The sequence below is a fragment of the Macrobrachium rosenbergii genome, chromosome 20 (genome assembly GCF_040412425.1).
Source record: "Macrobrachium rosenbergii isolate ZJJX-2024 chromosome 20, ASM4041242v1, whole genome shotgun sequence".
NCBI lineage: Eukaryota > Metazoa > Arthropoda > Malacostraca > Decapoda > Palaemonidae > Macrobrachium > Macrobrachium rosenbergii.
In genome coordinates this window covers 17,037,804-17,107,500 of record NC_089760.1, presented here as the reverse complement: position 1 = coordinate 17,107,500, position 69,697 = coordinate 17,037,804, and the positions used below count along the sequence as shown (strand labels likewise).

The following is a 69,697-nucleotide window of genomic DNA, read 5'->3' as shown; positions in this document are numbered from 1 at the left end:
CACAGCAATGGATGTGCGGCCCAGGGGATCTGTGCAGTTGATGTCCAATTCTTGAGGCTTGTCTCTGTATTGCTCAAGATGTCTAAGGGAAAGAAAGGAGAGTATGTCAGTATTACTGACGTACTGGCAAAAAAGTGATTATTTCTGAAAACAGGTTTGGTTCCTCTCATGGACATCAGTGGTTAATTTAGTTATGACTAACAAAAGCCATGTTCCCAGATGAATAATTAAGAAGTTTTCCATAAACAAAGTGCACTGAAGAAAGAAATTCATTACTGTGTTACGTAAAACCCTTAAGCAAAGCTGCGATAATGCAGTTTAAGCAGACAGCTATGCATGGATGTACAATAACTATGCATACATATATTTTTACGTATGTATACGTATATGAATAACCACAGCCATATATATCAATCGTATATAGATGAAGTTAATGGTTATTCCATGCCTTGCTACTTTATATAATCGAAAAAATTTAAACTTTGCTCCATTTTCCAACTTGGTGTCATTGTGCGTGTTTGTTTATAAATCTACACCATGAATTAGCACACACACACACACAAAAACACACAAAGAATAATTTTGAGGAGAACTAAGCTAAATCAAACAGTATCTTTGGATAATTACCTTCGAGTTGAGGCGACGTCTCCCCTTTGTACAAAAAGCAAGAATTTCCTCTCAGGTGCTGAGAGAACGATTTCACTTGGTGACTCAATCAGGTCATTGTCGATTGAACTCTGCGTTTGAAGACATTTAAAAGATGGTTATAGAATTTTGCAAAATTGCACTCTTCATAGCAAAAGACATTCTAGATCTTAAGTCACAAATATCCAAACTGGTTCAACGTGAAGAATACTTTTATATAAAAATCTATGTAATGTAAAGTCCACAACATATAATCATATCATACGGTGAAAATTTACCAGTAAATAGCATGCAGCATGAATGGTTGTTTTTTTTTCTAGTGTAAAGGTAAAATGTCATTTGAGCTCTGCGGGTTTAAGAGGTCCCACATCTTTTAGCTTCATAAGCTGCCATCAAATCAAACCGCACATTTAGACGGAAATGTCTTTCAAGTTATTTTTGTTAACTAGATTTATCTTTAGTATCAAATGTAGCGACAGTTATTTAAGATATTAAAACAATGTTATCTCCAGTACCATCTTAAGTACTGTAGCTTTCAAAATGTTTCAGTATTTTACCCTGAGCTTGATAATTCAAGACTCTTCGTCATAGGACAATAAGATAGAATGAAAAATCTCGAGAGAAACGTTCTCATTTTCTAAGCAACTGAAGACCGTCATAACACTTACGGTAGATCCGTTGACATTTTGCTTAGATCCTCCGTTTTGAACACCCATCTTGACAGAGGATTATGTGGGCTATATAGCCTCCCTGAAAAAGAAGAAGGAAATGTCTGTATTATACCGAATTCAGAGTCATCTCAGTGCTTACATGGTATATCTTGTAAAGTAAGGCTATTATTTACTCCAGTAGCATTGTACAGAGTGAGTGGTATTTCAAAATGGTTGCTGTGCATAGAAAAGACGTCTGGGGTTCAACTGCCAAATCTCCGCGTACCACCATCTTATCTGGTCTCGCACACCAAGTTTGCTATACTTTCATTGTTCACGTTTATCAAGTATTGATGGGAACCCTAACGCATCAAATTCTTTAAAACGATTGCATTTTACTGCTTTCTATTCATGATGCTTGTGTCCCTTTCCACCCTCTATTTTATCCCAGTTTTCTGTCTGTTTCCTAAGGCTCTATTCTAAGGCACTGCCATTGAGCAGCCATTCCATGAAGAAGAATATGAGCGTCATCGTCACAATTTATTTTATTTATATTTTCTCGTTTCATCCATTTACCATAAACAACCAGACTACTTCACAGCTATGGTCGTAAAACAATCTGTACCGCATGCAGTTTCACATTAGCACATTTATACCAATTTGATTAGGATGATACCTTAAAACTTTAATGCATTTATCTGAATATTTTCATTTTCGAGCTAAACGAATGAAAAATTAGAATAACTGAATTGTAGGCATTTAAGGAAGAAATTGTTAGGGGAACTAAGTTTTCTGGTACAACGGTAGTCATTAAAAAAAAAAAAAAGTTAGGAATACAATGTATCGTGCGTCCCGTCATGTGAAAATAAGTGGTGGCTGATCAACGTGAGGCATTGAGAATTTCAGAAATCATTTAATAAGGCGTGCTATTCTGTAACTTTTTGGTTGAAGATATATCCGACAACATTTCAACAGGAGAGAGAGAGAGAGAGAGAGAGAGCTTGGACAGGTCTTCTGATGTCTGAAAATGGCTCAGGACCTCATTAGAAAGATCTTTGTTGGCTTCTTTTATCGGAACCCATCCTTGCCAGTTTTACGAAGATAAGTTTACGGCAAGAAAAAGCGGACAGATGCCTTTTAGAGGCACTTTTAGGGACAACCTGACCCGTCAACTTTATGTAACTCGACTGAAAGTGAATTTAGAATATAAGGGTCATCAGATGACATTCTTTCAGAACTGTACCATAACTTATACCTCCACATAAGAAACGTATAGGTTACATATAATGGATACGCATGGCAAATAAATAGGCTACTAAAGGTTGTTTGTTAATGAAAAGCGGTCTAGAACAAAAGTCCCACACTAACAAAGGGTAATCTTATCAATTCAAGTTAAATCTGGAGCAAATATAGCATAATAAGATCAAGAAACACTCCGCTCATTTCCACAACTGGCCTTATACCTGCATGAGCTGTTACTTTGCAGAATGTAACTGCATAGAGAACAAGCGTTACCTATCAAGAGCAATAGTGGCAAGTTGTTTCGACCTTTTCCTTTATTACATTAAAGTAAAAAGGGCGATTTAAGGGAGTTGGATGTTCTTTCCATCACACCCGTAAGGGGGATAATGCCATCAGTGCACCTCACGCGGTGCACTGTAACTATTACTTAAGATAATTTGCAGTGTCCCTTCGGCCCCCAGCTGCAACCCCTTTCATTCCTTTTACTGTACTTCCATTCATATTATCTGTCTTCCATCTTACTTTCCACCTTCTTTTAACAATTGTTTGATAGTGCAACTGCGAGTTCTTCCTCTTGTTACAGCTTTAAAACCATCTTTACTCTCAATTTCCCTTTCAGCGCTGAATGACCTCATTGGCCCCAGCGCTTGGCCTTTGGCCTAAATTTTATATTCCAATTCCAGTTCATTCCATCATTACTAACCTAAATGCCAAATGTCTCTGGAATGATAATCTAAGTAAAATATATATCGAGCAAAAGTTCGCGCCTTTTAGTTTTTCTGTACTTCCTATTGCAAAGGAAACCAAAACAACTATATGACGTGTTTGTTAATTATTCTAACAAACAAATGATAACATTCGACAGATTTTCAAAGCTGGCAATCTTGCAATAGTTCCATACCTTTTTTTCTTATGAATCAAAGTAAATTATTGGCCGTTTGTCCAGTAACAAGAAAATGAAACAGCTGCAGAGTATGACAGGTACAAAGAAAATATACGCAAATAAAAAATTATTATAATTTTACTCTAGTCCTGTGTATTGTTCCTGAGGCTAAACTCTACATACGTATGACCATAGCATTACAAATAACAGAAAGCAAAAATGTATAAAGTGGGAAGCTGTAGTTCAGCTGCATAGGTCACGTCACTCCACGTCCGTCGGCGATGAAAATAATGCCGAAGGTCGAACGGCATTACTGGCAAAACTCCATCACAAGTCACCTTGCTTCGAAGCCTTACATGAGGCTGACTCGAGCATTGCTACTCCCGCCATTTGCGTAGCTCTTCGCTTTTATAAGAGGTGAGAGGGAACTGCAATGAGTGCGGTATGGCAGGATTGCACGTCGCAAGAAAAAGTGAAATCATTTCGATAATAAATGATTTATCAGTTCAATTACCCATAATAAGCTTAGGTTAAAGGGTAGATCGGAGTTTGTATGCTTTGGTAATGTGACCTGCGATTATAGATTATATAGAACGCCTCCTTTCTTATAGGCTATATAGAACGCTTCCTTTCTTGCAGTGACTTGAAACCAATAACATATGTGGTGAGTACGTATAGCCACGAAATGCATTAGTGTTATTCTTAAACAATATTTTTTTTTATAATGAAATCTTAGAAAAGGCCGAAGGTACATTCAGTACAATTCTGTGCAACCGTGTCTATAGCCTATATGCATTGTAGGTATAGCCTACGGTATGTACTATAGCCTGATAATACATGTATGTTCGCGCTCCAAAAGTGCAACAGATATATGTCATATTTACGTATTATCAGTACCGAATACATACGCAGTGAGTGCGTTCAATATCTGCATGCATATGCGAATGCGTTTTGCATAGACTACGCTCTTTTTATGCTGTAAGGTAACTATTCTGTGCTTCACAAGTCATAATAGTAAAACAGAATTTCTAAAACTTCTGGTTGTCTTTGTCAGTGCCGAGATTAGAGTCAGTAATTATCTTCACCTATAAAATGTAGATATACTAGATAATGTATTTGGTATAGCTTTCCTTTGTCTCTTTAAAAATATGTAACATTTTTTTTGTCATCAGCTAAACAGTTCGGATGTTCAGTATGGCTGATCTCTTCAGCGTCTTACTAGTAAACCTAAAAGAGCTGCTGGGGAAGAACTGTACAGCGCAAAGGATTGTGCTTAACGTCTTTTCATCCCATTACCGCGAGAGAGAAAGGAAGGACGAGAGAGAGAGTTCTCTGATGGGTCAGTCCTCCAGACACAAAATGGATTATGTGTAGAGATATTTGGAAGCCAAGCGTGAACTGTTCCTAATGCTGATGCCATATAAATGGCTGCAATTATGGAATAGAGTGAAATAGTCTAACTGAACTGATGAATTTGGAAACGAGAGGAGACAAAAGGTCTTTTTCTAAAATCTTATTACGGAAGGTTTTCTCATCTTGATAATGCTTGTAGCAATGACTCTGAAATGTCTTTGGAGTTTATATTTAGTCATTTTAGTAATAAATTACTTTTAAAATATATATATATATATATATATATATATATATATATATATATATATATATATATATATATATATATATATATATACAGGCAAATTATCTTGAAAAAGAGAAATAGGTCAGTAATAAACGACGTCTCCTTTAGCAAATGTGTACAATTTTTATGTGTATATATGTAAAACACAAGGGCTTCATTTGTCACCCATTCTGGGTCACATCAGACTCCTGAAATCTCGTTTTTTTTATTTATTTATTCACCCGGCAAGCGTTATCTCTACGCTAAACCCTCTCTTATCGGCCGGTCGTTGGATAATGTCAGGTGACGTGAGGAGCCGTATGGGGTTGTTGGGGTGGGGGGGCGCCCCACAAGGTTTTACCCTGTCACCTTTTAGTCTTATCATTGATTGTTTGGATAACCCTGAAACTTCCTAGCCCCGTGCCATTGCCCATTTGGGGATCAAGTCAGTAGGTCAAATCTTATTTCAGACCTTATTCTTCTTTCCTACTGGTTAAGTAATGAAGTGAAAAAGACAACCTCGTTCATCTTGAATTTACAGCTTGAACTTGAAAACTTTCGATCATTAAGGACGGGTCCGCGAAAATGGTAATAAAATGTTCGTATCGAGCCAGAAACTGACAGAAAAGCAGGAGAGTAAAGAAATGGAATGAATAAGCAAAGAAGAAGCGAACTTTTTTTGTACGCTCTAGCAAGGGGACATCAAGATCCATGGAATGAATAACATCTTTTGTACAAGTAAAACTAAATGAACATTGCAGAATAAAGGAAGAACGGTGAAGCAATGGAAATATATATATTGAAAAAGAACACTGGGTAATCATTATTGAACTCTGAAATATTTTCACTCTCCGAGGAGTCTACACACCTCCGCTACGTTCGGAACTCGTACAAGTGCCAACCTCGAAAAGCGTGACCCAAATGTAGGCGGGTTATAACGAGCTTAAATTAGGTCGAGTGAGAAGACAAATAAGAAAACTGGGGTAAGAAGTAAAGAAGACTCATAATACAAACAAATAGCACATAACTAAATGTTTACAGTACATCCCCTTTCTGCAAAAGGTTATAGTAGTTCTATAATGTAAAGGACTTCCTACTGTTAGGTGTCCTTTGTGATGATTATAGTAGTTTTACAGGGTATAAGGACGTACAGATTCTTTAAGAACTTATTAGGTCCTTAGTTTTCTTCGTACCAGTTTGGATTATGTTTCTGTACGAATACTTTAAATAGTTACGAGTAAACTTGGTCTGATACTTTGCAAATTTCGCCAGATTTTCATTGTTTGTATCATTACTCTTTCCAGTCTGTTCAGAAAAAAAAATAACAGCTCATATTTCTTTCAACTGCCTTTCTGTGTTTTTACTAGTTACTGAATTATTCTAAAGTTTGACTTCATTCTCTCTTTTGTGTGGAGTCTGTTCTCTCTGACCACCGGTAGGTCTTCCTCACGATATGGTTCACAAGGAACCATGATGTCTATGCTAATGATGTTTTGTCTTCCTTCATTATGTTTCAGTAGTCAGAACATCAGTTGCTTCCGTCATAAACCTATTGATTTTCCTCAGCAATATTTTCTGATAATTTTTGTCCAGTGACTGAGTTCCTCGTTGGATGAGTCGGTAGAGTTGTCGGCTAGCACTCTGCTAGGCCCGAGTTCGAGTCTCCGGCCAGCCAATGAAGAATTAGAGGAATTTATTTCTGGTGATAGGAATTCATTTCTCGGTATAATGTGGTTCGGATTCCACAATAAGCTGTAGGTCCCGTTACTATGTAACCAATTGGTTCTTAGCCACGTACAATAAGTCTAATCCTTCGGGCCAGCCCTAGGAGAGCTGTTAATCAGCTCAGTGGTCTGGTTAAACGAAGGTATTCTTAACTTTGTCCAGTGAATGGACCCCTCATATTGATCTTTTCATGTTCAGGCTTTTCCGTTATGTACCCTAGGCATCGCATTAACATATCTGTTTCTAACAAGTTTAATTTGAAAAATATATCTGAGAAAGGAACTCACAATTTAATGAAATTCAATTTCTGCTAGAATTATTTTCTATCTAGTCGTCTTTCTACGCACTCGTCTATTTCTTCTCGATTTCGTTTGATGGTAGAATCCAGCTTCTCTCCTCTGTCATTTAAGACGTTCAAATTGTTTCAGACAAGCGCTGTAAAGACCTTTATTGTAAGTTCAAACGGTCATTACCTTCTCAAAGAAAAGGTTTCTGCTAATTTTCTAAGCATCATGATGGCCGTGGTCATCCTTATGTGAAATTTCGTTTTAGTATTTTAATTTTGTGTTGCTTTTCTTGTAAAGACTGAATCAAAGGCAAAGCGTTTAGCCAAATTAATTGCTCTTCAACCCATATTCTCTATCATTGTGAATGGCCGGCACCTCTTTTCTTGTCCAGGTGCAATTTTGGTCAGTGTTCAGTGGGACAAGACGGCGAATCCCTCTTTAACACCCTTTAGTCTGCCTGTTCTAACGATGACTGGAACAAAGTCGGAAATTCCAGAATTGGTCAGCTGGAAAACTTTTTCCCACATAATTTATCCGTTTCAGGTGGTACCTTTAAACTTCTCGGAGCTTGTTCTGTCACTTCCCTTGTGATTAAACCTCACTTCCTTTTTTACCTTTATCTTTCTGAAGTTACATTTGATAAAGAATTTTATTGTATAATGCGTCGGGCTCCAAGAAAGGAAAGAGAGGTTCGTTTTGCTTCTCTGAGGAGTGTAACCATTATTCTGGAAAGTGCAGAAATATTAACCAGTGGATTTTGATATCCTCATATCCTCCTGTATAGTCTTCATTCCTACTATATTCCTTGTTACAAGAAGGTTGACAACCGATTCTTTGTTACAGTTTTGACACTAGCATTAATGGTGGTGTAGACATATGTACTTGAATAGATCGTGGTGCCAACACCTGTTTTCGTTCAGGGAGGTATGTCTAATTATTTTATATCATCAGTATATACATATGTATGTATATAATTACTATGAAGACTGATATTTGCAATTTATCCTACTCTGAAGCTCAGAAAGAATGAATTAAAGGGTAGGATTAACGCCTCCGCCTTGAAAAATGAAAATAAAAACAGTCGATTCTGAAACTTGCAACTGGTTGTGGGGGTCTCATGAAAACCAAACCAAGTTATCGGAGAGAAGAAAGTATTTAATTCTACTAGATCAAGACAGGGATTCACCATTCCTTTACTACCCACCTTGTAACAGCAGACTTTTCCTTCTCTCGATGTGCAATTCACTATTTTTTCAACTCAACTAAGATCAACACATTAGAAACTAGTCCCAGAGGAGCTTGTGCTCTTGTGTCCAGAGCAACTTTCCTCTAGAACTACTTCTCTCCTTCGGTGGGCGATCTGGAATAAACCATGATGGGAGCCAGCAATCCCATGCTCGCCCGTAACCTTCATTCCAGCCCTCGGGAGGTTTCCAGGCAGTTCTTAATACAGTCGGCTCTAGAGGAAGAAGAGGAGGTTATTTTCTTATATTTTCTAGATGAAGTGTGTGTGCAGAGTCAACTCTGCATATATAGTACATATTTTTCTTCGAAGCTGTCATCAAAACCAATAAAATGACTGAAATTAATCGCGATACTAACTAGCAACTGCTTGTGAAGCCCCGCAACATCTTGACCTAATCCTTTTAGCAGCAACTGGTTCAGAGTTTCTAGATTCGGCTACACCAGTGTCAGCGAAGTATGTCAAGCTAAAGGAATAATCAAATTTAAATCATATTCTTTTTCATTTACTTGGGTCCAGGTAACACAGTTGTTCGTTGCTCGCGCAAGAGACACAAAGGTCCTAGGCATCTGTTAATGTCTTTGGGTCTAGAATACAAAAAAAAATGTTAAAAATATTCCAATGGCAATGGTGTTTATAAATTTCGAGGACAACCATACTTCCAGTTAACTAAGGATAACAAAACATAGACCTAACCAATTTTTGCCAGTTGCAAGGTAAATATTTTTTTATCGGTGGACAGATATAAGATCTTATTGCAGAATAGTATCAGCAAAAGCAAGAACCGAATGACCCACATAAAAACATCAAAGAAAGGAAACTAGAACGTCAAAGTAAATAACGCCACAGCCATCCTTTTGCGTGTAAAGTCTTAGAGGTTACCACCTCAACCTTGGCACACATTTGAACAAGACGACGTCTTAACCTAGCGTGCATAAGTCGTGGCCGTCTTAGACAGATGATCGGGTAACTTGCAAAGGACTCTTTTTTATGATTTGGTTCTTTCGTTTCCCTAGAATATAGGCCTTTTTCTACCAATGCATTTTATGTCTATTGCTAGTCTTCGAGCAAAAGTTATATAATAATGGTGTAGTGACGATGAATTGAATAGCTAAACTTACTGTGCGGATTACGTTGAGGTTATGGTCTGTTCTGATTCATAATTTGTACTTATCAATGGTTCTTTTTATTCTCTCAATCCTCCCAACAACAGCTTACCCGGGTGGAAGCGCAGAATAAGTTAACAGAATATTTTCTCCAGTAACCCAGTTCTTTACAGCTTCAGAACTGCTCAAGGGAGGACGAAAACTGTTAATCTTATTTGTTTATGTTCGTTGGACAGTGACTGAAATGAGTACTGATACGAAGCTGAGGGGCTCTTTTAGAAGTACTTTTTGAGGCTAATGTTAACTTTATACTAAAATCAACTGAGAAGGGATTCAGAAAAAAAAGCTGTTTATGGTTGGCAGTATCACAAGCTAATGACATATTTTGCTGCCAAATGGAAATTCGGATAAAAATAGTAATGATATGCTAAACCTGGTTCATTTTGCTAATGCTGTAATTCATGAACTTAAAATAATCAGGCAAATTGCTTCAGAGGAGATCACTTGAACGTAATTGAATGTTAAAAGACAAATTGTTTACTGACCAAGGTAGGTTCCTTACGTAGACTTGTTTCTGAGGCCAGACTAGTTCATAGACTTTTTTTAGCACATGTAATATAGAAAAATAGTTTTTGAAATGCATGAAGTCCTTTTTCACTGAACTGGAATGTGAATCCTTTATTTCTACAATTACTTATTGACAATTCATATGGAATTATCCTGATACGAGGACCTTCCTGTCATGTAATTTAGTCCTTGACCTAGCACTTTCATTAAATCAAAGGCAAGGTAGTCCTGCGTAGAAGTCTATAAAGACAATTGGGTGCAAACATTTAACATATTATTAATTAATTTTTTTTCAGAAAAGGACATTAGACTGCCAGGGTCAGTGCCCTTTGCACAATGAAAGATTCTCATGGAGGAGAAACATATTAGAACAGTTTAGAAGGCTCCAGCTGATCAAGAACGATCTTACATTAGTTCTGTCAGTACAAGGCACTTTGAACTTTCAGAGATGTGAATATTCCGGTAAGTGAAGAATTTTTTTTCACCTTTTTTACAAAGCACATTTTGAGCTCTCTTGAAATTAGAACATTACAATTTAATGATTCTCTGTAAGTTGAAATGTGAAAAGAAATTATCACTGACATGGGCCTTTTATTGATTTGAACTTACTTAATCCACTGATTTTCGACCCTCACTGTAGGAGACTGTCTCTTACACAAAATTCCTAAGGATTGTTGCAAGACTCATTGTTGACACTCCTCTCAACTCTCCTCTTTTATTGTGGCGGCATGAAAGAAGTAGCGACCACCATTCTTCGCTCCAGACAAGATTAACATTCGAAGCCTTGAAAGTAGCTTCTTGTAATGAAGGAAATCACGTGAATTGGGAACGAATACATCATTTTCTCAAAGATATCAAGAAAGAATATTAAAGTAATGGAAACGATGATATCAGTGGGATAAAGTAAAAGGAAAATGACGAGAAATGGTTCTTGATCACAGTAAGTGTGGAATTAGAATCTGATAGAGGAACGCTCATAAGCAGATAACGGTAGCACCGCAAGATATCAGTTTTATTACTCCTAATTGATATCATCAGAAAAAGAAAGTTAAAATTTCTTTGTAAGTTGCAATAATTAATTCTTAGTGACTTCTATTGTTTAAAAGAATTCTGGAAGAATTTCTTTCAAGATCATAACTATATACATCATTACCAGGAGAGCCTCACAGTACTCCAAGTTGGATGTTTGTTTGAACATTAGTCTTATTACATTTGGCTATATGAATTTATACTTAAGAGGAATTTCCATACCAAGAACGTAGAGCATCAAAAAATTATTCCCGTAATATTTGTTTGAGATAGAATGAAGCGCAATATTTCGTGAGCTTACCGCAGAAGATACAATATATGTAGTGTCATAAAGACGAATCAACAGGAAATGTTGAGGTACTTATTCAGTTGAGTGCTGCAAGGATCATACTCTCAAAAAAATAACGAAAGAAAGAAAAAGATTTGCCACAGTCACCGCGTTCTCTCCTGCACTGGAAGGGTTTTAACACTCTAATTTGACATCAGTGACCTGGTTCCACCATGTGTGGACGGAGTTTAAATTAGTTTTATTTTTATCAACACACAGAGTCCTTTCGTTTTCACATATCACATGACTATACCCTTACAGATGTGCATATTATACCCAAGCGAACTCACGCCACATCCACACGATTGGCTGGAATGACGTATTTTTATAACCTGCTCAATTGGATCTTCGTTTTAATTGTATCCCAAGCAATCTCAAACTCATTGAAAGTTTAACATCCTAGCGCTGGCCTTATCAGGGAAAAATGAGGCAGATAAATAGTAGAAGTTATCATTGCAAGTATTAGCTTGAACTGAAACATGTAAATGAACATCTTAAAGATGATTTTATCATGTGGTTCAGACGCGCACGTCAGCGTCAACCCCGGGAGTATGACACTGGCTCTTCTGCAAGTCAGGTGTTCAGTCAAAGAACAATTTTGTTGTGTAATCAAGCAAATAGGAGCTCGGAAAGGTTCCTTTGAAAAAATGTTTTAAGCAAGGGCAAGCAGTTTGTATTTAAACAAGTGAAACCCAATGTTGACCGGAAGCACCTATATAGTACTACTTGAATCATAAGTCGGTAATTTCTGCCTTACAGTGCAACTTCCTGTAAACCCTTTTAGGTTCAAGCCGACGTGGCACCCTTTAAGAGATGCATCAGTCTTGCGTCTGATATTCAGGCAGAGAGAAAGTTAAGTATACCTTAGTTTAACCAGACCACTGAGCTGATTAACAGCTCTCCTAGGGCTGGCCCGAAGGATTAGACTTATTTTACGTGGCTAAGAACCAATTGGTTACCTAGCAACGGTACCTACAGCTTATTGTGGAATCCGAACCACATTATTGCGAGAAATGAATTTCTATAACCAGAAATAAATTCCTCAAAATCAAATAGCAGAGTGCTAGCCGACAACTCTACCAACTCATCCAACGAGGAACTCAGACAGAGAGAAGAAGCACTTTATGAAATTAGGAAAACTTCTAGCACCCAAATTTCACTAATCACGTTTACACAGATTTGAACAGGGTCTGTGTTAGTATACCATAATTTGTCATGAGGAGGACGATAAAATCACTTGATGCTAATAAGTACCAAGGCCTATGATCATAAGTTACAGAAGAGGTCGGTTGGGTGGTTTGGGTTAAGCTGGCTTAGAAACGGCATCGGTATAAGAGGCCTGATGTGAACCTCTGGGCTCTCAACCAACGGAGACCAGGGAACACTTGAGAAGCCAATCAGAGGTAATGTGGGACAGGTCTTATAAAGAGAAAGAAGACTTGACCAGTAAAGTTCATTTATAACGTACAGGGTTGTAACGAATTCAGTCTTATAACGAATGAAAGTGAAATTCCCGGTCCCAATTCAAATAAATGAACTTATAATTGTAGGTATGTAACGAATTATTTATTATGAAATCAGGTATATAACGAACTATTTTGTACGTCCCGGTGACAGTTTTACTAGTAAAAAATACGTGTTGTAACGGAGTGATAATTTTATTGTAAAACAAACATCAATCAACTGATATCCCAGTGAAGCAGAAGAATTAATATGCTGCCTTACTTTACCATTTAAAACTTTTAAATAAAGGAAAAACTACAAAATAACTTTAATTTTGTTTTAAACATTAAAATACATATCAAGTTCTTAAACTAACCATGACTTTAATTGAAATGTATTAGAAATCTTGATGCGCTTTGGATTTCATTCTTTATCAAACAAGGGAGTTTATCCAATCATTTGAAATATCTCCTTTTATAACGAATGATGCCTATAACGAATTGCAGACGACAGTCCCCTGGAATTCGCTATAAACGAACTTTACTGTATTCGTCAATGCAACGATTATCAAGATTTAATTTCTACACTAGCTAACGCATCTTCATAATGTGCAGCTTTTCAAGTTTCTTTAAATCGAAAACTAAATCATAATTATATCGGTATCATTATCAACTTGGTACCATCAAGGTATAAAGAATACCTGCATTCTCTAGGCCTTGGGTACCATAATACCGATTTTAAATTGCAATCGTCTTTTCTCACACTAATCCTGAAATAGATATTTTGATGCAAATCCTCATCCTGTTTCAATATGACTGTTTACGTCAAAGTTAAAAAAATATAATAAATGTAACAAAGAAAAAAAATACAATGGACAGTTTCTTGTTCTCGTTAGAAGTGCTCACTTTGTTTCCATGGCATTAACTATCTATAGACTTCAGTACTAAGGTATTAGAAATACACAATCATCACATTGCTTTGTCCGTTTGATAAACTGAAAATTAACGGTGTGACGAATAGCTGGACATGAATAGAAACTAAATTTAGGTTCGTAAAATACTTAGAAAATATAGGCTTGGAAGAGAGAGAAGAGAGAGAGAGAGAGAGAATTAGATTTTCATTAATACTGATGTATTATTATGAAAGGGGCACACTGTCAAGGAACAAGCTTTGTCAGATAACAAAAAACGGAACAATGAGGACATTTTTAAAATTAGGTGGGAGACCACCTACGAAATATTGCAAGCACGATACATTTCTCGTGAAAAGTTAGCTTAGGGTGTAAGCATCATCCGCTTATTAAAATACTCACATTTAGTCATACTAAGGATTCTATTCGTTATGCAGGTCTTAAAGAGGCTTGTGTGTCACGGATGGGATGCGTTAAATATACTACGCATACGGATTGTCTTTTCCCAACTTGTTCCCCGTGAGCCGATCATGATGATGATGATGATAGAAAGGAGACGAGGCTTCCGACAGCTTTGCTCAGGTGTTTCTTATTTCTTGGTTGAAAAAATTATCAGTTAATGATCTTTGTGATCAACATTGCTCAACAAACATTTAAAGGTTACGATTCCCCTTATTTTAAGACTTGTCATTGGTAACAATGAAGAACATTATCGCACAAAATACGTCATGGCAAATATCCAGTTACCTTAAAGAAACTTACTTAAATGTATTCTGTGGTTGTAATTCCTTAAGTTATACTGAGCTTCCGAATTACAATACAATATTAATGATAAATTTGACCAAGTATTCCACGTTTTAGAGAGCAGCTCATCTTGTTGCTGAAGCCACAAGATGGATTTAGAAACAAAATAGGATCTATGTCTATTTTCATAACAAGAATTCTCTCATGTGGGTCCTTGCAGGTAAAACAGTTTTTCAATACTTTTTTTTCCTAGATAAACGTATTGGGCGCCAGGACAAAAAATTCAACGGACAGTTCCTCAGTCGGTGTTAAATTCGAACCAATTTTAGGCGAGGGTATTAATTCTAAAAGTCCCTCAGGCGTAATCACTTCAAGATTTTAGAAAATACTGAACAAAAGGCCGTTTTAAAGGATTTGATAAAAATCAGATCATGAAAATAAACTCAGAAACTTCGAGCTTAATCGAAGCTGCGTTCCGAAATATGGTCGTGAAAATATATACAGCATATAGACCGTGGTTTTAAAGAAGCGTTCTGGAATAACAACTGCATTTGCCAGTCATCTGAAAGGTAATTAGAAAACAAATCATCGTTCGGCCAAAAGATGTTAATTCTTTTAAAACAACGATTCTTTTCCTGAAAACAGATTTTGAAATGACGAAGGAAAACCACGATTACGATTGCACGGATGATGACTCCGACAGTATCGTTCAAGTGAGGGAACTTCCGATGCATCTAGAAAGCCTCGCGAACAAAAGGAGGACGACAAAGCAACGAAGTCTATGGCAACTAAAATCCTTCCATGTTATGGCAGCTTGACGCGATTAAGCCCAAGCGAGGGCTTCTGCCATCCGGGAGCGAGCTGTTCAGTTGTGTAAGACGCAGAAGCTTTCCGTGCTGTGGCTGTACACAGAAGTCCCTAATCCTTTGTCACCTATTTACCCTTACAGCGTTCCGGTGACGCATATATGTGGGTTATATGGCTCCCCTTTTGCTCTTTACATATTATGCCTCCGGGCCTTGCGTGTCTTTTCTGAAACTTCTGGAAGAGAAATTTCTGGAAGGAAGAGTACTGTACAAGGGGCATAATGTTAAAACAAGCTTTAGTAAAATGCTTAGTAAGAAAAATAAACCTTATCACCGCAGTGCTGTTGTTATTTATAAACCGAGAAGATATGTTAAAACGTCTAGTAACGTTACAAATAATAAGTAGGTTTGGGCATCAGTTTATCGTGCCTCATCCGAAATCCTCGTAGTTATGCAACAAAACTAGAGCCTGGTGTTTCGACCGTACTAAATCATGAACACAAGAAGAGAAAGATACCAGCAGTGGTCTCACACCCTCGGAAACTTACTTACCCTTAATAACATACTTTACACCAAATCAGAGATTAAGCCGCTCGAATGGGAACACAGGGTTCATCGCAACGAGAGCAAGGTTCCTTCACGCAGGCAATGCAGAGTTCGGCAGCAGTTGGAAGAAAACGTGCTCGATGGGTTTGAATGTGGCTCTAAGGTTTTGTCAACTTTTCAGTTACTTAAAGAAAACAGTAACTTCTTGCTATTTGCGAAAGAACACGTAAATGACGTAAAGCATTTGGGTGATTGAGCCAATCACGTCCTTGCCAAGATAGAAGACTTGGGCTGCTATACAGCCAAGCTCCATGTTACCTCTGCTCGTCATGCGTCCATTTCTCCAAACCTCACTGATACTTTATTACTACACATTTCTGCAAAATAAACTTATGTACGAAATTAACATATACTTTATAATGAATTTCGAATGTAAGAGAACATTACAGCTTGGCTTTTTTTTCTGGCACTTCACAAAAAAAAAAAATATGCTGAGGGAAACTATACAAAGGAAACTAACACTCATAAATTATGCTTTGACAAATATATATATATATATATATATATATATATATATATATATATATATATATATATATATATATATATATATATATATATATATATATATATATATGTATGTATATATATGATATATATATATATATATATATATATATATATATATATATATATATATATATGTAGATATATGTATGTATATATTAGTATATTAGTCAAAGCATAATTAATGAGTATCAGTTTCCTTTGTATAGTTTCCCTCAGCACAGTTTTTTTTTTTTTTCAGTGCCAGAAAAAAGTCAAGACTGTAATGTTCTCTTAAATTCGAGATTTAAGATATATATATATATATATATATATATATATATATATATATATATATATATATATATATATATATATATATATATATAAAAAGGTCATCTTTATTTAGCAAAAGGGTGATCCACCCATGTTAATTACTTGAATTACATTTCATAGTTACTTTATCCTATATTATTTTTTTCCTCTGTCATTTCTCTCAAATATTTCATGTTTTACTTCTGTATATCTTTTTCCGCACTGGGATGCTCTCCATGATAAAACCCGTGGCCTTGTTGCATTCTGTTTTCCAATTAGGGTTGCAGCTCAACTAACCATTATCATCAGTAAACACAGCTGCCTTAAGTGATGTATTTTCTTATTCTATCCTTTACATTGTATTTTCTAAGATGGTTACTGAAGTCCCAAAAACAACCGTTATTATTATTATTATTATTATTATTATTATTATTATTATTATTATTATTATTATTATTATTATTATTATTATTATTATTATTATTATTATTATTATTCTAAAACTAGGCATTTACGTTTGCATGTAACTACTTGCGTTTTTACTTATCCATGTAATTCGGTTTAAAGGGTTAAAACAGATATGTGTACAGTTTTCGCAACTCATAATTTAATAGTTACAGATGAGCCCTCAATTTGAATTACTAGGCTGACTATTTACTTCAAGTTTTTTTTTAAGCAAGATGGATTGTCTCTTAAAAAAAGTGCGACTCTAGAAAAAATCGTGGCAGCAGTCACCCTTTCATTCACGTCTAACTACAAAATTGTGGATGAATTCCATAGTGACAAAGTCATACAAAGTCCGCCACCATATAGAACCCACATCAGCAACACGTTAACCCTGCAGAAATACTCCACCATCCACTTTTATCTTGTAAATACTCATGTGCTCCCTGGGCTTTTATTTATGATTCCCCTCATCACTCCAATACTTTCATCCATTCGCTCTCCATATCCACCGCATTTTAAAACACCGACTTTTCATTCACCTAAGACAGCTTTTTGTCTCCATCTTTGTATCCTAATATTTATTTTTATTACATAAATAACTACTCTCAATAGCTCTCTTGTTTTTTGTCATTTTTAACCCCTTTTCATTCCAGTTTTTACTTCACGTGATGTTTATCTTGTGATCCTTACTTTCACAGACGCCCGTCGCCAGTTCTAACTTCTACCTTACCTGGGCTGCTGTTAAACCCTAAAAGCTCTCTCAAAGAAAACCAGTATTAAGAGTCATTCCTTTTCTCTTCCGCTTTACCATACTATCTTTGGTCAAGATACCTTTCTGATTTTCGATTAGTCTGACAACCTTGTCCTCCGAAATTTACTGTCATGAGCCCGTTCTCAAACACTAAGTTATTCACTACCCCCTGAAGCTCTTCCTTGCAATCAGTGCCACCCACACCCGTCAATTCAGTACAGATATGGTACATTGCAAAACCGCTTCTTGTTACCAAAAACTTGCTCCTACATTTTATCTTATTGTTCTCACCACCATTTTAAATAAATCTGGAGCAGCCATAAGGTAATTTATATATTTATCTACATATGTTTGTCTCTTGACATTGCACTAAGACTGGAAAATCCTATTGTAGATGTCCTTTAATAAAGCTTATGTTTGATTCTTTTGAAGCTACGACTTCCGGACTTACCTGAAGTTTCCCAATGAAAAATGTTTAACCTTAAATAGAGCTATATTCGTCCGACTTCGGCGCAGTCACTTCTTTAAGGAAAATTCTCTCTCTCTCTCTCTCTCTCTCTCTCTCTCTCTCTCTCTCTCTCTCTCTCTCTCTCTCATGTACTGTTGAATTCTGTTCTGGTGAGTTGTTCCCAGAACAGAAGTGCTGACCATCGGTGCCACAGGATTATACGACCTTTATCCTAGCATTTTCCTTTTTCTGTCACTGTCTCTCGGTCTTTGCTTTTCCTTCTCGTCGCCTCTAGTTAATAATTTCGTTTTTGTTCTTTTAGGCACAAATTGGATTAAGTTTTTTGTCACTTCTCGACAAAAACTGGGAACTAAACTTGTAGGAAGAAACCAGGTGATCTTATCATTGAAAACCGAGTATCTATTAAAGTTACAAATTCGTTTTGAAAATGAGGAATTCAGGCATGTTCATTTGGTGCCAAAGTCAGACATTCTGAAATTCTAATTTGCATATATATGTACTGTATATATTATATATATATATATATATATATATATATATATATATATATATATATATATATATATATATATATATATATATATATATATATATATATTTAGGATTGAAGGGGTTCTATCAACTGGTAGACAGCAGTGGGTGCAAGGTGAAAGATCAGTCCTTTATTCCTTTTCTAAGTACTTTATTATTGCTGCAACGTTTCAAGACGTCAAAGTCCCATTTTCAAGCATGAGATGCCCCCAGCTCCTTATGCTTGAAAATGGGACTTTACAATCTTTGAAACGTTGCAGCAATAATAAAGTACTTAGAAAAGGAATAAAGGACTGGTCCTTCACCTTCCACTTACTGATATATATATATATATATATATATATATATATATATATATATATATATATATATATATATATATATATATATATATATATATCTTATATATATATATATATATATATATATATATATATATATATATATATCTTCAGCCTATTTCAAAAACAAAGCTGAGCTGGATGAGGACACTGATTTCTCAATCCCGCTGGGTGTCTCATGTAAAAAAAAAAACACCATCAAGAAGTTAGCCTACCCTAAAAGCTTGCTTGAAGACGGCAAGATGTCAGTTTTTGAAAGTCAAGAAACCGAACAAGAGAACTGAGCTAAAATCTCTCTTTCCACTGATTTCCAGACCTTGCTTTGACCTATTAATGGTCAGGAAAGGGCAAAGCAGTTTTTCAAACTTTTCCGAAAAGTTCATGGTGTGTTTGGATTCTTTGCAAGCACCAAAAGTCAGAAAATCCTTAAACCGCATTCACCTTCCTTCGGTTAGGTTGAAAAACAAATGAATCGTGTTATTTAAACTTCAAACCTATTCTGAAATATTTTACGTCCAGATTATTCAGATAACCGCGGCTACAGGGAATGCTATAAGGGACTTCATTCACGTTCCATCGGTCAGGTTGGTTAGGTTGAAAAGTAAATGAATCCTGTTACTGAAACTTGGAGAAAGTGTTGTAAAATATTTTGCTTCTAGATTGTTCGAATAAACGCGGTAACAGAGAAGACTATAAGGGGGACTCGATGTTTTTCATTTTTGACTTCTGCTTTTTTATTCGGCATAGAGGCCGAGGTTGGCAGGGGTTTTCAAAATAAGCCAGGTTCCGCAAGAAAAGTGAGTTTATGGATTTCATGCCTTGATTAATGATGGGTCCGCCTCTCTAAAGTAGCAGATTAAATGATTTGGGCTTTAGCGAATCATTTACTCTTCTTAAGAACGTTAACCAATTTTTTCCTCGCCATTTTCTTTCATACACTTTCTCTGGAGGCTCATGTTGCTTCATTGCGACCTACTGACAGCTCCACCAGATCCTAAGGACGGTCGCAAGTTTCAGTGGTGAGGCAGAGCGATAATGCACGCCGTACCACTTTTTGACCAGGGCCTCATGTCGCCGCGAGGTGTTCATTGCCATCTTGTTCCTGTACTGAAAGAAGACCGCAAAGCATTTCTGGTGGGTCACTGCAACGAGTAACCAAATGGTTCCATCGCCGAAATTTCGACTAAATTTCACAAACATGATAAAACTTTTTTAATTCCAGTACTAAATGAGTATTGCAGAACCAATTTAATGGAAAAAATAATAACAATGCTTTAGTTGTCGATATAACAGGCTTTGAACGATGAAGACAAACAAAGCATAGGAGGATAATGCTTATTTGGAAGACAGCAAGCTGGAACTATACAGTAAAACATATCTAATGACTTTGCTGCTATAAAAAGTTACCCTTCAGCATCAGGGTACAATCACATTGTAAATATAAATTTTTTTCGGTTCTTGCTCCACCATCAATGAAAGTTTTATTGACATTAGTGAACAGTTTCTGAAATACATTGCTACTTGAGCACTAGACAAGACGGCATACAAAAAAGGGACAATGCGTAAAAGCTGAAGATAAACCGCTTCTGCAATGTTCAGCGATTAGTAGTTTTTTCGTAATGAACAATACGTATCTCTGTCTATTAGCTTTTGGAGCTACAGATGCATACTGTTATCTGGAGTGAGATGGTTTCAATCTTAACCTTAAATCTACGGTATCTCGGCCGCCTTTTGTAGGGTACTTTTGAATTTGAGAGAAGAAAGTTTTCTCTCTTGCAAGAGAATTGATACAGTGTTACTTGCTATCTCTTCTGAGTTAGGATTTCTGCCTTTTCCATTATGAGGGATAAGTAGGTGTGCTTTTAGGATGTGCCAGCAGCGAATAAGTTTATACGTGGATAAACTACAATCAAAGAAACTTTTTAAACATACTACAAAATGATTGATGACGATGAGTTAATCCTATAACGCCATTAAGTTTGATGCGTTAGTAGTTTAATCGTCCCTTTTATCCAGTTAACCTAAAAATTGACTTAAGCTCATAAAATTGTTACTTCTCAGAGATTTTAGATTCTTTGGTACGACATTCCGTTTTCGTTTTGTGTTTATTAATACAGTTAAAAACATGGCTTCATGTTTACTTGCAAATGGTGTGGCCAGTAATGCTGTAATCTTTATTGTCTTTTGTTATTATACTGCTGTGTGCAATTTGTTTTTCTTTCTGTATTATTTTCCAGTTTTTCTTCCTTGAATCCGAAAGGGAAGTATTCAGTGAAACGTGTAACATTTCCAGGAGGGGATTGTTGCAGTTGTTGTTTGATTATATCAGTGTGGTTGCTGGGTTCTCCCTATTTAGTTCTGTTGAGTTGATGGTCCCTTCCACCACATGTTTATTACTTGCAGCTGATTCTTGTCATTACTGAAAATCTTCGACTTTCCTCTTTCAGAGGACAGTGAGAGGGCATCTATGACGAGATTTCCCGAAAACAATCGCAAATTTCTTTGTTGAAACTGAGGAACCACTCTGTAATCTTCCTTCTTTCAGCAGGCGAGTGTGTCGCTACATTCTGGGGTAGATCGCACTATTTTCCTTTCCCGCTTCTTTTACATCTGAACGAAAGTTAGATGAAGGCAGTGAATTGCCCCTCCCATCGGCCTTTGAGTAAAAATGCATAATCACGTGAAATGCAAATGAACCACGTTGCTCTACGTCTTATCCAATTTACAAAAAAAAAAAAAAAAATCCTCCTTCAAGCTGTTTTCTTTCTTCCACGCAGGAAGCTCACAAGCAGGAAATGGGGCACCGTATGGTAACATATGGCAACATCGTATTCCGTTTAGTTAGGAGGTTTCGTAAAACGGGAAGTGAATGTGCTACTAAGAGCTAGGCACGTTGTTACTAATGTTGAACACATTGTATGAAGACCTAGAAAGTCCATCCTTACCCTTCCAATAGAACTCTCGCTCTACAATCTATAGACTGGAAACGTCCCGAAACTCGGGTTACAAAGAAGTGGCACATCTGTGATGAACTCATTCGAAATCATGAAAATAAGAAGTTTATCAGGGACTTACTGGGAAGCTGATACTTATTTTGATGTTGTTAGCGGAGATCAAAGGAAGAAATATAGATTTGCGTTTGACCAGAATGGCGAATTGCTTACGTAGAACAAGAGGAGTATCCCAGTGAAGTCATTCGCATTACCACAACTACTTCCGACAACAGGGTTATGTTTTTTGTCTGGTTCGTTTGTGTGTTAACAAGATTATGCACATAGCGATGAGTGGATTCTTGGAAAATGTGGCCATACGTGGGACCTTGCACTTGAGTTTTGAACTAAACGAAACAAACTTCATATTTGGCACGTATGTTCCACCAATAATATCGTTTTTCTCATTTTTCTGACGTTACCACGATGCTTGAGTGGTGCACTAGGGAGAAATGCTAGGTCCAGTTTTGTAACTGACTGATTTGGTTTAACATTTAACTAGGAAAGCCTCCATAGTAGCAAAATCACCAGGATCGGAATTTTCACGATGATGAAGGTAATTCTTCTAGCGTTTGTACGCTGAAAGTCAGGTAATTTCTTGCTCAATGGCAGGCCTTCGGCACTCTTCATTGAAGGTAAAGACTGGAACATTTAAATCATATCCTGAAGCTGATTTGCAGTCCTCTTAACAAAGCATCAGAAGATGTCATAGGCGCTGGGCAATATATACATATACATATATATATATATATATATATATATATATATATATATATATATATATATATATATATATATATATATATATATATATATATATATATATATATATAAATCAATACTTTTGTGCTCTTTACGTTTGTTAATTTATGATAGTCACCAGTAATATAAAATCTCATCTCAACCGCTAACTACATGATATTGGAAACTACAGTACCATAATCCATCACCTGAGTGTACCGTATCTGCAGTTCCTCATTGTGACGTATAATTTAAAGAACTACAGTTAAAACGGGCTAAAGTAACGAAAGCATTGGCTGAATAGCCTAAATATCAGGGAACGCTCGCTGCTGTCGTTCATGATAAGGCCGGGGTTAGTGGGCTTCACATGAACAGCGATGGTCAACCCATGGTTCTTAGTCTTAAGGAGGGCATCCAGGAAAGGAAATTCTGTTCCACCGGCTAGACAACAAATACTACGATACGCAAACTTGATGAGAATAGAATCAATAGGAACAAAAAAGTTTTTGGAGTTGATGTTTTCTTTCTCTTACAATGAAAATTTAACAAAAGTTCTCAGTCCGGAAAAAATTAGTATTAATCATGTTCACAGGCCAGGATGTTTCTCCATTAATCCTACGGCTCCAAAGAGAGACCAAAAATCACGCAGCAGCCACTGTGACCATGACTTTATATCGAAAGTCTTCCATGACTAATTCCGGTTTAGATCTGCAAACCACGTTGTTTCCAGGTTCCCCGGACTGTGAAATGTGTGTTATTTTTCATTTTGGTCTCTTGTTTTCAATCGGCTTTTGGGCTTTACGCACCACCATGTTGAAGTTTGCTCGTTTGTAAATTAATCGTAGCCCTGAAGACTGCCATATGGAAAGGAATAAATAAGCTGAGGAACGTAATAGCAGTGTTTGTTTATCGCTTGAAGATCTCGACCTTGAAAACTGAAGGAAATGCTAAAAATATTGGAAATGTCTCCTGAAAATAGTAGAGGGGCGTGGGCATTAGAACTTGAATTCTCTTCTTTTTTTCCCCTCCAGCTAACCTCTTCATTGGTGATTTATTAAGTAAGGTGCAGCTAGAGTAAAAAAAAAAAAAAAAGAAAGGAAAGGCAAGGTTGGTAGTCAAAAGTTTTTTGAACTCTGTGCTTTAAGTATTCTCGCATGAATTTTAAATTTTCATGTAATAATTTTTTTTCCTGGTGGTCACTAAAAATCGGCTGAAAACCAAATATATAAGGCTTTCTCCTGGTACAGTTTTTTCGCACTAAAGGCCAATGGATGAATGAACAAGATCCTCATAAAATTATGAATCAGTTACAGAAGAACCAAGCTAGAACGTGGAAAATAACTCAAACGCGATTAAAAACGACTTATGTCAAATACCAAACTGTGATTTTTTGTATTATTAAAAAAATAAAGTGAAATGGTTTAAAAAATACTGAAAGCTCTCCTTAACCTCTTTATAACAAAAGAGGGATTTTAACCTGCATGAGAACAGAAGGGTGTTGGTATTTGGGGTCATGTTAAGAAACCTAAATGTTCGGGGAGAGTTAATTCCTAATATCGGCCTAAAATTAATATAGCGATTAGATCAACGGACGCCAAGCGGTCATCTTTGCATCTCGGTACAGTTGAAACTTCCTTGTTCCTTATGCCCCCAAGTAGAAATTCAAATACTGCTATCAACAGCTTTAGCAGTTCTTTTCCAATACGTTGCTAAGGACCTAGGAGCATTACAACACTGTCTTGGCCAGTCGAGGAGGAGAGAGTGAATTCGAGAGTAAACCATCACAAATGACGTATGTAGGGTACCAAGCTTTTCTAAACTCATATCGTACATAAAATTCAGGATGATGGATTATATTTCCTAACGTTATGACATTTTCTTTATCGCATAGAATGCTTGTATAGTTCAGCGTAGAAACATATTAACTAATGTTTTAATATGAATAAATGCTCAGTTATACCATTGTTTATTTTAAAAGAATGAGGAGTGACACCATAAAACTTCAGTAGAAAGCGTCATTTATCCTGTTACTTAAATACCAAATCTAAGCCTTTCGTCCTTAATATGGTTTCGATTTTTATGGTATCCTTCACTTTAAGAAATAATTTTTAATTGTAAAGTTCAATTGGCTAATGCGTTTAATTTCACATTTGTCATCAGCGTAAAGCGTCCGTCTCTATCAGAAAACTTCATAGAGAATAACTGAAAAGTAAACAATTGATATCAGCATATTGCACATCAAAGTTCCTGCTGAAGGAGCCATATTCGAGCCAAATTGACGATGAAATGATACACGACGTGATATCGACTATTAATAAAAACGCAATAAGAACTGCAAGCAAGATGTTCGGAATGCAAGAATTAAGCATCTCTTTCATAATCACTGCAACCATTAACCAATTGACGTAAACAGCCCTTACAGATCATTTATAGAAAATATAAATGATAATATAATCGCAGTAGGTTAGTGAACAATGAATACAGCTCTCAGAAAGATAATGAGTATAAATTCAGGCCTAAAACATCGTTACACACAACAGTGCATTTAGTCAATATAAGAAATACGTTAAAATCTGTAGGAAGAATAATACAAAGAGATCTCTAAAGATCATACGTGTACAGAGATAGAATCAGACAGTAACTTAGTAAGATTTAATTTTGTTTAATAATCATATAATATGATATAATCATTCATAGATGACCGTGTTTCACGACCAATGGTGAAAGTAACTGCCGACAGACCATCCACAGAATTGTGAAGAGACTATGGAAAGGGACCTGCTATTTTCTATGGTCCATTCAAGTATAAAACAAATCCAGAAAATGAATTTGATATAAGATGATAAAAGAACTCAAGACAATGATATGTATAATCACTGAATATATATACAGCTCAAAGTCCATTAATGTTCTTCCGATGTCCTAGACAATACTTGAAAAATAGGCTGTAGGATAAATACTTGTGTTAATTGTGGAATTCTCTCCCGGTTCGTATCTCCGATTCGAATAAATAACCTCTTCTCTTTTAAAGACTTGGCGGAATTGTTCTTCACGGGTTGGTCGCTTTATGTCGTTCTAATCCTTTTTTTTCAGCTCCTTTTCACAAGGCCGTAGGCAAGAGGAGCAACGAAGTCCTACACAGGTAATGTGAAGGTGTGTTAGCTTAAAAATTTAAGAATGTAATCAACAGAGAATACAGCGTTTCTGGGAGTGTAAAGTCAGCTAATGCACAATTAAAGGAAAGGCTTTGAAGGTGCGCAAATCTTGAAGACGATCAAGACGACAAGATTTTTTGACACAGTATTTATCACGTCAGTATTTTGCCCCATCAGTATTATGTGAGAAGCTTTCAGTTTAACCAAAAATTTTGGTCGTCTAGATCAGCCTTTAGAGAAGGGATTTCATCTTATGCCTCCCGTAAGAAAATATCAGGCTCTACAGTGACTGCTTTTAGTTTTCTGTAAAAGAAAACTGTTGCGCTGGCTTTGTCTGTCCGTGCACACTTTATTCTGTCCCCACTTTTTTGTGTCCGCACTTTTTCTGTCCCCCCTCAGATCTTAAAAACTACTGAGGCTAAAGGGCTGCAAATTGGTATGTTGATCATCCACCCTCCAGTCATCAAACACCAAATTGCAGCCCCCTAGCCTCAGTAGTTTTTATTTTATTTAAGGTTAAAGTTAGCCATAATCGTGCTTCTGACAACGCTGTAGGATAGGACACCACCGGGCCGTGGTTAAAGTTTCATGGGCTGCGGGTCATACAGCATTATACCGGGACCACCAAGAGATAGATCTGTTTTCGGTGGCCTTGATTACACGCTGTAGTGGCTGTACAGAAAACTCGATTGCGCCGAAGAAACTTCGGCTAATTGTTTACTCGTTTTTTTTTTTATCCTTAGACATTCTCTTTTGCTGAAAATAACTTAATGGTGTTAAGTATACCCTAGTTTTACCAGACCACTGAGCTGATTAACAGCTATCCTAGGGCTGGTCCGAAGGATTAGACTTATTTTACGTGGCTAAGAACCACTTGGTTACTTAGCAACGGGACCTACAGCTTATTGTGGAATCCGAACCACATTATAGCGAGAAATGACTTTCTATTTCTTTTATAAAGAGGTGACATACCGACCTTCAGATGGTGAGACCACATAAGTCAGTTCACTTCCATTCTGCTCAAATACAATATAGTTAGGTACTAATTCTTAAATGGTCACCGAAGCCAAGTTACCTTGAGAGAAGGGCACAGAGTAATCTGTCTATCTTGCTCGATCAAGGAAAAGTTTAAGGTACTGTAGAATGTTCACTTCACTGAAATGACCTCTACGTCCTACTGTACTTCCACTACCTATGTGGATGTGTGTGAGAAAGTCTTGTTATTTCCGTATTCGAGTTCTCACAAATAATATATAGTAGCAACAATCCGCTTCTTTTAACAATGTTTCGTATCATGAGAATGAAGAAAGAACATGTAAAGTTGAAATTCTGTTTAAGAAAAAAAATATAGGTCAGTAACACTAGTGTGGTTTCTGGCGCTGTAATCGGGTTGATTTGTTTGCTTCCTTTGTTTTGACGAACATTCAACGCATTTTGTTGTCTACTAATCTTTCTCGATTAGTTTCAGGTACTCTGAAGTGTTTTCGATGTGTGTGACCACGATAGTTGTAAAGACAGTTCATGGCAGGTTATTAAATCAGTCTGTTATTTTTATTTATCCGTCTGTCTCTTCTCCACTTTTCAAATCTAGTCTCGTTCCCCACCCCCTTTTTTTTATTACACAGAAGTGTACTTACATTACTTGTAAATATTATAGCAAGGGTGATCTATGTAAATGGGTTTTTCTGTTGAAATCCTCATTTTACAATGCAGCATATGCTTCATAATTTATCAAAATTTCTCTTGCAAAGCATTAGCCAGTAGCCTAATTGCGTTTTATATACAGTGCACACAAAATAAATGTAGAGCTTGCACCAAAAATGTTGGTCTTTGCAGATAACCTATAATAGCCTAAAGCACATAGGCCTAAGGTGCAGTGCGAAGAGAACGATAAAAGCATATAAAACAAAGAGAATTTTTTTTTCATTGCTAAATTAAGCAGGCTGTAAATTTTAAGCAGTGAATGATGGAAGAGATAAGTTGCTCCAGCGGTCCCCCGTCTTGCTCTCATTTGAACTGGCCTGCGCTTGTGAGAGTGAAAAATAGCAGTGAGATCCGAAAGAATAGGCAGTTCAGTTCAAGTGCATGATCGACGATTTACTTCGCAAAACCACCGCATCACAGGGGTCTGAGAACTCCCAAACTAACGGGAAAAACAAGCAAAAGATGCCAAGAGCTCGAAAAGAAACCCGCGTTTGTAGCGCCGGCCACACAATTTCTATGGCTTTAGAGGTACAATGCGGCCATGTTCCTGCTGAGAGGTGATAGATAGACAAATGCATGTAGTGCACCTTCAGAGACGTAATAAATGGCTGTAATATCCCGTATCTATAGATTTCATACCTCTTCATACAGAACAAGTACACTATGTTTAATTTAGATCTACATTTTTCTGCAAACACTGTTCCAGCATTTAAGGCATGTCTGTATTTATTTATATTGGTGCTTGTAGGTACAGTACATGAAAGACATACTAAGTATGATATATGAACCTTTATATATATTTATATATATATATATATATATATATATATATATATATATATATATATATATGCATTTATTCTTTTATATTTCATGTCCATTCATATACCTCCTAATGTATTAAATGTATGTCATTCCAATATGTATCATGTACAATATGTAATGACCAAACCTTGTCCGTCTGGCAGTAATGTTTCGCCAGTACAGGACCGCTCTATTTCCCTTCCCTTATAAGCACATAATTTGCACCTCTGTGAATTTGTTAACTCCACTAGACATTAAGAACTTACTTTTTATATTTTGGTGTTTCCTTCATCCCCAACCTTTCGTGATAAGGATAACACATCGAACACACACGGTGCTGAGGTCATTTTCCGTACAATACGGGCAGTGTGTCAGCTCAAATTGTTGGAAAAGCACTGCTTCCTACGATCTCGTCCAGAATACATCGATCAAGAAAAGGTAGGGCATTTAAAGAGGTGTTCATGGATTTGTGTATTATTTCAGATTCATATATTCTTATGTGAATGCATGCGTATACATACACACACTAATTATTCTTCCGTGTCATAACTTTTTGATTCTACAAACTTTGTTTTCCTTAAATTTCTGTAATTTTTCACACATAATTGCAGGTTTTGTGGCAAAGCACTGAACTGAGACTGTGTGCCTTTTTTTGGATCTTGGCTTTAAAGAGGCCATTCAGAAAATCCCTAGAATGAAACGAAACGAGCACCAGAAAATAGGACGAGAAAACAGGGAGAGCTGCTACATAGACCTTTTTTTCTTTCCAGCCTTCCTTCCTTCCTTGTTTGAGGGAGTGTTATCACTGTGTCTACACTGGCTTCAATATTTGTAAGTGTTCAGCTTCCAGCATGCATAAAATATGTTAACTTTACACAGTTGTTTTTTAAATGGTTAGGTGATACATACAGGGTATAAGTCAAGTAGGCTTTCAGTGTAAAAAAAAAAAAGTAAAAATTGCTCCGAAGTTTCTTCGGCGTAGCCGAGTTTTCTGTACAGCGTGTAATGCTGTATGAAACTCTCAGCCACGATCCATGAAACTCTCAGCCGCGGCCCGTGAATAATTTTCTTTTACAGAAAACTAAAGTTGTGGGAGGTGGGGAGGGGGCACAAACGATCGGTAAGCAGGGCCGTGTCAGAGATGAGTTTAGGAGTCTGGGCTGACCTGAGATAGCATAGGCTAGCCTAGCCACTTTTTCCTTGACCACATTTTGGCTGTATCGGCAACCCCCTTTGACCTATCAAATAAATGAGGGGTTACTGTACGTTTTCATGCAAACATATTTTCCTTACTATGATAGAGGAACCCTGCAAAACTATCCAAGGATGTGGTTTTCACTCTGTCTACCTGAAGTTCATATATCACCGACCCAGCTTTTGGTATTTGATAATCTCTGAGCAACCATGGGTCTATACCAGAATATCCCAAGCATCTTTTGAAAGGCTAAACCCAGGTGATCATTGCAAGGGCAGAATAACCGATCGAAGTTTTTCGTTATCTCAGTATAAAGGTCAGGCCACACTGTTTGGTCTAGAATTCCTGATGTCCACAGAGGAAGACATTTTCACTTTAAAATACATTTTCATTTTAATATTTACTAAACTGAAAGTTAGTCAGATTTAAAAAAAAAGGCATTTGTTGATTTATTTTGTTATTCATTTAAAATCGTTTTTGGTACTCGGCAAATCTATTATGGTTATTATTCTTATGATGATAAGGTTATTATTTTGATGGATCATATTCTCTCTCTCTCTCTCTCTCTCTCTCTCTCTCTCTCTCTCTCTCTCTCTCTCTCTCTCTCTCAACCCTCCACCTACAACCCTCTGCCAACAACACACCGCATCCACCTACAGTCATCAACCCACAACATAAGCCACAATCACCCAACCACAACCCTCCACCCATAACCTTTCACCCACAACTATCCACCTATCACCCTCCACCTACAACCATCCACCTGCAACAGTCTGCTCACAACATCCCTCATCCACTCACAGTCATCAACCCACAACCTCAACTACAATCATCCACCCACAACCCCCCACTCACTACCTTCCACCAACACCCATCCACCTACAACCCTCCATCTACAACCATCCCCCACAATCATCCACCCACAACCCTGCACTGATAACCTTCCCCACAACTTTCCGCTCCACAGCCATCCACCACAACCCCCCACCCAGAGTCATCAACCCAAAACCCCATCCAAAACTTTATGTCCTTTGCCCTTCACACACAACCTTCAGTCGAAGCCTTCAACAAATCCTTACCCACAACCATCCACACACCACAACCTTCCACACATACAGACACACCCATCCACCCACAACTTTCCTCCCACTACCCTCCACCAACAACCTTCCACCCATAGTCACCCACCCACAATCATCCAGCCACAACCTAACACACATAATGTTACAACCACAACCCTTCTTCTACTGCCATCCAACCACAGCCTTCCACCCATAATCCTCCACCTACAACCTACCAGTCACAATCCCAATTCTCCACCCACTGTCCTCTGCCTGCAACCCTCCAACAGTTCCCTATTGACAACATCCATCCACCCACAACCCTGCACCCACAGCCTTTCATCTACAATCACCCGACTACAGCCCTCCTCCTACAACTTTCCACATACTATACAACCCAGCAGCCACAGCTTTTCATCTACAATCATCCAACTACAACCTTCCACATACAACCCTCCACCTGTAAACTACCACCCACAGCCTTTCATCTATAGTTGTCCAACTACAGCCTTCCACATACAACCATCCACCCACAACCCTCCACCTGTAAACTTCCACCCACAACCCTCCACCTGTAAACTTCTACCCACAGCCTTTCATCTACATCAATCCAACTACAACCTTCCACATATAACCATCCACCCACAGTTTTCATATACAATCATCCAACTACAACCCTCCTATAACCTTCCACATACAACCATCCACCCACAAGCTTTCATCTGCAGTCAGCCAACTACAACTTTCCACATACAACCATCCACCCACAGCTTTCATCTGCAATCATCAACTACAACCCTTCTATAACCTTCCGCATACAACCATACACCCACAACCCTCCAACCACAAACTTCCACCTACAACCTCTTGCTACAGTTGTCCAACTACAATCCTCCTCATACAACCTTCCACCTACAACCCTCCACACACAAAGTTCCACCCACAGCCTTCATCTACAATTGCCCAACTACAACCCTCCTCCTACAACCATCCACCCACAACCTTCCACCTGAAAACTTCCACCCACAGCCTTTCATCTACAATCGTCCACCTACAACCCTCCTACAACCATCCACCCACGGCCCTCCACCTGTAAGCTTCCACTCACAGCCTTTCATCTACAATGATCCAATTACAACCTTCCACATACAACCGCCACCCACAGCTTTCATCTATAATCATCCAACTACAACCCTCCTCCTACAACCTTCCACATACAACCATCCACCCACAGCCTTTCATCTGAAATCATCCCCTACAACCTTCCACATACAACCATCCATCCACAACCTCCACCCACAGCCTTTCATCTGTTCACACAAAGCTCGTCTGTACAGAACCTAATGCTTCTATCTCTGCTCGTTGTAAATGACGTTATGGACCCTTAGAGGGTATGTAGCTGGAGATGTTATTTGTATACCGGTACTACGTAGTTCGATGGTCTTCCACCAGGGGGCCACTGCAGAGCCTTGCAGCCATCTTTAAAGGTCTGGTAACCGTGCAAATTGAATAGGGCTTAGTCCGATTGTGAATTTTTTTATCCTGAGTATTTAATGAATAAGTGTTTAGTGAGTGTTTAGGGTTAGTGAATTTTAGTGTGTAAAGGCCATTTCACACCAGATGTGATGCTAAGCACGCTACGCTATGCTACGGAGCCATGCTAGCTATACTCGTTATGCGTGTGTTCACACTGAAAGCTATGAATGTCTGCGAACAATCCATGCAAGTATGTAAGTATCTATTGTTAATCTGTTGATCTTTACTGCTATATCTGGAGTTAATTTATATATTAATATATGTAATCATTTATATTCTTTGGACATTTGCTTCTCCCATTTGAAAGTGCTTCTTTTTATTATTAATAATAATAATAATAATAATAATAATAATAATAATAATAATAATAATAATAATAATAATACTTCGAGTAAATTTGCTTAGGTATACTTTATACCCCCAAGTTAATATACCACTTACAGTATATTCAGATTTAAGCCATGAAGCAGGAACATCTGCTGTGAGACCCAAGTGTGCATGTGCGAGGCGAGCTACGGCCATAAAAATTGCGCGCCAGCAATCTTGGAAGATATGAATGCTGTGTCGCAGACATTTAGAAGCTTTCTAGCCAGGGACATTTGGGAGTCCATTAGGCACCTTTTATGCCCTTTTAGATGAAACTGGTAACACCAACAGAACCTCGGTCATGAAACTCTCACACAGGTTCCAGATGATTTTAGCACTGCATATGACTTTGTTAGCCATACATGTGACTGGCAACAGACAATGTAACAGATAACTTTGTCCTTGTGAGCCTAGACCTATCATGTTTGGTGTTTCACTCTGCTATCATTACTGGCAACATAATCTTTTACTTTGAAAGTAAGCAAGGACTTTGTTAATTAAATCACAGATGACACTGTGATTTAAGTCGTATTTCAACAGAATGCTTGCATTACTGACTTTCATACCTTTACTCCAAGAAGTAGTGCATCCCATTTACTTTAAGACCACTTCTAACGTTCAGGTATATCTGATCAGGTCTGCCTGTACTTTTTTTTCTCAGTTCTCTATAGTAGCCATGGCGCCAACATACGATGCTCTGGCAATAATTGGCTTGCTGATAGGAACATAAAATAAGAAACGCCTAAAAAAGACGTCCAGTGAATGAGTGGCTGTTATTCATTTTTAACACGATGTCAACAATGATTGAACATACATTTTTTTACTATTATTTTATTTTACTTCATTACTAAGCTGGATAGTATTCTGCTCGCATTTTAAAACTTAATTACATACATGATGCATAATCATGAATAGACGCAAGTAGGCCTATTCTTGTTTTACATTACTTTGCTTTATTGAATATTTATTCTCCTTTAAAAACTGACTTGCATGTATGGTTTATAACCAAAGATAAATATGCTGTCCTTGTCAACAGCAGAATCAGTCTCCTTAAGTTTTTCGACTTACTTAAAATATGCAGCCCTTTTCTACTTAATCTGTTATGATAGCTTTTGGATTTGACCTGCCCAAGAACAGGCTCATGCTTACAGGTTTCAATGAAATCTGCAGGACATTCAGGAAAATTGCCAAATTATAAATGTATATTAATCTGACATCCCCATCAATTAATTTAAAAAAATCTCCGATACATCATTATTTTAGATATAAAAACTTTCAGATTCAGTATAGAGTACTGACTTCACTGAGCAAAAAAGATGGCCTCCCCACACTACTAACGTTCAGGCAACCCTGTGCTGGTCGTTTCCACGCAGGTATATCGATTGAGAAGAACTATTTGCTCGGATTGCCTGCCTGCACAGGCAGAAAAAAAAATGTGCAGGTTGTCCACATTAACCTGCTCAGGTCGACTGCACAGGCCGAACGTTATTGGCCGCCTTAACAGAGGCTGAAATACAGCTTTTCGGTGCGACGTGCCATTGTCTTGGTTTTTATCAATTTGTTACTTTTATATTTAAATATGATTTTGTGTGATACCTCACCTTTCTATATTCACCGATTCCGTACTCCGTCTTCTCTTGTTCCACATGAGCGATTTATATTGCTTGTTTTGCATATCACTGACCTCTTAGGGTTGTTCCCAGATTTGAGTAAAAAGAATAAGATGATGAAAAAGAAAACATAACAGACCGCGTTACTGAAGACGAAGAAAAAGATTAGTGATTTCATAGGACCTTCTCGGAAGGTTCTCACCTTCTACCATGTAAGTTAATTTTGCTTGTGAAACACTTTATCAAGGAAGTTAGAAAAATAAAGCAGGAAAATTCTTGTTTACAGAAGAAATGATAACGAGAAGAAAGGCATACTGCATAAAATGTGGCAGAAAAAACAAGAAACCAGGACCAACACGCTCAGGTGGTGCTGATGCAAAGGCAGTACCGATTAAGTGAACTCAACTTGACACATAGGCCGGTACCCAGTCACCTACCTTCGCCTTTGTTAGTGTTCTGTACCAAGATCCGTGTGATTATGAAAGGAAACTTATCTTTATCAAGAAGAGCTTTATTACGGCAAGGAAATTGCAGAAACGAACATCCTTTTCAAGTACTTGTTTAATCTTAGGCTCAATCGTCAAGAAAAAGTGGAGCCTTCCGTACTGCAGCCCATGCTCTCGTTTTTGACAAAGAATGGTAAGTTTACAGATCTTCTGTTAAATTTACCGTGTCATTACCGTTGTCCACGTACCAACAGGGGAAAATTTTTGATAACCTTACAGAATCTTTGGACAAGCTGTTTATTATCTCTAAGAATAAGCGTTAACTGGCAACTCTTCAAGTTGATGTCTTGCGCCCTGCACAGAGATATAGGCTAGGCCAGTGCTAATTGTTGGTGTTCAGAATAATATCCAGATTTATTTTTCTAAATTCCTATGATTTCTAGTCAAAGACAAAACAGTATGATTTCAGATTTAAATATACATGTTACTAAGTCAAAGGAATGAAGAATTTTATAAAGAGAACTTGGTACTGTTCATTAGATGCTTGCTTATCAAGGCTATTATTGTAAAACAAGTGGACTGCATTAATTTCGAGGTTATGGTAATGTTCACAAATAACCAACACATCAGTTAATTCGTCTGTGGGCCTCACATCGTGCATAGTAGGCAATTTTAAGGGGTGTTTGCTTCATAGATTATCTTTTGTCTCCCAGCTGCACACATGTTGTAGCCTTATACCCTGCTTTACTACCATTCCCCCATACCTTCTTCAGTCATCAGGTCAAATCATTCTCCTAGCATGGTTTTTCTCCAATTTCCATCCATAGATCCTTGTATATCATTCTTGTTTTCAGGATTTCTTTATCTTACTGTCCAACCACTCCAAACTCCCTCTTTTCTCAGTCCAAATTGATAAATGAACAAAAGTGCTCCAGTGCCTGGCTTGAGGACCTAAATTTCTTAAAAATCATTCTCTCTCTCTCTCTCTCTCTCTCTCTCTCTCTCTCTCTCTCTCTCTCTCTCTCTCTCTCTCTCTCAAGCCCTTTGTTCTCTGTTATCAACTTTCATTTGATGGGCAGTTAATCCTCGGCTGGCTGATGAAGGTTGAATTTATTTCTGGTGATAGAAATTCATTTCTTTAACGGATCATTAATCCTGTGGTGTTAGTAACCAATTGGTTCTTAGCCATGTAAAATAAGATCCTTCGGGCCAGCCCTAGAATAGCTGTTAATCAGCTCAGTGGTCTAAGGAAAGTTAAAACTCTCTTCTCTCTCTCTCTCTCACACACACACACACACACACACACACACACACACACACACACACACACACACACACACAGTTATCAATTGTTTGCTAACCCTCTTCACTGATGAACCTACAAGTATTTACACATTAACCTGTGGTGTTAGACTTAAGTGATTCCCCTGTGGAATATGCAAGCCTAATGGAAGTTAAAACAGTTTTAATTTGACTACCATCCTGTTTCCAAATCATGTAGCCCTGGCTACATGATGTTCTTTAAACCACTTGACACGTATGGCATTTTGATTGGGAGAATTGTCCATTGACTTGTATGTATTGTATTTTAACCCTTAAGGGATGGGCTAAATATGTATTCAACACACCCCCAGACCGGGCAGACTTTTAAGGTTGGCCAATTTAAGGAAAAAACACATCAATGGAAAGCGGAAGATATGCAAATGCGAAGGTGTAGGAAAAAAATGTTAAAATTTTATTGCCTTCCACAGGAAGTTTATAGTGACTATTTACAACCCTGTCTGGGGCCTCTTTTACAAGACATTCATAAAAACATGCTAATTTCATCAAGTTATACATGTTTTTTTGATCAATTATTTTTTATTTTGTAAAATTATAATTACAGCTCACACAATATCACAACAGACAAGAACTAAAATTAGTAATAAGTTCTGAGTATAGTTGTTTAAAATATTTATGAGATTTACTGAGATGGTCAGATGCAGTAGCAGTAACTTTTTGTGAGTTATACATGTTCTTTCTTATGTTTCTTTGCAAAATTACAATTATAGTCGACATACTATCATAAAAGATAAGAACTAAAACCAACAGCAATCCCTGGATATATGTATAAGCAAATACATGAAAAGACATCATGGGATAGAAAGGGGCAATACGTTTCCACCATCAAGTCTCAAGGCACACTGATCCCCCTCTGTCCTGGCACTCCTGTGGTGAGCTACTACAGTTACGATAAGTTATTTATGGACCATTGAAGTGCTATGAGCATCTTTCCTGCTAAATTCATCCAAATTGTATGACACATAATATTAATACTCATATGAGTTAGCCAGTCCATCACTCAAAACCTGTTGTAGATCATCATATGATGATGCCCGTCCATTCAGGGTTAATACCAGTTCATGGTATTGGAGTTTTGTGCATTTTCCTTAAGTCACTTTGATATTCTTGATATGAAAATCATACTAAAATCATCGCATATTTACTGTTACTGAAATATTTATCCATGAATGTTGTTTCCCACTTGGACTTTTCAGAGATCTTTGGGTAAAATTTACTTTAAACCATTAGTGCATTTTCAAAGTATATATAATTTTACTATGTTTTAATGTGTGTTTGGAATGTTCCTGACATTCCTTATGTTAGCAAGTAAGCAGTTATATGTTGGACCCCACATATAATCATCCTTTGTTTTAATGTGTACTTTGAATGTTCCTGACATGTGTTTTGTTAGCGAATAAGTAGTTATAGAGATATTGGACCCCATCCTTATATCCTACAATTCAGGGGACCACAGTGGGAAAGTGGTGTTATTGGGTGGGGAAAAATACAAAACATATCAAATACATGGTTTGATTTAGGCTAACTTAACCTTGGAGTCACGTCCTTACTTGGCTGGGGAGCCCCATTTTACCTAACGTAGGGTGGTGGTTCTTTACCTAGACCAAGGCCCCTTCCTAACCTAACCTAGAATGCCAGGTCCTCACCTAGAATGCCAGGTCCTCACCTAGACCTATATTCTTGCCTTAGCTAACTTGGGGCTGTGTCCTTACCTAGCTGGGGGGGGGGGATTCTCCCCCCCCCACTCCTAACCTAACCTGAGATGCCGGGTCCTCACCTAACTCTGCATCGACCACCTAACCTAACTTGGAACACTTTTAATGACTTTTAAAAAGGTTGCTACCTAACCTAGGGCACCTGGTCTTTAACCTAGTGCAAGATATTAGTTTGAAAAAATTCCACAAACTTGCTTTAATTTGAATCAGAACTATCAGTAGGACTGATGCCTTCAGACTTGCAGGATCTTCCCTAGATGTTGAAGGCTGCTTGGTGTCAGACTGTGGAGTGTTAACTAGTGTTTCACAAGCAAAATTAACTTCTATGGTGGAAGGCAAGAACCTTCCAAGAAGGTACTTAGGAAATCAATAATTGAGAATTTATATTGCCATCTTTTCTTCGTCTTCGTAAGTTCCACCTCTGTGTGAAAATAAAATTCGGCATGGAATTTAGCGATTCAGCCAAAATAATCCAGGGAGCAAGAACACAATGAACCAAGGGCACCATAACTGCAGACTGTAACCAGCTTTTTCAAGTGGTACCTGATTTTCAAAATCCTACATAATTTGTGAAACTTATAACAAAACAACCAATCTTGGTTTTGCATTTTCCCTTGCACCCAGAGTTCCAGTTGAAAATAACAGTAGACATTACAGACACGTAATCCATTCCTTCTCACAATGCACTTGACAGACAAAATCCAGTAGGGAGCTCCACTCTTGTGACAGTGATAGCTTAAACAAACAACTTAGAAAAAATCTGAGTAGGTAACAACTTTTGCTGGAAAAAATTTTTAATTATAGTGAATAAGAGATAGTTATGAGCGTACCTTTTGTACTAAGCATGTTTGGGAAACCTGAGTGAAAAAAATTTGAATCTATGAAAACTCAAACCACAAGTGTTGGTCTAAACTGCAGAGGTTCTAATCCAGGGTGGAATTCCCGCATAGGGGAGAATTTTAGAGTTTCAAGTGGGGAATTGTGACCACAGATAGTCAGGCTCAAACTGGCTCTACAACCACACAAAATGAAGTGTGCATTGGTCCGCATTACTGATAGGTCACACTGGTCTTTCTCTCAGTTAGCTTGTGTGTTTGTGTTAGTATTTTGGTGCATATTATTTGGAATGCACCTTTTGAGGCAGACATCTCATATTGGGAATATGAGATGTTGTTTTCATGTGGTTCTGTTGTTCAAAGTTTCACCAATAAATGGAATTATCTGGGTTGAACTTATGTACTTTTGAAGTTAGCTAACATCTTTGTGCTGTTAGGTACAATCGGCATTAAAAGTAATCAAAAGAATAACATTTGGCTGACCTGGATAGGCTGTCTGTTATCACTTGTGTTGTTGCTGTTTATGTTCATCAGAATTTTTCCTGCTTTGTCCTTGTGCATACAGTTTGAATTGACTGTAATTTGACTATTTCTGGCTGTTTTTCTCCTGTACAGAATTGTACTTGTTTCTTTCCCATTGTGTTATCCACAACAAGCAGATATAGAAGCATTAGGTCCTGTACAGATGACGTTTGTGTAAACCAAATATATTTGGTTTGGATGATAATCACATGGATGATACTGGTAGGGGTAATGATTGTGATTTTATTTTATTTTTCTTGGTATGAGAACTTGGGGAGGGTTATGATGAGAATTTTATAAGGTATCAGGAGATGAGAGGCCAATAGATTAGGTAGACAATTCGTTCAATCCGGCTATAAACAACAGCCTCCTCCTCCTCCATCATCATTGCATGATAGGTTTGATCCCTCTCTCTCTCTCTCTCTTTTCTGCCTTCTTTTGCTTCCTATGTGGTTCAGGAGAAATTGATAGGTAAATTGGAGACATTATTAGTTTACGTCTTTCATCAGGTAGGGAATTTGACCGTGTATATTGTGGGTAAGGACCCCCCCCCCCAGGCAGTTATCAACCATTGTCATTTCCTCTGTAAGAGAGAAGGTGTCAGACCCTTTGTTGTGTAGCCCCCCCCCCTCTGGATCAGTAAGTCTTCTCCTCTCCCATGGAATCAAGGCATGTCTTGGAGCAGAGGTCTGTGCCCTTCGCCACCTCTCAGCCATCTGAGTTTACACTCATGGCAGTTCTTAGTGTGGATAAGAAAAATTTTACATTGCAGGACTTCCATTCTTTGTTAATAAGCAATGTTAGGTTTTGTTAGAAATAATTTGGATGATCTCGTACCTCTTTACTTACCTTTTACATTTTAAGTTCCATATGTATTGATTATAAGTATTTTCACTTTCCCACCCAAGGTTTCAGAAAGACCATTATCCAGATGCATTAGATGTTTGCTGTGGTGAATGAATTTTTGTCAAGTGTGCTACAGCCCTTTGGTACTCTGAAAATCCAAGTCATCTAGATACTTCCGCTACATCAGTAACTGCAATTTATGTCTTGAGCATAAAATTTATGCAACCTTAGTAAAAGTATGAGAATTAAAAAAATTGTAGAAAAAATGTATTTTATTCGAAGATTTTAAACACTTCATGAAGTGACTTATCAAAGTTATTACAGTGTACTGAATGAGAAGTTAAATCTTTGAAACAATGCAATAGTATACAATTTACATTTTTCCAGTTTCTTGAGTTCCTGTAAAATGCTGGATACCACTATCATCATACTTTACTAGAAACCTTAGGCCATTATCATAAGAAAATTACATCAACATTTTCAATTACAACTCGCTTCTAGTTTTCCATAATATGGTACCTTTTAGAATGCATCTAAAACAGATTTCCCTAAACCTAAATATAAATGAGATAATGCGACAAATGTTACATTACATTGGTAATATGGAAAATACAAAAGTTTATTACAGTTTATCCTACCAATAATCACTTGAGTCATTACTAACAGGATACACTTGAACTTAAACTTGGAATCTAATTTTTAACCTTTTTCAAAAGCCAAATTGTTATGACTTAATGATTCATTGCTTGAGGAGGCAATGAATCAAGAAAATGATTCAACTTTCTTCTGGAATTATGATGCTTTTTCATGTAAGGTGAAACTATCTTACGATAATAATGAGATGAATGAAAGTTACACGCAGGGAAGCACATTTAGTTTATAGCCAAAGCATCTGATTGTGCTTCCATGCTAAGTTGATTTTGGAGATCTGAAAGCTTTTTCTTCAAAGCAGCAATCCCCATCATGACAATATTCTCTGGTTTCAAAGCTCCAGCAGATTCAACATTGAAATAAAACTTATTTGGCCTAGCTGTTGGGTCAAAGTCAGCTTGATCTGAAAAAAAAAGAAAAACTAATTACCATGATGATCCCAAGAATCTTCTGTAACTTCTGGATATTAAAGTTTAAAAAAGACAACCACAATTACAAACAATAGTGACTAATAATAAACAAAAGCCAAGATAAATAGGCATATTCAAGAACCCAAAAGTTAGCATCTTGGGTACATATAACACCAATTACGAATAATACAACAAAACTTTAGGACCTACTTCACACAGCCATCACCAAACCTTCCAGAGAAAGAGCACTGGAAAGGAATGGAAGATATTTCATACCAATCAACAGTATATGACAAAGAAAACATGTATGGTGCTATGGCACCTGTAATTAACTTTTGCCCATGCAATCATCACAACACTGTCCAGCAGAAAGTTATGATACCTCAAGAATGAGTTCTCCATACTGAAGGAAGCATGGAGAGAAAATTAAGAACTAATGAGAATTGATACTATTGTAATACATAAGACAAGCTGAAGAAAGGAAGCATTTCAATGAAGGAACGTACGTAAGATGGTACTCTGCCACTTATGAAAGGAATGGGATTGAATATAATGGAAGATAAACTCTGCAAGGTACATAAATTTGATGGTCTTAAATCACCAAGATAAAACATTCAAAAGTCTTAGAAATTTTTAATCTTGAGTCACATTTCCAAAGCCATGATCGCAAGAAAAAAGAGATTTTTTGGCCAGCGCTGCCTGGAAAACCTACAATTTGCATCCACCAATGAAGCATAGTTATCTCTTATTGTTTGAAAGAACAAGAAAGCTCTCAAATCTAGAAGGATCTCATAACCAAGATCATCTGAAATGATGTAGCTAAAGGGGACCGATATTGCATAGAATAATATTCATCTGCCCAAAACAAAGCAAGAAAGAAAAAATGTCATCAGGTTTACAAATCTCATAAGAAAGTCTGTGAAGAACACTTGGTCCTCAGTGAGGCAATACTACAAATGCAGTGTAAGGTACACAATTACTACTATAATGACAATTTTTAATATTCCCATTTCTTAAATAAGGTTTGAAAATTCAAGCAAGACTATTTAAGTTGGACATCTAGCTGGGAAGAGACCAAAAAATAAAAACATGAACATAGCTGGAGGCAGAATGAGGGATGTTAATACTACCTAGACAGTGCCCTGTGTAACATACTTAAGAAAGTGTACCTTGTACCGAACTACAGGCTAGTAATCCCTCAAAAATTGAGGATAACAATGGGTCTGCATCTAGGAGAAGTAACACTACTGATGATATAGTCTGAGGTCTTTGTAACTTAATAGTCTGGTTAACTTGTTTATTATTACATGGTACATGTTACTAGTGGCACAGTCCCAGGATGCTCTTGGCTAAAACCAAGAGGGTACACTCATTCTATATGGGCGTTGTTCTAACTGCCGGTAGCATGCCACTGTGTGTACCTGCTCACGGCTGACCTTTGATGGATGCTGCAGATAGCAGAGTCCTTGGCTCCCCAGCTTAGAGCAAGATCATATGTTCAGCTTGTATGGGTCCTGTCCTGAAGGTTCCAGAAATATGACATTCCATAGTACATGCCTGTGCCTGCTATGAACATTGTCTCTCAGCTGATTTTCACAAACGGTGCATGGTCTACTGACAGATGAGTGGGTGGCACCATGTAATTCACCTACCTTCCACCAGTAACTAATTTGTTACCAAGCTTTGATGACCAAACCAGTTGTGGCCACATCCATATAAAAGAATTTAGGTTGTGTATTTAGGAAATGTAAATTATGTTGAATTTGCAGTTTTGTTTGTCATCTATGAAGTTAATTTCCAAGCTATGTTACTCATTCTGGTCTCATTTTAAGGCACAAAATTTTTTTATTTATTGTGGTATGCTAAAAAAAAAAAAAAAAAAAAAAAAAGCAAGGGTCAAAATGATGACTTGAAAATTGTAGAAAACAATGTACATTATGTGATTCTGGGGGTTTTGGATAACACACCTGACACACTGTACCAACAAGATGGGGTCAGTGGGTGCATGACAGACAGGTTAAGACGTAAAATTGCCCTGAATATTACGCTTTTTTAATATTTAATCTGGAAACTGCTACGGTTCATCTTTGCCCGAACTTTTCCATATGGAAAAGGCATTTGTTCATATATGGAACAAACCTTGGTCTTAACATACAGATAAAATCTCTGGCGCTAGCTGGAGTCCGGTTAAAAATAACACAAGGAATTGGTGGCAACAGGCATCAGCCAGTAGGGGAAAAGGAGGAAGCTACATGACCTGCTTTACCCGTTATGCATCATCATACCAGTTTCTCTCTAACTGCCTTCATAGTAAGACAGCTGCACTTCCTGCCCGCTTTCGCCTCGGCGTTCTGGTTTTTCTTTCTTTCTTTGTTGTGTGTTTTCTATGTGATATTGAGTTGTCTGTGTTTCTCGTATTGCCTGAAATGCAAACCAGTGATTCTGCCAAGCCTCCCATAACCCTTGTTCTCGTTACTTGTCGTCTTTGTCTACAGACCCACATTCCACTTGTAGTAGTGCATAGCTAACGTTTGCAGCATAAGTAACCCTTTCTGAGTGTTGTCTTTGGTCTCCTGAGCAATGGAAAAGATTTGTTAACAAGAGGGAGTATAAGAGGAAACCAACAGCGCCATCTTGGGAAGGCTTTTCATCTCCCATGATGGCAGGCATTCCAGTTCCTTCTTGTTCCACCTCTTCTTTACCAAAATCTCCTCTTGCCTATTCTTCCTCTCACGAAGATTATTCTTCCGTTGCCACCAATTCCTTGTGTTATTTTTAACAGGACTACAGCTAGCGCCAGAGAATTTATCCCTACGTTAAGACTGAAGGTTTGTTAGCTATGAAAAATACAAATTGATTTAAAATTTGTCATATTTTGGTCTAATAACTTAGCGAATCAACTTGGGGGGGGGAAGGGGCTTATATTTTTACCCCTAACATAAAAATTAATCCTCTGGATTTCATTACACCTCTTGATGACAACCATATGGCATTAAAACTACAAGCAAAAACCTTTGCATTAAAATGATCCTGGCTTTACACATAGTCCTAATTTGATGTATGTCTTACAGCAAGTAAGGATAATATGTGATCAGAAACCATAAAAATAATTTAATCATATCAAGGAGTCAATTCCTTGATTTGTACAGCTGGTGTGAAGGTCTTACTCTTGAATGAGTGGTAAGAACTGGAACAGAACATTGCTGAAGATGTTTGATAACTATTTTAGAAGATCAAAGGGTGGGAAAAAGTAGCAAAGCAAAAACCAGCTGTCATCAAAATGCTACTCAAAGTGCACTTTAGGTACCATTCTCTGAATTACTAAGACACTATATTTTTGCCATATTCACTTACCATCACAAAACTAAGCATGAATTATCCGTTTAAAAAAAATGCAAAATTAGCAATACAGCACAGTTTACCAGAGTACACCCAATTGCTGGGGCACAGAAATAGAGCAGAAAACTCTAATCTGTCCAAAAAAGGAATTTCTTGTCAGTCTACCAACTACCTAGCTAACTGCTCTGCTTGCCAATCATCAAGAAGGCAGTGGATGGTCTTGTAAAATAAAGAGCCCATATTTATGTATCGATATATATGAGGTCCATATCAAATAATATTAATACTAAGAGAAGTTTAAGCATGTATAAACTCAGGTGTAAGAACATGACTAAAAGGAATGTTAATGTCAATATATAAAATCCTTTTCTCACTTTATCACAAAATGGCTGTTGTTCAAACGTGTCTTAAAATTCTAATGCTGTAACTGAAAACTGTTTTATTTTAAAGTTTGTTCATGCATAGTAGTTCACCAAAACAAAACAACATTATTAGATTATTAAAACAAACCAAACCAACTCAAGTATTCAGCTGAACCTTCAGACTTAAAATTATTAAAAAAATTACTTGCTCTATACAATAAAAAATTTGATAAAAGATTCATGTTCATTAGTAGGCTACCAAGCTGTATGTAAAATAAAATTGTGGTCTCTCTCACAAATTGCAAGCAATAAGTGTAACATCACAATCCATGTTACTTCTTACAGAGATGTTTTAATATTGTATTAAAAAAGGCTTAACACAATTACAAAAAGAAAATGTCTTTCCTTTCACAGGAAATTTTAAGTAGTCCATGAATATGAACAAAATATCTTCATACTGTTCAGCACATGAGATGTTCATAACATTTCTAATTAAAATGAAATAACAATCAGCTTAGGACAACAAAGACCTAACTTTTACTGTTAGATTTACTTATAAAAAAGAAAATACTCTCTCTCCCATGTGCAGTGCTGAACACATCAGAAAAATGTATGCCAATATGGCTAAACTGTTTATCATAATAATATATGTTTCTGAATAATAAGGCAGGCAATACAGTATACACAAAAAATTTACATAACCTTTGCAGTAGCAATAGACATTTCTGTCATCTACTAGAGGTAAGTCAGTGACTGAGAACTAACTTTTTAAACAAGATTCCTTATACAGAATGTATAGAGCCTTAGCCAGAAAACCATATTATGAATGAGGAAGTTATGGAGAGATGTGGAGTCTGACAGCTAGAAAACAGACTTAAGATCTCAAAGATTGAGATGGTCTGAACATGTGATGAAAAAGTCAAAGAAGTAGTAGATATGGAAGTAAAATGATGAAGACAAGTAGGAAGCCCAGAAAATCTTGGAAAAGGGGCACTGATGAACACCTAGACCAAATGGGAAATGAGGCAAAATGTGAACAAAGCAAAACAAAAATTCTGACACAAAACCATAAATAAAGATGTACAACCAAATAAAGTTAATAAATTTTACAAGTAAAATCATACTATATATCTTGCTTTCCCATAGTGATAAGCAGTAATCCTTCTTTTAATCCATCAATCTGTTATTATTTACTTATAAACTGTCATCACAGAGTAAAATGTATGTATGTGGTGTGTTTATGCCTTCAATAAAATAAAAGTCCTGTGCAGTAAATTTATTTGCTGGCAAACTTACCACAAAAACATTGTAGTGGGCCTATTAAAATTTTGCTAATGTGCAGTTCCATTTATTACTACTTAGGGAAAGGGTTTATGCTATTATATATTTCACTGATGAAATATCAATAAATTTTCAGGCATCTTCAACTGAATGAGAAGTGTGAAATCTATGAAACCATCAAACTTTCATGAGAAGGTAAGTTCAACTGAATGAGAAGTGTGAAATCTATGAAACCATCAAATTTTCATGAGAAGGTAAGATATAAAAAGTTTACATGCATGTTCTGCTTATTCATAGTAAGTACACTTTATACAGTAACCTGGCAACTCAGCTTACCAATCAGTTCAATGGTGCAGCAACTTTGAGAAAATCTCTCATTTTTTCTTCCCTCTCTTGTTATTTACTGTTGTTTCATCGTAAATTATGAGGAGAGTCTTGTAAGCTTTCAAACACAGCAGTGAATGGTACAATACAGGTAGGCATAATAAAATATTCAAATATTGTATGCACTGCCTGCATGTGAACATGCATGTGCATATGTCTGGTAATTTTATACTAGGCAAGTAGCTGCCATTTTGTACTTAATTCTGATATCTCCACATTAAAAGTCTAATATAGATTTCACTCAAATCATTATGCATGTTATTAAAAAACAAATTACAGCAATACTGTTATTAGTATGTCATGCCAAAATTTATAATTCATACAAATTAAGGTCAAGTAGCTTATGACTTGTTTTGGATGTGAGACATTATAAAAAACAATAATGCTGTAATATATCTTTAATAAGCCCTGCACACACATAAAGACTTGGATGAAATGTTTATTATATTTCTAATAGAGATACCAAAATGCTGGTACAAAGTGGTAGCTATTCGCTCTGTACAAAATCAACAGACAAATGTGCATACATACTCACATGCAGTGCATTAAGTACTTTTTTTATAATTCTCATTAAGCCTGCATATATGGCTGCATTTGTTACTGTATTCAGTAGTTTGTAAGATACTCCTCAAAATTGTAATTAATTGTACCTATATAAAAAAGGAATTATCATGAAAGTTACCGTAATGGTGTTAAAAAGTGGCAAGATCAGTGAAACCCAGAGCATTTCAGTATACAGTAGCACCTCCTTGTCCCAGCAACTGTAACTTTGAAAGATGTTATACAGCACATATTTTGTAACCCACCTTTAAAAATCTATGAATAAAATATTGTGCATATGAAAAATATCTGTCTGGCAGCAGCAAATGCAGAGGCATAATAGTGCTGTTTGAAAAGTCAGTAAGATGTCATTAAAAAAATTCATACTTGACTTTGTGATCATTTTAATAGACTGTTCTACTTAACTCTGAAATGGATATTAAACATAGGCTGGTCAGTCAGCAATTGTATGATTAAAAGAATTTCAGTTGTTTTTACACTGTCAATAAAAACACACACACCCATATTAAGAAGGAATAGATCAGTGAAAATATGGTCAAGCAACTAATTTAAGTCAAGGAAAATCCATATCAGGGGGTAGTGTCGTCAGTGCACCGTAAGTGGTGCACTTTAGGAATTTCTTAAGGTTTTTTGCATCATCCTTTCGGCCCTGACTGCAACCCCTTTCGTTCCTTTTACTGTATCTCTGTTTATATTTTCTTTCTTCCACTTTACTTTCCACCCTCTCCTAACAATTGTTTCATAGTGCAACTGCGAGGTTTTCCTCCTGTTACACCTTTAAAAGCTTCTTACTTACCATAACTCTTTCATCACTGAATGATCTCATAGGGCGCAGCACTTGGCTTTAGGCCTAAATTTAATATTTCATTAAATATTAACTTCAGTATGTACAGTATGTACTGTATATACAAGTATATACTTGTAATGCAACATAATTTTTTCTCAGCCAATTTCGTTCAACAAGTATGAAATTTAGTGTGCAACATCCTTAAACATTCCTGCATTATGTATTTTCATTAACTTCCAATAGGTGACAACACTATAATCAGCTATCAAAATGGCGTCTGTGACTGAGGTACATTCTAAACAAAGAGCAGTGGTGGAATTCCTTTTGGGGGGAAACGAGACTGTCACAAATATTCAGAGGCTTACAGAATGTGTACAGAGACCTGGTAGTTCATAAAAGCACTGTGAGGAGTTGGGCGAAGCATCTATCATCATCGTCATCATCAGGACAAGGAAATCTGTCTAATCTCCCATGCCCTGGCAGCCACACACACAGCTATGACGCCTGCAACGGTGGAATGCATGCAGGAACTGGTATTTTAGGTGGTCAGCAAACCACAATCAAACAACTCACTGCTCAACTTGACATCTCTGTCAGCAGTGCCAACACAGTTGGTCCATAAGTTAGAGTAATTAAAGGTTTGTGCCGGCTGGGTTCCTCAAACCTAACTGAAGACCATAAAGAGCAAAGAAGGAACATCTGTGCTGAACTCCTTGCTCATTATGTGGCTGATGGTGATCATTTCTTATCAAAAATTGCTGCAGAAGATAAAACATGGGTTCATTACTTCGCACCCGACTTTCATCTCTTTGGACCTTTCCAGGATGGACTTCATGGGATGCAGTACAGGAACGATGAGGAAGTTATTGATGCAATAAGAAATTGGCTGAGACACAGACCAGTAGAGTGGTACCATGAAGGCAAATAGGCTCTCACATGTAGATGGCATAAGGCTACAGACTTGAATGGAGATTGTATTGAAAAAAATGGTTTTGTAGCCAAAGAATTGGGGAACAATATGATGTATTGAAACCCAGAATAAAAAAACCTCCTTTGAGCAAAAAAGTGTTGCATTACTTACTGAATACCCTCGTAATTTCTAAAAATACATAAGGTACAGTACTGTACAGTATAGCCTAACAGAAGCATAGCCAGTTAGTGCAGTTCCACCTACTTATGCTTACAAGATATGTAAAACAAAATTGAAAAAAAAAGACCATATACAACCTTGTGTTTCTGTGTTAACACACATTAAGAAACACTATGCACTTATTGTGCTCTCTCTCTCTCTCTCTCTCTCTCTCTCTCTCTCTGACAGTATTTTTGTAAATATTTTTATATACTTTTAATGCAGTACAGTAGTGTACCTGATACAGCAGTGTAGTTGTATATAATATTTTTCAGTCTGTTTGCATGCGTGTATACGAGTATATCCATGTATGCACATGTTAAGGTAAATTGCACACTTACTGTGTATTTGCTCACACACACAAATTTTTTAAGTAAATAATTTGAGACAGAAGGATACAGTGAGAAATGATACTACAGTTTAAGGTAAATTACAGGCTGAATAAGATTTGGAAATTAAATAATGAAGACTTCAACTGCTTATAAATAAAAGATTAGACATGTCTAGCATAATAGGTATTGTTATAAGGGTGTGAAGCATGGCTTGACAAAAAAAAATTCTGATAATTTGCACATAAAGCTTCAAGAATATTATAAGTCTGATGACAAGAGAGTGATAAATGATACCATAAAAGAAATTACCAAAGATTCGTTTGTAGATGAGGTAATGATGCAAGGAATTTGGAGGTGTATAGGACATATCCTTCACATAACCCCTGAAGAACAGTATGTGAAAGTGTCAAATGGTCTCCTTAGGGTACCAGAGTATACGAAAGACCCAGACCTACTTGGGGGAGAACTATGAGAAGGGAGGCTGGAGAAAGGGGAAATTAGCGGAAGACAAAGTACAGGAAAGGCAAACGTGGCAGAATTTTACAAAGCTACTGCCACTGGCAACTTTCACTCCCTAGCACTGGTTTACTTATAAACTGAGAGTGGTGAATTACATCAGGCATCCTTTCTTCCTGAAACTGCACACCTTCAATTTTGGTGTGTGAAGGCTGGCTACATGATAAGACAGAGGCAAGAAATGTGCTAGTGTGGCACTTATCTGCTACAAAATTAATACATACCTTAATAATACTGTCATTTCACCATTTCCTAAATTTTCAATATGAAACAAAAATGAAGGATGTTAAAAGTGTTAATTCTAGCACAGTATTGGTATGTCAGGCACAGCATGCAATGTCATCTGAAATACAGTAGCTTCTGGCCTCAGAACTTATTCTGTTGTGAGCAGACCAAATGAAAAAATGTTATTTAAATAAATGTACCAAAAAATAATGCACATGTCTTGACATCATCATCTGACCTCAATAATTGAAGATGCATTAATTCATTAAAAATAGAATAGAAAAAAATCAGCATGATCAAAACAAGCTTCAATTTTTGGTACACCATAAAACTCTCACAGCAAATCCGTGGTTAGCCTCTCACAAGATAAACCTTATAGTGGTTTGAATTATCTAGTTGATAGCCAAGGCATCTGTCTGAGCCTCCACAGTAAGCTGGTTCTGGATATCTGCCAACTTCTTTTTAAGGACAGCAATGCCCATAAGGACAATGTTCTCAGGCCTAAGGGCCCCAGAGGCTTCAACATTGAAATAAAACTTGTTTGGTTTACCAAGAGGATCGAAGGGAGCTTGAGCTGTACAAGATTAGAAAAAGAAGGATTACACTGTAAAAGCCCTAACTGTAAAAAAATTTTAAAAATACTTCAAGATATTAGTTCCCATTTCAGAAGATACTCAAAACTGAAAGAAAAGAAAACATAAACTACACAAAAGAATTGCCATCTACTGTTCTACAGTACCAAATTCCTCATCAGAACTACAGTTTCTGAGTGAAGTGAAACTGAGAACCATGACAGTTATTGCACATGGCAATAGCTAACATATACCACATAAACAACAGATATGTCTGCTTGAAATCTAGTATAAAATTCTTAGTCCGGTAGTTACTAATTTACTAGTTAAGAGCAATGATAGGGTGCATTTCTTGTTCAACTCCCCAAAATTCACAAAGAAACCATGAAAAATAGGAGGGTTCCTTTATAATTCCGCTGATTTACCATGGTTATTATCATGATAAAATAATGACTGGCAGTAACAAGAACAAATTTCAGTAACGTGATTGAACTAACTAATGATAATAACTAACAATATAATAGTAATATATAATAGGACTATTTCAACTTGAGACTTATTTTGAAAGAGAGTTTTCTTACATTTAATATATTTTACATCTAAGATGTACCTATCCTGTTTCTTCCAATTATAAAATAAGTAAAGTTAGCAAAGTATCAATACAATGAAAATAACTAAATTATTTAAGAAAATTGTGCAACATCAGAAAATCTCATAATTTAGATCCAAATGTCTTACATGTAATTTGTAAGCTAAAGTATTTCAAATTTTTTACATGCTAGACTTATTTAAAAAACCTTAAAAATACTATCCTATAACATAAATGTGGTGAATCACTAATAATAATTTGAGAAAATAGACTGGTATTTTACTTATCACAATATGAACATCAAAACTAATCCATTAATTCCATCTAGGCATGGTAACAACAAGCAGAAGCCATCCCAATCCACTAATATGTTTGAAAGGGGTTACAGAAGATAACTGCATAATACTAAATATCAATCATTACTCTTCACATAAAAAGAACTAATGGAGCAACCCTCAAATAATAATTGTTGAATATACCTGCCAATAACTATACAATGAGAAACTTAGTGAAGACAGAACACAGTACAGGCAGTCCTCAGCGTATGCCGGATTCGGGTTACATCGTTCAGAGGTTACTTTGCTCTTCAAATATATTCACAAGAAATTACTTACCAGGTTACAGTGCATGTTCCTGGTTTACGTCACCAGTCCAATGGAAGACTGGAACTTTAATGTGGCTCCAAAATGGCAGATTGGTCAAAATTTGGAGTTTTTTTTTTTTTTTTTATGAAAAGCTCAATCAAAATGCAGGTTACGTCGTTTTCAAGACACCCAAAGGATTAAAAGTAAGGTTTTCTTATGCTTTTCAACAATGTCTCAGGTTACACAGTTTTTCGGCCTACATCGCAGCATAAGAATGGAACCCCCCGACGTAACCCAGGGACTGCCTGTACAGGGTTCCAAAATTGCAATATAAAAAATTTAAGATCACAACAAATGATGTACAAACTCATTGAATCCATGGCAGAGTACTGTATATCTTTTCATGAACTACAAGACAGTGGAGTATCAACACTCAAGATACACCAGTAGGTTGTGAGATTAGTATCCCGAATGACACGTAGGTAACAAACGGTGTAAATACAAAATGAGCACCTAAACATGAGTTTACAATTAAGCAAAATCTGGGGACTAGTGAAGTTTAATACTATACTTTTTCATCTTTAATATTAATTAAAGATATATATCATATGGCATGTCAAGTAATCAAAGACTGAGCACCAGATATTTTTTCCTGCAACAATTAGAGAAAAAATTAAAAGTTCATTTAAACTTTGATCATGTTCCAAAACTAACTTTTTATAAGTACATTAAAAAATGAAAACATAAATGTTATAAATACTTACATTGATTATCATCCAAGGCAGTATATTCACTCTTAGGCCATTCCTCTGGTTTGGGATACAATGTGTGTCTCAAGGCATTGTCTGGGTCATACTCAAATGCTACGCTAGAAGTGGGATTCCACTTGGCATGTTCTTTCCCAAATCCCTTCACAGCGTAAGCCTTTAGCTTGAGTGATTGGCCCTTTCGAAGCTTGACAATGAGAATATCTGTAAAAAAATAAATAAATAAATAAAAATTTTTTAATAAAATTCTTAAAAACATCTCATTCTGAAAGGAAGGTCTGTAGGAGAATGCCAAAAAGTAGAAAGGTACAGCTTATTAATGTTACTGAAAGGCTACGGACCAAAAACCCTTGTTTTCTTTGTAATGCAGTACATGGTATAGCATGTGCACTACAAAGATCCTTACATGGTTCCTCTCCAAGATAAACAAACCTGAAATGTTTGAAATATGTTGGTTCCTGCATATGTATGCATTAATGGAAATAAGAGTTCTGTTAAAGTAATCAAAGCTGCAATCACTCTGGCCAGATCAAGTACACATGTTCCTCTTAGTGATTTGTTACTAATTCTAAAACCCATCATCTTTAGTAAATAGCAAGAATAATGCAATATTGAATCCGACAAAAACTCAATTAAAATAGATCAAACCAACCACTGGATTGTGGTGTTCTCTCTAAAAAAGAACACCACATTGAAATAATATCCCATCTGCAAAGTGGTCACACTCATCTGAACCATGAGTATTTAAAGATTAACCCACATAACTCGATCTCTGAATGCATATCAACATTACAATCAAACATATATTGATGACTGTCCAACTTTCATTCATCAATGTCCATCAAGTATTCGAAATAAATCTTTCAAAGAAATTTTGTCAGAATCTTAAACAATTTCACTTTATCCAGTCACCAAATTTTAAAGGAGTTGCAATGTGTTAATAAGGTCTAATATATTTTATGAAGAACCATTCATCTAGGCTAGCCTTATGAGAGTTAAAAATGTTAACTTAGTGGTCTCTTAAACTGTTTACTTGTTATATGAATGGATGGACCAGTTGTTGAAGCTTGACAACAAAGTAGTTAACAAATGTCAGGTTAGTGAGAAGGTGTGGGAACCACCCACCCACTCAGGGAACAGCGTCCGCTTTTTCCTTTAGCAACAGGGACAAATGCAGTGTGGGCAGAAGTGAGGTTATGAAAAAAGACTATGAGAGAAGACAAGGCTGTGCACTTGCCAACATGCTGCAATTAGGCTGGGGCTAGCAGAACAAGACTTGTTTATAACAAGGTACTTATTTATAAACTTCAAAATCTTAGATTGGGTAGATATGTTTTAGGATTACTTCAAGATTTCCTTACAGGTAGTCAGCAGCCAGTTGCTGTGGATGGGATCTTTAGTGACCAAGACCTACTTTGTCTGGAGTTCCACAGGGCAGTGTTCTTGATCCACTGTTATTTTTAGTGTATACAAGTGATATGGTTGTTGGCCTGGAAAACAAGATTGTTCAGTATGCCGTTGATGCAACACTTGTGGGTGTAGTAAAGTCTCCACTTATGAGAAATGCAACTGTCCTTAACCTCAGTCGGGACATGGACTGGATCAGTAATGGTGTAATCAGTAGCATATGAGGCTGAACTCCAGTAAAACAAGAACACTATTGAATAGCAGATTTCATACAGATTTCCCACCCCATCTTCCCTTTCAGGTGGATGGAACTTTGTTGAATGAGTCTGAAGCTTTAACTATTCTAGGTGTAACTTTTGACTCGTATCTAACTTTTGAGAGGAAACATCAAATGAAAGTTTCAGCAAATGCTGCGTGACAGTTAGGTATTATTTGTAAGGCCTCATATATTTATACAGGCAGTCCTCGGTTATTGGCGGGGGTTCCGTTCTGGGGGTGTGATGATAAATGAAAATCGGCGATTTCCGGAGCCTTTTCAGCGATTTTCGGGCTTATCGGCGTCGAAAAGTGCCGATTTTTGGTTATCGGTGCCTCTGTTAGGTATGTATTGGTGCCAGTACCCAATTATCGGCGCCAATAAGTGGAAATCGACGATTTTCGTTGCTGGACAAGCGCCATAAAACCGGATCGCCATTAACTGAGCCCACCGTTAACTGGGGGCTGCCTGTAATAGTGATAAAATCAATGCAACCTGTTTTGGGTCATTTGTGCTTCCTTTACTAGAATAGTGTTCTCCAGTGTGGATGTCTGCTTCTGCCAGAGATTTATCTCTTCTAGATAGAGTGGTTTGTAGTGGTAGGTTTCTGTTTTCTAATAGTTGCAGTTATGACTTGGACCATCAATGGATGGTCTCTTGTTTGTCACTTTTTTATAAGTTGTATTTCAACAGAGATCTTTCACATTCACAATTGATCCATAATCCCCTTTATGTGCTGAGAGGAGCCAGATTCGCTGAACAGCTGCACCAATATGCAGTAAATGTGCCTCACTGTTGAACTTCTCAGTTCCAGAGGTCCTTATTCCTCACACCGCTGGACTGTGGAACAACCTCCCAGAGGATGTCGTGCAACTGGAATTTCAGAAGTTCAAGCGAAGATGCATGCATTACTACCCTAATATCATTCTCCTTGCATTTTAATACATTTTTATCTATTAATTAATTTTTTTCTTTTTTAATAAGTGGGATCTACTCTTTATGTATTTCCCTTTACCTCCTCTTACTTCTTCCTGATGAACACCATATTCTTTGGAAGTTTGAATTTTAAGTCAATGGCCCCTGTGGGCTTGTTCCATATGAATAGGTTTCATCTTGTGTATAGTAATAATAGCTGAGGGTGAGATCTTGAACCAAGGCCTAATGATAGTACAGTACTTCCTGGAGGATTTATGGATGGGTATCTGAAAATATGCATCAGGCAAGTAAGCAAATCCACCAAAAGCATGAAGCTACCCTCACTGATGGAATCTAACATGGAACAAATTGTTTCCATCTTGAACCACGTCTGTGGCACAAAACTCATTCAATGGAGAGAGGCTGATGACCAGTCTCAAACCCCTGTTGACTTCTTACCATGAAAGCTGCTGTAAAAAGCATTCTTTTCAAGCACTGTTCTGACCTCAACCAAAGAGAGGTCAAGGTTTGGGAGATCTTGAGTGTAGGCCAGCAATGCAATCAGTTTCTGAGAGAGAGAGAGAGAGAGACTGAACTCCCTGTCATGGTTTCTTGGAGGCCTAAGCCTTCCCGATACCAAACACAGAAGGAGTGACCACCCACAAAGGTTTGGCTGCAATATCCTTCAACAGCCAAAGGGTTTGAAGGATACAACACTGTGGATCAACTTGTTCCAGCTATCAGAACACTTCTACTCTATTGTCGTCTCAACTTTACTCTTCGGAAAATGTAAAGAGGAACCCAATACCCGTCCATTTGGCTGAGACTACTCTCAGCTGAAACTTTTCAGAAGAGCATGAACATTATGACACTTCTTTTTGGGACAAATTTTGCCTGTAGGTCCTTGGCCCAAGAGGAAAATCAATGACTTTTTGTCAGACTACAAAACCCTGAAGTCACATCTTCCAGGTGTGACTTCAGTGATGGCAAAGTCAGCGAGCACGTTCAACCAAACAAACTTTAATGCTGCCTGGAGGGAGGACATGGAGACTGACCCTATGGCTCCTGACTTAAGAACCAACAAAGTACCTCCTTGTTGGAGTCTCTCTGGGGGAGGTCAACTGTCCAACTGTACGCTGATGGATCAATAGGGAGAGTAGTTGCTGCATCCTGAGGCATTCAGAACATCCTCTGGCATGTCAATAGTGGGGGAATTGCTTGATCTCCTGGACAGCAAGGCACCTTCTGAACCATAGATCAGACTGTTAACCTGATTCAAGACAGCACAAGCAAGCAGTAACCACATTAACTAGAATAATTGTCTTGCCTACAAAATGCAGTATTTCCATAGGCAAGACAACTGCTTCAGGAACTCAACAGCACTGATTTCCTTAGTTGGATCAGCAATGAAAGCTGGGTCACTCAGGATACCAAGATGCAGAAGTATTTGTAGATAATTCAATGAAGAAGTAGACAGTAGCAAACCACGAACATGCACTGGTATCTCACCTGGGGAGACCTTGGCACAAGCTCATGGTCAGACAGTGTCAGAAAGGACACGCTGGTGGTCTACACTCATGTACATAACCAACTCAGCAAGCCAGAGAAGAATGAGCATATGGTAGGGAGATACAGCTGGGAAGGAAGGTGCCAATAAGGTTCGGCAGTATCAAATGTGGAGCAATCCCCATGAAGACACCAGCAAACATTTATTTGGCCTTCCTCTCTTGCTGCCTGAGCTCTCCACTGTGGAGACCAGCCAGCACAATCCTCACAGCACCTACTCAGGAAAAAAACAGAATTGGTTACACTAACAACATGGACATAGCAGCAAAACACCTCCTTACATCCTTTGCATCTTTTGTCGTTCGACTCCATGTAGCACAAAAAACACAAACACCTTACAATAATAAAGATGATAAAGCTTCAATTTGACACCTTACTTACAATAATAAGATGATAAACTTTCACCTTGATGGCAACTTGAAGCACAGCAAAATGTCTTATGCACAGCTAGAGAAAAAGAGCTGGCTTATGGCTAGTGAGGGGGAGTTTCCCCTCTAATCACCCACCTATCTCCAATTCACCACCTTGTTACCAAGTTTCAGTGACTACTTCCAGCTCATACTGAGGGATACTACTACATAAAAGGTGATGGTTTGTATTTCTATAGGAACAAATGTAACTCAAGTTCTTCTTGAGGATAGCAATTCCTTTGACAGCTCCCTGAAGTCTTTCTTTTCCCACATCACTGGATAACATCTGTATGTGAGCATTCAGCAACTCTGGCTTGTAAGTGGTTACTACAAAAGCTTTTTATTAATGCCATACCAGCTAACTCAAAGAGATTATGAAGTAACACAGGAGAAAGATTTATAAAAGGGTAACTTAAGTAGATTTCAACAACAATGAAAGATCATATAAGATACACTTCTACATCCTTTCTAGTTATGACCACTGTTGTCTCTCCACTTAAAACTAACAGGAACCCTTTTCAACACCCATCAGCCCATTATTTTCATAAAAAATATATAGGGATGTCAGTAATGCATCTCTATAAATTGAAACTGACAGCCTTGAGAGACAGAAGTCAATCTTTGGCTCCCCATTACACCAGGTGTTTTTCAAACCATTGCCATTAAACCAATGATCTTAAACCCACAAGTACAAAAGCAATTACTTGTACAAAAGTTCTACATAGGCTAGACACTTATCCAAGACTGCTACTTCATTTAATCTATTCAAAGTAGTTATCACATGGAACAAAATAAGTTCACACCAGTTGTAAAGGAAATTAGACACAAGAGGTCATCCTTCCTATTCTCTTTTATATTTTCCTTACCATCTGATTCACCATACTCGCTGGCCTCATCTTCTCGATGGCGTGATGTGACAGGAATTACACGTCCATCTTCAGACTTTAAATCTGCTGTGGTTACCTGGCGTGTGTGATCATCCAAACACTTGACATCTAGTGTGAATAACACTCCACATTCACTACAGTAATCTGTGCATGAACATTCCTGAAATTTCAAATGATTCAGCATAAAACTTTACTATTAGGATCATTAAATTACAGCCACTTTACCCCAAAATACCATATTGTTAATATGGCTCCCCAGTGCCATTAATACATGAATTTCAAAATGATGGAAAATACTGTATCAATATTTATACCAATATTTATTCATTTATAACTGACATACATATTTTTTACTAATATATTATGGTACAGTTCAATGTACCACCTATTACACTATCAGAAAAATGACATTTTTATAATAAAATAAAGTTTTATATATACTTACCAAGTAACTACATGGCTATTATGTTTCATTTATCGGCAGCTTAAATTTGAAAATTCTTGGTAGTGTCCCAATATTTTGGTGTAGGTAACTGGCCTCCCCCACTTTTGGGGAAGGATAGGTACAACACTACTAACGAGCCCAATTCGTTTATGCCCTATGCCCATGAGAAGGGAGGGAGGGCTATGATCATGTAGTTACTTGGTAAGTATATATAAAACTTTATTTTATTATAAAAATGTCATTTTTATATAAGTAACTTACCAAGTAACTACATAGCTGAGTCCCACATTGGCAGGAGGTGGAATGCATGGGAATGTACTACTCAAAAAACGCTCATGAATGGATGTGAATTTTAAAATAGTAAGTAGATAACATTGAGAATGTTAGCTGTAACTTACCTGGTGAGAGAGCTCCAGCAGGAAAATACTGCCTCTGATGCGGCTCATCTCGACCGTAGTGGAGTGGCAGTGAAGCCAGAGGCACCTCTACATAGTGGGGCTTTGCAGCCGAGGAGTACTCCAATGGCTGCCAAAACATACAAAACACAAAAGCCCTTGCCCTGGGCACAGTACCAACTAAGACCATAAAACACAAGTTACACATACACCATAAAACAGATCAGATACCATAACCCATTCATAAGTATATCTAACACGACACAACGAATGATGGGTGTTCCAGGTACTCAGTACCTCCCAAGTTCCCAAATCTCGACAACCTAATTAGAGGCGAGTAGATAGGGGAGTGTAAGGGTACCCCCTACCCTTCCTTCCCAAATACCATCCCAGCCACGGATAATGGGCCAAGGATACTGCAGTTCTCGTAAACAGTTTCGATGTCCCGTAGATAAAAATATGCAAACACTGATTTGCACCTCCAGAAAGTGGTTTGTAGCACAGAAGATAGGGATAAATTCCTCTTGAAGGAAATCGAAGTTGCTACTGCCCTAATTTCCTGGGCTTTAACCTTGCAAACTGGCAAGTTTTCTTCTTGAATCTTAATGTGCGACTCAGAAATCACGTCTCTCAAGAAGAACGCCAGTGCATTCTTGGACAAAGGACGGGTTGGATCCTTAACTGAACACCAGAGGTTAGGGGACATGCCTCTGATATTCTTAGTTCTTTCTAAATAATACAAAAGTGCTCCTACTGGACAAAGAGCTCTCTCTTGGTCCGTAGGACCTAGAATGTCCGTTAAGCCTTTGATTGTGAATGAACAGGGCCAGGGAAAGGACGGTGTTTCATTCTTCGCTAGGAACCCCAAAGTAAAGCAACAGACTGCGTCTCCCTGTGTGAATCCTACCTTCTTGCTCAGGGCCTGTAACTCACTAATTCTCTTGGCAGTAGCTAGAGTGACTAGCTACTGTAAGATCCCTGAGGGATGTGGATCGAAATGGTTCTAAAAGGCAGACTGACATGTTAAGCTGTCAACCAGCAGAAATGAATTGGGCTCATTAGTAGTGTTGTACCAATCCTCCCCCGAAAGTGGGTGGGGTGAGTTACCTACACCAAAATATTGGAACGCTACAGTGAATTTTCAAATTTAAGCTGCCAATAAATGAAATGTAATAGCTATGTATTTACTTGGTAAGTTACTTATATAAAATAGAATTTTCAAGAGAGGATATTCACATATCAACTGAATTTGTAACTTTCACTCTCTTAACAAAAGCTACAGTAATGTAACACAAGTTTTTCATAATGGAAATTAAACACGTTTTACTCACTCTTGGATACTGCATTTGCTCCACTCGCTCATCTGAGGTGAATGGGATGAGGCCTATACGATGGGCAATAAACTCATCACTCAAAACAGTGGAATTCTCTTCCAACTGAACCCAGTCAATAGCAATTGTAGGAGTCTCTGCCATGAATATCCGTCGAATGCTGTTTGCAACACTGGAAACCAATACACACAGATAAATAGCTATCTCAGTACAACAAAATGACTAACATATTGTTTCAAAATTACAACTGGCAATGCACTTGCATAAACACCACACAGAGCAAATGCTGAGTAGGGGTTCACAGCTACTGTAGGCATTTTTGTAGTTGGTGTTTCAGATGGCATATAACCTAACAAACTTACCTTCACCTAACCTAACCTTGGACGCCATGTCCTATCCTGGCCCCCACCCTCCCTAGTAATTTATGACCCCTGCTCTGTATACTACCTGGAATGAGTATCTGTTAAGTTCTGCTCACTACTGTAAACCCCAAACAATTGGTTGGAAAATGCTGTGCTTAATCATGCAGTAAAATACCAATTAATAATGGTAATTAAGTACTATGATATATAGTATTAAATTTGTTCAACTCATATTTGACCAGTTTTAGAACTCATTGCAACTGTAAATATTTGCTTATAAGGGGATTCCACGAATTTACCGTGATTAAACATTTTCCAAAGTGCCTTTTCAATGTGAAAGGGAGCCATGAACCACTGTGTAGGCAACTTGTAAAATTTTACGAGTTTCTTCAGCCTTGTTATCAAAATTCAGGATTATTATGCAGAACTACCAAAATTACAATACATACCAGAACTCTGTAAGCAAGGCTAGCCTATAGCCTAACCTATATTACAACTACATATAATCATGAAGAGTTTAATGTTATAGGCTCAAGAATCTGACAGTACAAATGAGTAAATTAATGTTATAAAGAATGTTACCGTACAAATGGGTATCTTGATTCTACAGGAGTGTCCTAGCTTTAGATCAAGTTCCAAGGGGCCTATCCTATAGCAAAATCCACCGCTCTTTGCAGCTAAGCTCTGCCCACTGTATGCCAGTGATTGGCTAGCTCTTAAAAGGGGAATGACATCACACTAATTAACTTTCCAAATCATTACCAGTACGGATTTGACTCCATTCAGTCATGCAGAACTCCGTACATGAATGATGACACCACAGGCTTGAGTTCCCAGAGTTGTGAAGTCTGCAACTGATATCTCCAATAAAAGATATATTAAGTTATACAATGCCATTATGAAGATCTGGGATTATTCTGTAAGTGCATCTTTTTTTTATCATGCGCAGCTTAAATGCACAAGCATCTTGCTTTTTTTTTAATTGTGTTGGCCTACATAAGCAATCCTGCATTTCAAATGTTAATAGCACTGTGAGATTAGGCCTACATATCAAACTCATATTTTGAGGCAATGACAAGGCATAGGCCTACATGTCAAATTCATATTTTGAGGCAATGACAAGGACTAGGCCTACACATCAAATTCTTACATTTTAGGCAATGGCACGGTATAGGCCTACAAGTCAGTTTCTTATATTTTGAGTCAATGACAGAGCATAGGCCTACACGTCAAATTCTTATATTTTGAGACAATGACTGGGTATGGGCCTACATGTCAATTTCTTATTGCAAATAGTTTTCTACCTTTATCTGTTGGAAACAGAGCAGCTTTTGATTAATATAGTAGCTCTGACCCCATGATATATATGGTGAAATGTACACATATAAGCATGTGCATATACACATAATTGTACACTTGCATCGATGGCCATAGTAAATGCAATGCAATGTTACCATAATAAAAGTAAAATTTGTGGGCATGTCTCAGCCTTACACACAACTATCAAACTGCTCTCAATAAATTATATAGCAAATATATTATATTACAAACGGGATAACAAATTATATTACTGTGGTAAACTGTGGTAAGTAAATGTAAGGCTGCTGTAGTATTTCTATGTAAATGAAGGCTATGGTAGGAAGGCATAATAAGATACTTAACGAAATCAGAAAAAATATATGATAGCTGAAAAAGTTATGTATGAGATGAGACAAACCAGTCTGCGTTTAGTCCATGAATCATTTGATTTTAGGGGCATTCTTGTAGTCTACCATGTTGGACAAAAGGATACATAAAGTAAATTCTTCTCTCTCTCTGTTGTTAGAACATTCTAGCACAGACTATATTCATAAAGATCTTGATTACTTTTAATTAAAACAAATTACTAAATTTCAATTAACAATAGCTGGCAGAAAATTCTTTACACTGGTATTTTATGAATAGGTCTATGTTTATTCTGCAGTGTTAAGTTACCATACCACATGAAAAAGTTTCAAAGACAGTGCAAGCACTATAACAGCAGCAACAAAAACAAGAATAACCACAACAAGAACCACAATAAAATGACTGAATATAAGATAGGACTGTAATCCAAACGTCATAAGCTGTGTAAACCGACAAAAAGACATAGGACATAATAAGCCTATGTCACTTTTTATGAACCTGTTATTTCGAAAGGAGACATCATAATATCCTAATGAAAATTCTCAGCAAATTATATGCAATATGGCTCATATAGCCTATCATACTGTAACTTCAAGTTAAACATAGCCATAGCCTAATCTGGTTTTGTAGAATGCAGTCACTGCTTGTCATCCCACTGAATGTGCAAATGATTGCAACTAAATCCACTTTATAACTATTATATTGTAGTAAAATTTCCTAAAATCAATATGAAATATCAGTCTGCATAGCTCTGAGACAGTCTTGGTGTTTAAATTTAGAATGGTGAACATGCTTGACAATATCAGAGGATAATTATAATTGTCCTTTGATTGAAGTGCACCAATTCGAATGCAGACATTCCCTGTGTCACGTACGTGGTCATTTACAAAAAGCAACATTGCAGCATCACGGAACACTCCTGACTTCATTCATATTTTCCTATTTCTTTTACCAAGTTTAGGGAGATGTGGATTATGATAATTTAACGTTTCCTTTTGATGATCAGAAGAACTTATTTTAGTTTGGTAAAACAACCATTGCTAAATTAATAAAGATGAAAAGAACCACAGATTAACCAACTTTCCAAAACCATTGCCAACCAATCAGCTTCAAGGAATGGTCACGATGTAAGCAGTGGGTGGGGCTTAGCTGTAAAGAGCAGTGGATTTTGCTATAGTAGTTTCTAAGTCTAACATGGACCTTGTATATCATGGGCTACTGTACAGACAGCGTAACACAAGGTTTTTTGCAATACCTGGACCCTTGTTCGAAAAGTGCAATTAGGGTATTTCGAGGGTCTTTGAATTAATTTCTATAGAAGGCTAACCCCAAAACTATAGTTTAATCTACATTAACAGGCATGGTAGAACTACAGAACAGCTCCGCATGGGTTATTACCTTGGGAAGTGACTTTTTCTATAGTATTTTGGTTGCTTATCAAGAATTTACCGTTATTTTTTGGCAGTCAACTGTAATTAACCTCAGGGCTGATATGTTATTGTATCCTGGCCATCCTGGAATGCTATCGCTCATGTGCAGTGTTTTTGTGGAACTTTTGATAAGTGGAGTTTCCTCCACTGGGGGGTACGGGGACTTCACCCCCAGCTAAGTAATACAGCCTACTAGGTTACATTAGGTTAGGCTATGTTAGGTAATATAGCATAGTTCCTTTTATAATATAACAGTCCTTCTTGAACATATGGCTCGCTAATGACTTGCACATGTGCAAAACCATTCCATAACAACAACATGACAGTCCGATCTTTCTCCTAACAATTTCCCCAACCCAAAACCCCGCATTCCCAAATGGTCTCCAACCATGTTGGATAGATATGAGATTAATAATAAGTGACCGACAATAAACAACACCACCACCTTCATCAGCAACACAAAGTATAGGAAAACTCAATTTCCAAGGTAACAGGCTAGTCCGTGCAGAGCTCTTGCTTAGAAATTGAACTGAGTTGAATTGAATACAGGTATTAGGCTAAAGGTCAAGCGCTGGGGCCTAGCCAATGAGATCATTCAGCGCGTTTGGAAATACCATACCCGGAGTTGTTCTATAGTTTTACCGCAGGCATTTCTTAAACAGTTCTAGGGGCTGAGCAAGAGTACAACAACAACACATTCTGTGAAGCAAAAAACCATAACCAACTACTTTGGCTAGCTTAGGTGTACCCACCTTAAATCTGTGTCTTCGATATAAAACTTGATGTTTTCCTCAGTTAATTCCATAAGGTTAAGAGAAGGCTGATTAGCATACGGCATTTTGAAGGTGAAGTGTCCAAAGAACCACAAATAATCACCAAAAATTTAGGAGTATTATGCCAGATGAGAAACGTTTCATCGGAAATAGTACTAGTAGTAGTAGTAAGTGGGATATGGTTGTGAAACGGCTCCCTTCACGTTTTATTCCTCCTTTGTGTTTGTTGAAGCTTTATGTCTTTATAATACCATAAATGTTTTTATAAATTGTTTCCTATTTTCAATTTCTTCTTTCAGCAGACCTGTAAATAAAAGTATACCAGCTATCAGTTCTGTATTTTCATGATATGGCTGCTGCACAACTCTATATCTGTTTCTAATTTTACTATGTGCTTGGCAGTAGAGTAAGAAGTATTCTATGTTTTGATTTTTTCTTCACAGCACAGACATTTTGTATCTTCCCCTTTTAGCCTATTCCTGCCATTTAATTCTATTGTGCCTAGTCGACCCTTACTGATCAGCATTGATTTTTCAGTGTTATCATATCAGATTTTTTTCTCTTGTTTTCTTTATATTTTCTGTAGATTTTTAAGGTTGTCTTGTTATTCATTTCTGTCTGCCATGCTTTATTTGTCCCAGTTATTTATCATTTCTTTTAACAGCTTACCTGTAAGCGATTCAATTTTACTTAAGTTTATGTTTAATTCTCTCAAATACTCTTTTATTTGCAGAAGGGGTTTCTTATTTTCATACTGATCCATTGTTATCTCATTCAGGAGCCTATTTCCACCACTCTCAAGTGTATGTTTCAGATCGAACAGTTTACTCATACAGCTTGCTGTGTAACTTGGTGCTTTCAGAATTATTCTATATACTTGGTTGTCTGCTTTTTTTTTTAGTTCATTTATGTCTTTCTTGTCGAGTTTCATGACTTCCCTGGCACACATGAAGGATGGCATCGCTAAACCTTAGGAATTTAGTTTTCTTATTTTCACCCTGCTACAGCTTTTACTGATGACTGCATTGGCCATATTTGCCATCTGCATTGCTTTTATGTGGAGCCTTCTTATCTGTCCTCTGAAGCCATCTTTTATGTTGCTGATCGTTACGCCCAGGTATCTTATCTGCTTAATTATTTTTATTCCTTTTATATGTGCTTCATATTTCCATAAGGGTTTGTATTGCATTTGTTATTTCCTCAAGGGTGTGTCCTAGAATTAATCCACCGTCTGCATACTGAATTGGACTTTTATTAGGTGGTGGTGTGATAGGTTATATTCATACTTCCCCTCATCTATCTCCATACATTCGTAGTTTTTATACATATTTTGAGTGACCAGGGCAAAGTCTGTAGTGCTACTTTGATCTCCTCTTCTCCAGGTTATCTCCCCTTTACAATTTAATAATGGTAGATCATATTTTTCCATGAGGTCCGTAACGTATTTTCTATTTTGGTCAAGGTCTTACCTCCTTATGAAACCTAAATGCCAAAGGTTTGAAATCGTACTGATAGGAGTAGTAATAGTAGGGATCGACCTTTGAAACGGCTCCAAAGCACATTCTATTTTGCCCATGGTTGTGCTTGTTTAAGTATGATTTCTCTATGGTACCACATGTTATTTGATGGATAAGTTTTGCGGCGTCGGTGACCCTGGTAGTTGTGACGCCAGATAACCCACAATTAATCAATGATGGATAAATTCTTTCACTATCCTCTTTACTTCACTTTGTTTGGTTTTATATACAGCCCCCCACAGGGAGAAGTCCCTCTCTGGCGGGCCCTTGTGCGTTTGCAAAATAAGGTGCTTCTTATATGTAAAAATTGTCTTTCAGTGTTTTCTCGTCAGTATCATAGCTCCTGCAGGATAGGAGAGTCTCTAGTTCTTTTTTTTAGTTTGCTTTCTTCTAATTAAATTGCATAGAAGACTATTAGTCAAAGGCATGATCCGTATTATTTTTCACCTTTGACACATATTCTTTATATACTGTGCACTTATTGCCATATGCTTAATGTTTAGCATCACTATGACCTTTCTTGAAACAATTTTTACACTTGAGGATGTTGCTAGCACATTCATTTGATTTGTGATTTTCACCACATCTAGGGCAAGCTTGGTCATTTTTACAATTTGCTGTGCTGTGACCAAATTCCTGACATTTATAGCATTGATAGGGCATGTAACAGTCGAATACTTTGCAACAGCTAAACAGTGTGCACAATTTGTCACCTCTATCATAGATAGCCTTTCGTATTTGTGGTGTGCATTTGACGATACAGTGTTTATATTTGTCATCTTTGGCTATCATTTCCTTTACAATTTTCAGGTCACCATTTTCAGAAATGAGGCTACCTATCCATGGATTTTTCTTCACAATGTTATCGACAATGTCATATTTAGATAAATCTGTTTTCCTTACATGGCTGCATGGATCTACATCTGTCCATTATATTGTTGTATGCTGGGCAACAAAATAAGGAATGTTCTAGGTTGTCATTACCCCTTCATAATATAAAAATTTACGTCATTCCCTTTAATCTTTAAATTTTTCCTGTCATTTAGCTCTAGTGTTTTCAGTCTAGCTCTGCTAATCAGCGTAGTATTCTCGGTGTTATCAAACCAAGTTTCTTTTTTTATATTTTTGGTAAATTTAATATAGATTTTTCAGTGTGTATTTTTCATTTATTTCTCTTTTCCATTTATATGTCCCAAATTTTATCATGTCTTTAATGAGTAATCAATTCCATTTTGCTTGAATTTTAAGTTTAACTCCTTTAAATACTCTTGAAGTTGCAAACCTACGGTGACTTCTGTCTTTGGTATTGATGAAGGTTATCTCGATCTTAGAAGAACCTAATCCTGTTACTCTTAAGAGTATACTTCAGATAGAGTAGTTTGTTCTTCATATTCCCGAGTGGCTGGATGAAGCCCTGCTTCAGATCATAAAATGCATCTTGCTGTGTACAGATGATTTCAGAATGATCTTGCAAACTTGGATATGTATTATTTTTACAGTTCATGTTTTTTTCGGAGCTTCATTATGCTATAGCATTCATGGACGTTGGTGTTGCTAGTTCCGTCCAATATAGCTTCCCTATCATTATCATCTGTTGGAGTGGTAGTAGTTGTTGCCGTATTATTATTATTATTATTATTAGTAGTAGTAGTAGTAGAATACAATATTTAGGTTGTTCTTATCATTGTGATTTAACATACTGAATGTTTTACCTTTTTATTTTTAATTATCTTTTACCGAAGTACCGGTAGTACAGTAGTAGTGGGGATTTGCCTTTGAAACTGCCATTCTTTCTCTTTTATTTTCCTGTCTTTAAACTCCGACCTTAATATTCTTTCCATTTCTTGCTCTTCGTTGGTCTTCTTTGGCAGTGCATGTTCTTTTAGAAATTTCTAATTTTGCGTTTCTTAGCTGCCTTGGGTTTCAAGTAATTTCCAGTTTTTCCTTCATGCATAATCCACATGAACTGACGTGAGCCTCCGGACACTGCCTATTGGCAAACCTCATTATTTTTATTCTGTCTTTCAAATCCTTTTGGAACATGTTTTTATTACAGGGTCAAAAGAAATGTAATGTTTTGAAGTAACGAAACTATTTCCAGGAACTTGTTAGAATCCGTTATGATCCAGTTGACCAGGGAGAAAAATATAAGCCAACGATTATTTCCTTTTGACCCTGTAATAAAACATATGTTCCAGATGGATTTGAAAGACAGAATAAAAATAAATAGGATTACCAATAGGTTGATTTTGATGTTTTTGATGTTAACCTCCTTGTTGACATCGTTCTGGACCATGATAAGGAAAGAGCTGCTGAGAAAAGGGGGTAGGAGACCAAGGAAATTGTTTCAGGGGGTGGGTAGCAGGGTGGGCATGATGGGAGAAACATTAGTATAAAGGTGTTTCACGGGCTGAGAGGGGATTGGGAATGGTGTGTTGGATGGGTGGAGAGGGTAGGCAGGTGCTTGAGTTATATTTTTAAATACTTTTTTAAAGGATATTACAGTACTGTACTGTAACTTGTAATAAAATAATCATGCACAATGTGCAAAAGAGAGAGAGAGATCACACTAAGAAACACCCTACTATACATAAGTGCAGCCTTTAATAGTTTTGTTTTTTCACATTTTATTTAAGGATATTATTGTCCTGTAACTTGTAATAAAAAATGATACACACTACAAGAGAGAGAGAGAGAGAGAGAGAGAGAGAGAGAGAGAGAGAGAGAGAGAGAGAGAGAGAGAGAGAGCATGGTAAGACACACAAACACACAGTACAACATCTTAAAATGACAAAAAACTAATATTTATATATCTTATAAATGACAAAATATATATTATATATATATATATATAATATATATATATATATATATATATATATATATATATATATATATATATATATATATATATATATATATGGAAAACCAATAAAGGCAAAGAGGGAGAGAGCGAGCAAGCTTTCACAGTAATTATTGACTTTAAATGTTGTCATTTAATACATATTTGTAATTCACTTTGCGTTTAATTGGCCAATACGGATACGTCATCAGTTCAATAGCATATGGTAGGTGCGTGGGTAGGCAAGCACTTGCGTTTTTAATAAGCTTACCCATTATTGGCGGAAATGCATACGTCATTGCACGTTATTGTAGTTTTTTGTTTTTTAATGGTTAACAAACAGCGTCATAAACATATCTTTCTCTAATTGGCTACATCTAGAAAGAGTCAATCCACTCAGTAATAAAGAACGTTTTCCCTCTTTGTATTGTTGTGGGTGATCAGTCGCTTGTTGGAATTGTTTGGGAGTGAAGGAGGGGAGGAGGACTAGTAAACCTCCTCATGAGTTTTAAAAGTTTGGCTTGTAAGCACTTAGGGCAGTGCGCACAGGAAAGTGACAAGGAAGTATTTTTATAATTGTAGGTTTTTTTTTTTTTGTCAACAATGTATATTAAAGTGTTATAATACATGTATACTGTAATTTTTGATGGGTTTGGGTAAAATAAGAAAGAAGAAAGATACCTGCATTACTGTATTTGGTAGTGTACCTGTTCTATTTGTGTTGGGTATGTGGAAAAAAGGGAGTTTGCTTTTTTTCAGTGTATTTATCTACTATATTTTGTTACAAATAAGGGAAAATGATTGTTTTCTGGATCAAGTTTTTAGTTTAAAGTGTGATGGTTGTTTTTATGAGCACATTGAGTGTTTACGCTTATGCAGTATTGACAAGTTAGGGGAGTAACAATATGGAGTTGCTGTTTCACACCCATGTATTTTTCTTTTTACCTTATTTAAATTTTGACCTTAT

At 37.0% G+C, this 69,697-nt stretch overlaps 2 protein-coding genes and 2 long non-coding RNA genes across 7 annotated transcripts in view; 2 read left to right on the top strand and 2 right to left on the bottom strand.

The window, feature by feature from the left end:
- Positions 1 to 8,417, bottom strand: part of trp (transient receptor potential) — a 31,190-nt gene extending 22,773 nt beyond the window's left edge. The window contains exons 1-4 of one of the 2 annotated variants that reach the window (XM_067122039.1): positions 8,255 to 8,417; positions 1,314 to 1,395; positions 628 to 737; positions 1 to 82 (exon numbers count right to left, since the gene is read on the bottom strand). The exon at positions 1 to 82 is cut by the window's left edge and continues 63 nt beyond it. In XM_067122039.1, coding sequence (XP_066978140.1) covers positions 1 to 82; positions 628 to 737; positions 1,314 to 1,361 — 240 coding nt within the window. In that variant the 5' untranslated portion in view covers positions 1,362 to 1,395; positions 8,255 to 8,417. The remainder of the gene's footprint in view (positions 83 to 627; positions 738 to 1,313; positions 1,396 to 8,254) is intronic. The other variant, XM_067122040.1, reaches the window with a different exon arrangement.
- LOC136849096 (uncharacterized) overlaps positions 1 to 10,428 on the top strand; it is a 35,880-nt gene extending 25,452 nt beyond the window's left edge. Inside the window, exon 3 of the long non-coding RNA XR_010856235.1 lies at positions 10,263 to 10,428. This is a non-coding gene — a long non-coding RNA (uncharacterized lncRNA). The remainder of the gene's footprint in view (positions 1 to 10,262) is intronic.
- A 23,622-nt stretch (positions 10,429 to 34,050) lies between these two features.
- LOC136849094 (uncharacterized) lies at positions 34,051 to 49,116 on the top strand. Its single transcript, XR_010856234.1, has 3 exons — positions 34,051 to 34,973; positions 46,220 to 46,278; positions 48,639 to 49,116. It is a non-coding gene; the product is annotated as an uncharacterized lncRNA (long non-coding RNA).
- On the bottom strand, positions 40,298 to 64,548 carry RpII33 (RNA polymerase III subunit RpII33). 3 transcript variants are annotated; one of them, XM_067122037.1, is made up of 6 exons: positions 64,351 to 64,548; positions 60,142 to 60,313; positions 57,950 to 58,130; positions 52,527 to 52,733; positions 50,381 to 50,591; positions 40,298 to 41,094 (listed from the first exon to the last, which is right to left on the bottom strand). In XM_067122037.1, exons 1-5 carry the CDS (start codon positions 64,434 to 64,436, stop codon positions 50,410 to 50,412), a joined length of 828 nt encoding a protein of 275 aa, XP_066978138.1. In that variant the 5' UTR covers positions 64,437 to 64,548; the 3' UTR covers positions 40,298 to 41,094; positions 50,381 to 50,409. The 3 variants fall into 3 exon arrangements, with proteins under 3 accessions (XP_066978138.1, XP_066978137.1, XP_066978136.1); XM_067122036.1 differs by having other exon boundaries at positions 50,390 to 50,591; XM_067122035.1 differs by lacking the exon at positions 50,381 to 50,591 and having other exon boundaries at positions 64,351 to 64,543.
- Positions 64,549 to 69,697: the final 5,149 nt, after the last annotated feature.

Bases quoted from the DNA above. Each gene is read 5' to 3' on its own strand.
- RpII33 (XM_067122037.1), bottom strand. From the start codon at position 64,436: ATGCCGTATGCTAATCAGCCTTCTCTTAACCTTATGGAATTAACTGAG. The intron at 60,314-64,350 runs GTGGGTACACCT...ATTGGTTTCCAG, and splicing joins ATCGAAGACACAGATTTAAG to TGTTGCAAACAGCATTCGAC. The intron at 52,734-57,949 runs GTAAGGAAAATA...ATTTTTTTACAG, and splicing joins CGAGTATGGTGAATCAGATG to ATATTCTCATTGTCAAGCTT.